Below are 64,833 nucleotides of genomic sequence, written 5' to 3'. Positions count from 1 at the left end.
CGCCCCGGCCCGGGGCCGCCGCGGCCCAGCCGAGCCGGTGCGTCCTCGCCTGACAGAGTTCGCCGTGAAGCTGCGCTGCGGGCCCGTGGGCGGCAGCGGGGGCTGGAGGAAGCGGCTGCCGGAGCTGCCTCGCCTCCTCCGCGGCTGGCGACAGCGAACGCGGCGAAGGTTTTAAAGCGGCTGTCGTCGGTAACGTGCAGAGGGAGAGGAGCCCTCCCCCGAAACTCGGCTGTCCCCGGAGCTCTCCGCTCCCCTCGAAGCACGCTGCGGGTCGCTCGTCCGAAGGGATGGGACCCAGGTCCTTCCAGGCCCTGCGGAGCCTGTAACCGAAGTAATCTGCTCACACCGACAGGGTTACATATCCACAGCAAGGCAGCGCGGTCTGGGTGAATATAAGCGACGCAAAACCATCCTATTCCGCTGAGAACGGACAAAGTCTCACGCGTTTACAACAGGCAGCGAGACGACAAAGTTAACTGGGTGCTTCATGAGCAGAATAGCAAAACAACGAAAGACGCCCTTGTTCAGGTGACGAACTGCTAAAATGAACCGGCTCTACCTCATGGATTTCCTGAACTTTTGTTTTCCTGCTTGCAGGTGCTGGCACCCTCCCCCAGAAAACCAGTACCAGCTCCTCTGTTGGTGGCACAGCTTCCCTCTTCCAAGGAGCAAAGCCCCAACGGTGCTGCCGCACTGCTCTGACACGGGTGCTGCAGCCCGCTGAACAGCAGCTTAATTCAGCTACAGATACCAACAACAGAAAACTCTGTGACAGCACCTTTCCTTAAACTACACAAATGAGGGCTGTGCTACAGGGCACAGTTTAATCCTCCAAGGCAAAAATGAGGTCTTGCTGCATTTCACTGTAAACAGAAAAATGTCCCTTACGTGCTTTAAAAAAATTGCACCTTTGCATTCTGTGGCTGTATCACAAGAGAGACACCAGACGTGCAGTCTATGGGTGTTTACAACAGAAACTCTTTGATCGCTAAATTAAATATCGATTGGTAAAATCAACATCACAAAACAATAACATACGTTATTGTACCCCGTTTCCCATGAAAGGGATGCAGTTCCCAAGTAAAATTTGTATTTAAGGGGTTTCCATCCAACATTAAGGTCTAACTGTGCTTACGACACACACACGGACTCAAAAGCACTGGCTGGCATGCCCTCCAGGGCGAGTTGCGGTATGTGCAATTCAGTTATAAAAACAGGGACTCAGTTATTCTGTCATCGATGGGTCCACGTTCAGCTCTTCACTCTGACTAGACCTGGTGGAGTGATTGTATCAAAAGGGCAATGTTCTTGGGGAAGAATAGGAAAAGCAAGAGATGGCAGTAAGAGGAACTGAGATGCTGAGGTAAACCTGAGGCGTTTGCCAGCAGTGAACATTGCCTTTTAGCAGCACACACACCATGAGCAAGATCCTTACTAAAGAGATGCAACAACATAAATTACAGTTGCTATGCTATATTGGAAGCTTTGTACTGTTTCAAACTTCTGATTGTCATCTTAAGAGTGAGGTTTAGATCAGGTACTGCCCAAAACCAGGTTGAAAATAAGCACGTGCGAGAATGCTAATAAGCTTGTGTAATAACAAAAGCGGATGCTGGGAGGGAAGCGAGTGGCTGTGGGGGGAGCTGGGTTTCCCAAGCCTGTGACAGGTAACTCACGCAGCTGTGTACATCACCAGGTCTCTCATACCAAAGAGCCATTTGATGCACACCCAGATACACATTCGGACAGGTATTTCAGATATTCGTTAATTATGCATGCCCCATAAAGGAAAACAACTGTACAACTCTAAACATTTGTTTGTATCGTTGACATACGAGAGAAAAGCATACTTAATTTGCCTGGGGTGCCATGCAGTTTAAAAGTATTAATTAGAACTATGATCCTCATTTGCCCATAAGCTCATGAGTGTAATTTTAAACTCACAGCTCAGTTAAACAAATACTTTCAAATGTGTCTACAATAAAACCATTCCACAGAGCTAGGCTCATGGCACCGTATCTTGTTTAAAATTAATCCACTCAGCAGAAAGTTTCAGAGTCAGATTTGGCCAGGGAAATAGAGAAAAAGACCAAACTATAACATGGGAAAGAAAACACCAGGTAAGAAAGAAAAGGCAGAAATGGATGAGAAAATACCAGGCCAGGCTGAAACTATTTAAGGGCAACGGTGATGACAGATGCTTTCTGGAGTGTCTACGGGAACCAGATCGCGTTGGATGTAGAAAGCACATTAAAGTCGAAGCAGAGACTCGGGCTCCCTTTTGCTGATTCTTATTTGACAGTGAAAAACTCTGGCAGAGTGGTGAAACAGAGGGCTAAGGGCTTTAATGCCTGGAAACACCACAGTTCACCAAAGGACATCTCTCAGCACACTGAGATACTGCTTTAGGCCTTTTTATTTCAACAATATAAAGTGTGGCTACGGTAATGTCTCGGGGGTTCAGGTGATCCTTATCTTTGCTGAGCTACAGACTTGTGCCTTATCTTAGCAGCCCTTTGATGGAATTATAATAATTGTAATTCACATTCGTCTATCACTCTGGATCTTAATGGATGCCTAATGGATGACTGGCCTGAGGATCAATAGTATCACGTCTTGTCTACTTGGGATGAGAGAACTGGATGTTAAAATAAATACTTTTACTATGCTAAAGATGCAGAAATAATGAGCAGATCAATACAAACAAAGTTTACCCGTAGGTGAGAAGGCCCCGCACGCAGCACGGAGGGGACCCGATTGTTCTGCAGATGCAGCCTACTTTACAAGTACATGCGTCTGCATGCTTTTTAAGTAGCATAATAAATCACACAACATTTTCCACAACTAAATTCTTCCTAATCTAACCAGACAATTCTTAAACCTTTAATGGGCCTATGATTGTAAAATCATTTTGTCTGGGTTTTGAGCAGTAATCTTCAAATTACGGGTCTGTAACAGCAATAATGGAATGTGTCATAAAAGAGTTTTTCCTCAGTGAGTCTATTATTGTAATAAAATAATGTATCTAGTCACCTCTATATTCCACATTAACCCTTTTTATGATAATTATGAGTAAAGTGCATCTCTCATTTCCATTAAATAATATCCTTGCATCTCACTGAAACAGTAGACTATATAGGACTGAAAGCAAAGCAACAGATGCACATCCTTCTTTAGCAGATTCTATCCATGCCACTAACTTGTTGTTAAGATAAAACCCACTCAGTTTAGAATTATTCTTATACTTTGGTGTTCAAGTAAGACTAACTGAAAATTCTGAGTCCTGATTTTCAGTCACATACTTTTGTGTTCACAGAAATATATGTACAAATTAGAAAATTATATATGAAGTTACATATACATATGCTCCAGCAGAACCCATTCTAGGTGCTTTACTTCAGGATGATTTACAGATCATTTAAAAATCACTTTAAAAGAGTTACACCAAGCTGAACCATTGTTGCAAGCCAAGTGTCAAGCCTTCATATCCCGTTTCATTAGCAGAAGTTAAACGTATATGCTGGAGCTACAGGCACGTTCATTCATTTTAATGCTTTTGACAGAATTGGATCACAAAAGTCATGTAACACCACCAAAATAAAGTTCTGATAAAGTTTTACTGAGTGTAATCAAAGGATATTACAAGTTATTTTTTAAAAGACGCAGTAAAACGATGAAGACGACATAAAATGATACAGCAATGTTGACAAAGAGATTATGGATTTCATCAATATTAGTACTAAAAATGTTAAAATAACTTGGAACCTTATCCTGTCCATGTGAGTAATCTCTGTCTTAGCCTGACTACATATAATTTTATTACATTTTCCACATCCATTCCCTCGGTATCTAATTTTTGTAACTCATAAAAGCTTATGCTTCTTTTATAAGCATCTCTTTCTTTGGATTAATTTGGTCGAGATTTCTTTAAACTAAGACTATAATTTTACCTGTTCCACAAGTACTTTCTATGCATTTCTCTCTTTTTCACCATAAATCAGTTTCAATGCAAAGGTAGCACGTACAGAGTTGTGTAGATAAGCAAGCCTGCAATCACATATATTTTAATCACCACCGTTCTCTTTTGAAGCCTGGCATTAAAGAAAAGTTGGTTAGAAAACACTAGGTATGGCAACATGCATTATTTGTCTCAACCTCACAGTTTACCACTAGTTTTATTTTCACAAGGGTTCATATCGCACCACCATACAACACTATCTGGCTGGATTTAATAAGGTTTACATTTAGTGACAACTACATTCTCCCCGAAAGGGAAGAAAATTCTCAAGGGTACTTCACCACACCGACTTTAACGCTATTCCTGTCTTGATCCATTATAGATCATTACTAAACTTCACAGTGAACTATTTTCCTTATTATTCTTTAGGATTTATTATTCATGTATTCTATGAAGATCTGAAAAAACCCCATTGTAATTCACATTCATTTTACGAAATGTGATGGGAATAAATATAAGCATCTTGGTATTACAGAAAAGCGAATCCAAATTTTTTGATGGAGAAATACTATAATAAGATCACCAATGTATAGGCATTTTTCCAAAGAGAGTGCAAAGCTGTGATATTCCTCTGTGACACTCTAAACGTTCAATGAAATCCTGAATTTGTATCAAGCAGACCAGATTATGAGTAGCAATTACATTAGGGTAATTGCTTGAAAAATAAAATAAAATCATTCTCTCTTGAAAGGGTTCAGTTGTCTTTGTAACTACTATCAAGGCAGCATTAATTACATCTTCATTTTTTTTATATTTGTAACTTAGCTCTCTTAACCAAACTGAAGCTGTACATAACCTGCTCCATTAAGTAAATTAGGTCTCATTTTTATTTAACAGTGTTATTGAGATCAGAGTTTTGAAACATGCAGCATAATTACAGAAGAGGATTCAAATTGTCTTCATTTCCAATCCTTACAGAAATAATTTGAGGAAGTTTATCAGGGTTCCTTATCAAAATCGTCAAGCTGCACTTTATCTGTAAGCTCCACTGGACAGCAAGTCATTCTGGACACCTGAAAGAGAAAGCCAGGCCAAGACCAGCACTGATTTATTTCTCTCTTCTTTTTGCCTTTAAATATTTTCAACATGATTCAGTTTTAAAAGTATAATCTCATGGCGTTGTTTGATGCCAGCAACTATGTCAATTGTTTCACGAGGCTCTCGTCTATCACCTGCCAATATACACACCTCACTGACTGCAGCGCGCTCCCCAGCTCTGCTTCCCGGGACCCTTGGAGCACCTTCCCTGTCCTGCCATGTCGCACAGAGGTTCTGCAGCTTACACAAGTACAATGAGTTCCTACAAATTTCACTTGTGACTCCACAGTAAAAGGCTATTTCAACACTGCACCACACCTCCTACCTCCCTGGTGACTATATCATTTAATAACTGTATTTGGATTGATTTAAACTGTGGCGATGCTAGTTTCTATTATCTACATACTACAAAAGCATCGCAAGACAATGTGAGTCCCCTGATCTACTAAGATGCTAAGCTGATTTCTCTCTTCTGCCTGTTCCTTCATACCTATTAATGAGCCGAGTTTGGATGTTTTAGTTTAGTTTACGATAAATCCTTTCATGCTTTGGTTATGCTAGGGGCTTACTCTCTCTGGTAGCTGGAGTCATTAAAGGATTTACTACTCTCCTTGACATACAAAATCTTCGGTAAATGAGGGCTAAAGTAACTCAGAAGTGAGTCTCTTCTCCTTGTAAATTATAGAAGAGCAATGCCAAAATAAGGCTGAATCACATTTCAGGTGTGTGAATGCGTTTTCAGATTCCCCTTCACATACAGAAATTCAGGGAAATAATGGGCTCAGTAAGGCCTGAACTTGTCTTTATTACTTTACTTCTTTTCTACAGTAGAAAATGAAACAATCAATACATTCTTAGTCAAACATGCACTAGCTGCATGAATTACTACAGACTTATTTTAGAATTTAAGTAGGAGATCAAACAGATTGGAATTAGAAACATGAAAGCTCCTCTAAATCACAGGATGAACACAGTGAATGTGCATTAAAACTATCTCCTAGGGAGAGAACAAATATTTTCTTTGCTCAGTATGTATATTGTTATCAGAGCAGATGAAAATAGCCATATGAGGTTGCTCAGCGACGTGCTTCCAGCCTCCAATTCTGGGTTTTTTTTTTAATTTAAAAAAAGAAAAAAAGAATAGACATTAAATAAGGTGTTGCATGAACTCCGGCATATCTAAAATTAAGCATGCATGGAAAAGCAAAACACATAATCAGGACTGAACAGACACCTTCAAATGAGTTGTACTCTGTGGAGAAGGGCTGGACACAGCTGCAACGCAGATGGAGAGGCTGCAGAGCAGCTCCCCTGTCACGCTACCCTGTAGTGTTCCCACCGCCAGCCGAGAAAATGGTCTCTGGTCTAACATTACCCATTGGTTGGGAACAGTAATAATTTTTAGAGCCGTCTTCAATCCATTCTTATGACTGAGAAACTTGTGCAAAGACTTAAGACTGATACAAATGAGCCAGAGCACGAGGTTCAGCAAGCTGACGTTTGAGTAATGGTGCAGCAACTCAGAGCTGGTGCTCTGCCAGTGCCACCTGCAAGCGCTGGGGTAAAAATCACTGCAATACCCACAGTACAATTCTGAACTGGACTCTTGAGCACTGCAGCAATTCCACTAAACCGAATATAGTTATAGTTCATACTATCCAGTATACTTATAATAGACTGCCATTTTACTTGTATCCAATTACCAGTTCAGCAGGAAAAGCACAACAGAGGGTGAGGATAACCAAGCTTCTCATCCTTCATTGACAATTAAATAATTTTTCATTTTCCTTCTGCTACTCATTGTGTTACCAATACCTAAAACGTAGCTGCTATGGCTACTCTTTTTCATTAAAATTTGGCCCAGACACTTCCTTAGAGGCTTTATTTGGTCCTAGAGAATATAACTTGTGTTCCACCTGTCTCAGGGGTTATCGCTAACACTGATTTATGGCTTAATTTCCCTTATTTGTCTACTATTGTTATATTTTTAAAGTTCCAGTGGCATGTTTTTGAGTATAAACTTCTGTTAAACCCATTCTGCACAAAGCATTGCACTTCTTATTCACTGCAACAGCCCACATACATAGTTTTAAAAGTCCTAATGATTTTACGGTATGACAGTATCCTTGGAATCAGCTAAAATCATTATTACTAACAGTTCTTCCACATTTTTGTTCTCTAAGTTCTCAATACATATTCATAGCACAATGATTTTGGGGTTCATAAGAGTGCAAATTACAGGTTATTTCCTAAATGATTGCAAAGCTCTTCTTAACACGCATAGACAGAAAACAGCAAAAATTTGGAACGATGCATCAGTGAGGCTGTTCCACAGAAAGAATGAGAAAAGACATAAAGGAACGCATGAGCTCACCTACAAAAGTCTCCCTGTTTTTCACAGGGATAATACAGCCAGAGTCATTGTCTTGTATTAATAAGGACACAAGGATGATAATGTATTGGCTCACCAGGACAACAATCTGTTCAGCTAATTTCACTAAAAGTCAAAGCAAGTTTAAAGCACCAGGAAACAGAAATTCCAACATGTGCTCACATGTGAATGTGAGATCATTATGCAGTCTGTGTGTTGATACTTACCATGTAAGGGATACAGGACATGTAGAGTCCATTGCTACTAAGTCATGAGGTATGTTTCCACGATACAAAAAGCTCTGCACTCTTCACTGTGACACACTGAATAAACAAACACTGCCTCTCTGGCACCTCAGTGATTCTACCAGCTGTTGGCAGCAAGAATGGGTATTTATTGTGTAAATAGTGTCCCAAACAAAAACTGGTAGCACAGCATGTCATCAAGGATGGTGGGCTAGTAGCTACAGATAGGAAATTATACCTGCCCTGAAGGTGTAATGATTTAATCTGTGTTCCTTGCTGCTTATGCTATTTTTTAGTATTGAACAGTGTACAAAATCTCTAAAAAGTAAAAGCTGTATGAAGCATGCAAGTGAACTCTACCTGGTTAATATAAAACCTAATAACATTTTGACAAATGAGCATGCTAATTCAGACCACTTTACTGGCAGAGATGAAGAAAACAAAAAAAGAGGATAAGCATAAGCCATGGAACAGAACTAATGTCAGAGATTTCCAGAAGAATCAAAGTTGCTTCAACCTTCAATGGAGCTTAAAACCATGAAAAGTCAGATTTTCTTTTGCATAAAGAAAACCTCGTAATCCAATATACCCTTTAACTATGACTCAGAGCTATGGATGCCAGTTGTATGTTCTGACCAAAGCATGTAAATAAAAGGAGAGCCTGTGGTAAATGGGCTGAAGAACATGAAGGGAAAATCATTGCAACGATTGTGTAAGAACCACATCATAAGAAAGTAGCTGAATGAACAAGACAGCAACCCTGTGGATTCATACACATATAATCTGTAAGTGTGCCTGGAGAGAAAAAAAAAAAAGAAAATAAAAGAAAGAGAGTATGAGGATACTTAGTGATTTAGAGGGTCAAAGTGTTTTAAGAGAGCATAGGTACTTGTTTTTGCAAAGCTTTCAAGAGATTTTTGAGAAGTCTTTCACGTGATTGAAGACCTGGACTATGTAACTGTACACATTGTTATATGACAACATTATATGTAAATACGATGCCAAACAGAGGCAGTAAAATATTTGTCAAGAACTGAAAGACAAAGTCAAGGAAAATGTGAGAAAATTCCTGCCCTTGCACTTCCCTTTTTCTGAAGGTAGAGTCATCGGAGATCCTCTTTCATATGCATCAACCTCTCACACAGGATCAATGGTACTCCCCTGAGCTGACATTTGTTTATTTATCCTTGAGGGCAACAGTAGCATGGTTGCATGCACTGCTGCCCCCAGATGTCATCCCTTCCCAGAATATTAACTGGAATGTTTTGACAGCCACGTAATTTCCTTAATTGAGTGGGAGATGAAGGTGCCAGATAGAGAAGCCAACTAAATTAATGAAAAGCATTACTGTAACAGAAATAAGGAAATAAAATTGAAAAAAGTTATAATAGAACAACTTAATATCATATCCATCAGTATCTGGAGTAGTAGGCAGATGAACGGGAATGTTACAAAACAGTACCTACTTAAAATCAGAATTATATGAAGGTAATTTTACCTTTCCTAAATATATAATTTCTGTACAGAATTCTCAGCCTGGGAAATCTCAAAAGTGAACAGATGTTCCAAAGGGTGTGTGGGGGAGAGGAGGGAGGGAGAATACCGCAACAGGCAACAATAATAAAAAACAATTTATACATGGGTTTCTCTATATTTATACATTACACATTTATGAATTCTCTTAAACAGAAAGCAGTCAGGCTGGCAGACAGAACCAGCAGGGTCACAAATTCTAAATTAAAAGTAGCTAACAGAAAAGTACTTTGATCTTGTACAGATTTGAGAGGAGTTCAGGGTAATGCAATATACATACCACAGAAATTTCCATGATACCCAGATTGGCATATGCATTTAGAGCTATTAGTGTTCAAATATCCTTCATTATAGCACTTTTTCCCATGGCAGCATATTACTTGGTTCGTCCATGTCTGGGGAAGTGCTGTGAAGATTAAACCAGTTTTAAAACCTATTTGAATAAAAGAATAAGTATTTATTTATACTTAAATTTGTATTCACTTTGTCAGAATCATTTATAGACAGGTTGTGTTGATTTTTCAGTTACTAACTCAACCAACCAGTTGGGAGTTCACTGTAATTAGCTTTTATGAATCTATCATTATTCACAGACCATCTTAGAACAAATGAACAAAAATATTTTTATGCATTCATATTGTTGAATACTAAAAATATGGCAGCTCATGTATAATTTTCATGCAATTTAGGAAAACATATGCATTTAAAAATATTTTTCTGCTACAGTAACTTGTCAGCTTTCATAAGTGAAAATAATTACAGTAATTATTTTTTTAATCTTACTTATGCAATGCTCTTCTGCTCTAACTACAGAAAAATAGTGGTAGTTATGTCCATAAAAATGGCATTGTACTAGCCTGGAAAAAAAAAGTGATCCAAAGAGATAATATTTAATACCATTGTTTCATTAGCCAACATGGCATTGATCCATTTCCACACCACAGGTGTAGCAATCACAAATTCAATTCTTCTTGTCTCCCCTATTGCAAAGAACTTTTGTATTCTGATTAGTTCATTTGTTCTCAATTCACTGAACTTAATGGCAAAGCAGTGCCCATTGATTGCAATGATACAGAGGTATGAATCAGAAAGGTTTCCTATTTCTCAAAAGCAAGGCACACTAGCAAATATTTAACTGCCAAGCAATTTTAAATATTTCATCCCATGTCTATAGATTTACTGAAAGTACAGTAATCCCAGTTGGAAACAATTACGATTACTCACTGCAGTGCCCACATTTAGCTCGGCATAAGTCTAGCTATATTTGCAGGCAATTTACTTGATGCATTCCAGCACAGAAGGGCTCATTAGAATTTCTGCAAAGCTCTGTAATGTCCAGAGTTCAGGGGACAAAAAGTTAATGCAAAAAACATTAGTGATACATAAATCTTGATGTGCAAGTATTCACAAATTTAATATTATCACAACATAACTTTGTTTCAGAAATATTTGTATTCACTGAATAAAGTATGCTGTCCTCCTTATGGACAATTTTCACTTCAGTGGTCGTTACTCAATATTCTTCCTGGAGTTCTTCACAGGGAAGAACAGACACAGAGCAAAGATCTGGATCAATTTCAGATTGTACAGTATCAACCAAGAGCTATGCAGCCAAATTAGCTATGATCAGTGTCAGGCAGGCCTAAAGCCCGTGGTGCCAAGACAGCCCCAAATCTATTTTTGCATTCTCCTGAGGGCCCTGCATTCAGAGTTGCTGAAATACAGAAACCAGCAGTAGCTGCATAATTAATTTATGTGAAAACGTTTGGAAATTATTAAGTCAGTCAGGGATTCAACAAGATGGTATCAAAAGAAGTGACCAAATCTTTCTCTTATTTCCAGTCATGCAACACCAAATTTGGACCACTGCATCTAAACTACAGTGTTACGGGTCTTACTAGCACCTTTTTAAGAGATATGCTAACTCATAGCAGCCTTGGGCTCCTAATAATTCCACATTTCTGTTTGCAACTAGTAATTCATTAATTCTCCCCTAATCTTCCAGGTTCCATTTCCAGAGAACGCAGCCAGAGAGACTGCCAGAAGAAATGGCAATTGACCTCATGGGAAACAATATTAAAGGAGCACATGAAGCTCACCCTGTCCTTGCTGTCTTAGAACAGGGGCAGATTTTGGCCATGGCAGCCAAGGCAGTACACTCATTTTGACCAAGTGCCCCGAGTTAACTATTCTCTGAATGGTTTATTTTTCTGGGTAGTCAAAGAACTGCAGGACACAATGATCTGTATATCTTCTCAGCTGGTTAGAGTCGAGAAGTAAAAATCTTGAGCTTTTTTTTTTTTTCATTCAATATGCAAACTTTACATACTCTAGTTTCATTTAAGGAATTTGCTAGAAATACCTTAGATACATTTTCTCAGGCAAAAGAAAAGGATGTCGTATGATAATGGTACCCGAACAGTCTGCATAATCCCAACGTTCATCACACATCTGTGTGCAGTTATAGTGATTAAGGACACACAGCTTATACTTTAAAGGACGTTCTATTAGAAAACAAAAGAACAAACTTTAGAACTCAGCTAATATAGATAATGCTCTACAAGGATGGGGTTTGGGTTGCTTTAAAGGTAGAGAAATAATAGGATATTGGTACCCTGCTCAATTAAGATAATGCATCAATGCATATTTATTACATAAAGATAACCCAAATGACCATGAGAAGCGCTGAATAAAAGAACATAAACCCCACCAGAGAAAAAACAGAGTGATTCTGTTCTGCCTGAAAATGACATGCAAATTCATATGTTAATTAAAAAAAAAAAAAGTCTAGTACTGAAAATAATAGCCACTTAGGACTTGCCAAACAGAACTGGCTTAACATGTTATTTGACAATTTCTGTTATTGACAGTAAATATTTATTCTAACAGAAAAGCACTATATATAATATAATTCATTAAAAATAAACACACAAAGTTAATTGAATAGTTTATATCAAACATTTTTCCAAATATTAACCCAAATCCATAATAATTAGGGATGCTCTAATAAATTATTTCTGGGCGATGATGTTCTAGCATGTTCATTCAGCGAGATATGTCAAATGAAATTATAGGTATAAATGGTCATGTTATTTGCTCTTAAAATAGATTTGACCATTACATTTTCATAGGAGAAAAACAGAGAAAGATTTTTAATGTATATACTATACATACTAAAAACCACATTTGTTTAATAAATCATCTAGAAACAATACCTAATCAACCTATATGTCATAAAAAGCTGTAGTTAGATGACAATTTCAAAATACTTCTTGTGTTAAAATATTATCAAGAGATTTTCAGAAAAACTCAGCACTCAACAGTTTCCATTGACGACAATGAGAGCTCAACACACGCTTTGGCAGGAATAACATGAGGGCTAATTGTGTTTAGTTGTAAGTAAGTAAAGAATAATCATAACTACTACAGCAGGTAAGGACAGACATTGTTGTTTTGATGGCACCGCACAGTTAATAACACAGGAAAATCTCTACCCACACAGCCTGTGTTGATTCATCTTTTCCTCCCTTCATTATGAATCAGATTCTTTATTATCTTTTTATTGAATGAAAACCTGACTACTGCAGAGTCAGTGGGAGTTTTGCCATTGACGTCAGTGAGGTCAATTCTTGATGACCTCACAAACTAACATTAAAAATATCCTTGTATATTTAAACCTTAATCATAGCTTAACTACAGTGTTTTGAAGGAAAGACCTGTTGCAAAAACGAAAGACAGATGCCTGCCTGTTTCATATATCTCAGGTGTTATCTTTCAAATGACTTAAAACAGAGATAAGTTGCTGACTTTTCTGTTGTTGCTGAATGCATTATAACTTGCATGCCAGCCCTTCCAATGCATGAAACAGAAGTTCCCACAACCACATTAGTAGTATGCGTGTGCCCGTGCAACCTGTGTGATCTTACATCTCCAGAATTATAAAGGCAACGTCCTGGAACAAGGCTCATGCAGATGAACGCAGAGCAAACCACTCACCTGCAGGGATCACACTACAGGTTCCACAGGTCCGTCTGCACCTCACTACCTTAACCATAATGAAAGAGATGTACAGAGACTGAGCAGAGACCACAGCCATTAATAAATATCTTCAAAATATACTACATTTCAACTCATTTGAGGATTGAAAGGCTCTTTGGCTGAAAAGGAATGTTACAAGTAGAAGGCCTTAATATTGTAGATTTTATTTCATAGATGTTAACAACACTTGCCCTTTGCTCAAGGTAATTGTTTTTAAAATAGTTCTCAAAATGAACAGTAAGGCTATATACATGTAATAGAGTTTTAAGCAGCATTTTTACAGGCATGTATTTCTTACTGCAAAGTTCATCTTCAGACCACCTGGACCACACTTACTACATGGGTCTCCCGTGACATCAGGCTGCATAGCTTTCAAATCTATACTACTCCTACAAAAAAACAAGATATAGAAATTAATTTTTATGTACACACATTTATTAATCCATTTAAATCCTACTGGAACAGAAATAGAAGGTTAAGCTGAAAATAAACTGAATTGTAATGGCTTCACCATCTAATAAAACAAATCCAAATTGCCAAGATAGGCAATGTACATTTAAAACATGAGAAGTGAAAACACCTTCAAGAAAGTAAACTTCGGAACATGAGCCAAGCATAGCTAATGAAATAACATTTTTCAGAGTGGTCGAAGAACGTCTCCAAAACTGCCTCACTTCTCCCACTGGTCCCACAGCCACATTTTGTGGCTATGGATTTCAGCCTTTTGGCTGAAAAATTCTCCGTTTTGCTGCAGGAAGGCACATAACTTGCAATTTTTCTAGCTAATCTGTCTCCCTGCTTGAAGAATCTTCATTTTCATCCTGAACTGAAATACAGGCAAGCTTTCAAAAACTCTTTTTTTTTTTTCTGTCTATTCAGGTGTACTTATGAGCTGGGTTGACTGGAGAATGGAGCAGCACAGGTCCTAAATGGGAAGAGTCTAAATTGCTCAGTGCCCATCTCTTACTCTCTGCTGCTGCCATCTGTTGTGTTTTCTGTCTTTTAAGTGACACTCTATGGGATATCCATCTCTAAGTTCACAGGCTGGTTTTACCTCCATAAAGGTCTGGACTGTAAATATCAATAGCAGAATACACACGAGGGACTGAACTGCTGGGTGACGGGGGCAAGTCACTTTCTTCTCAGTAAGACACCTTAATGTCATTGTTTATTTTGTAAGAACAGACAATTAAAATCTTACAACAAGCCTACATGTAACAGGTATAATTTCTGCAAATTACTTACAAATTAAACCATCCATCCCAATATTTTCTGCAAGCAGCAAAGCAATAACTGGAAAATGTCTCTGTTTTCCAATATGTAGACTGCAGTATCCCAAATAGTCGTGTCTCCCATCCGTCCCTGCCCCCTGCAAAGTTCAGAGCTGACATATTACACTCTGGCAAATCCTTTCATGACACATACATCACATCACATTATACAGGCATGACACCGTGTAACTGGACATGCCTGTCGAAGCATGACATATCACAGAACAGCATGTCAGAAAATAGGAAAGGGCAGTCTTACAAACTGGGGTTAACAGGCAATGTGGCTTCACTTGATGTTTTCATCAAATGTTTTCACCCAAATCTTTGTGAATAACATGCAGGCAGCAATGCCAGCTCACAGGCAAACTGGAAAATATTTTCCCCTAAGCCTATAGTCACTGCTGCAATAAACAGCCACTAAACATTTGACTGCCTTTAATATTTTCCTTCTTTAGGCAACTGTCCCTATGATAAAGATGTCGCCCATATGCACATCTGCCTGCAGGAGTCACTTCACTTTTTCCTATTCACAGACATGGAGAAATGAAAAATTAAATTTGATCAGGTCTATATGTGAGAGTTCAAACCCTGAGCTGGAAATCACCAGAGGCTGGTAGGGTAGTCTGGCAAAATATCACTGCGTGTTTGCCCTATGCTTATGTTCTGCCCTAGACATGTGCTATTGGCTACAGTTATAGACAGGACACTGGGCTAGATGCACCTTTGGTCTGACTCAATTTGAGTATAGTTTTTCTTACATTAAGCGATACTTAACATACTCAACTTCACTGAGTCAGTATCACAAAGTCACCATGCCTGTGATAAGTTCTGGGTACAATTTCACAGAACAAGTTGGTTATGAAACTCCTAAGAAAATTATTAGTCACAACAGCACAGGAGTTAAAGATCTTCTGGAGCAATTCCTGCCACTTTGAGAATTCTTTAAAATGTCAGACACTGGCTTTTTATTTCAACATTTCACATTATTTTTATATAAATGCTAAGCTGTTAAGATATTACTTCACATGTTATCCTTTTATAGCACCTTGACAGAATCTCAGCAGCTGATTCTCAAGAACAGGTTAGTTTTGTGCTCCTAATTCAGCTATAACTCAATAATGGCTACAAATTATGGAGTTTTTGGCAACTGTCTAAGGTAAAAGCTTATTAAAAACATACTTACCAGGATAACTTAAATCTATTACCCTACAGCTCCTTAGAGGTACTGTATATGCTGTGGTTAAGTCGAATAAAGTATGCCAATATATCATCTTTTTCCACCACTGGTGTACACCTTACACATGCAAGTCAACTATTAAGTGCTGAAATTATGTCAGTTAGACACCAAAAGAGAACACCTGCAGCAGCAGCAGCTGAGAACAAAGCTAGGACCTAAGCTGACACCTCTTGAAATGTAGTTCCTGGGCTTTAAAAGTCACTTGGCCCAGCCTAGAGCTCTATAAAGCAGTGTTATTGCAGTAGTTTAGTCTCCTATTTAAAAAAAAAAATCTCATTAGAACACATTTTCTAGTGATGTAGCTGCTGTTAGAAAACAAAAGGAAACATACTTTATTTGTGAATATACAGGCAGTCAGGTTCCTTGTTTCTCTCTTTCTCGCCTCCGTAAATTTGCCACCACCGGGATAAAGCATGAAAAGCTGCTGGAACACAAAATTCTCTTCCAATTACGTACATAAAAAGATATTTTATTTATTCATCCAAAGTTAATTTTTAAGGCTTTATAAAAGCCTGGAACTATGGTCCTTTCTATTCCAGATGGAAAGTGTTTTATTAGACTAACTCAAGTCAAGGCTTTACTTTCAACTCATAACACATGAGAATGTCACACAAAAACCATTAAGCAGGTTCAGGCCATAGCACTGGTATACCTCATTCATCCTGGAGTCACCTGACCAAGTTCTTTTGGCATGTATTTTGCATGTTTTGCATTTAAACTATACAACAGCAAGTCAAAGGCAGGTGTCATATAAACAGCCAATGAATAAACAAAGGTAACATATTTAATTATAAAAAACTCTGCCTTTCTAAACCAAAAATCTTTTTGCCAAGATTGAGACTGCACTGTACTACTTACATGGGGCTTTGGTTATAGACTATACGTGAATAATCCAGAGCCTCCTGACCTGTTAGTGAATCCATGTCTCACATATTTTGTCCTTGCCAACACAAGCTAGAAAATTAAGGTAAACATGAGTAACGATTAAGAAAGCACAGTATGTTTTAGGAACCATTAGAGAAAATCATGGTTAAATTATCTATGTGTAATGTCCACAGAGAGGACCCAAACAGTTACTGCTCAAGAACTTACACCGTTGACTTCATCTCAAATTTTCAAAGGCAGGTGGATTTGCTCTCCCGGCTTAAATAAGTAAACAGTATACTTGCTGTTGGCAATTAAATTATTCTTTTGTTCCACCTTAATATGATTTCAGAGATTCATTACAGCTCTAACAATGTTGAACACTGTACACACTGTCGATAAAAGGACCAGAGTACAATTAACAATTCTAGGGATTTGCCCCTATCGCATGAATTGGTCAGGGTCACATGTGAGCTCCTATAATACACTTTTACAACAGGTTATAGTTTATCATACTTAACTTGCAAGGTCTTTACCAGGTGTTAATTTGTTCCATTTGAAGGAGGCAGTCATTGTGGGAACATGTTATAAGAAATATGGTATGCATCCTTCTTTATTACAGACTATGGCCATTTGGTTTAGGCTTGGCATCAAAAAATAGCATTTTCTACTATCAGAAAGATTTTAAAGTATTTTCTAAACACTCATCATAAGCTACCTACTACACTTACCTCTTCTCAGGCAATATCAATCATATATTGATATAATAATCACACACCTTCATGTAAAATGTTGCAATATTTTGAGAGATTAAAATAGGAAAAGTATCTTGACAGAAGAATACTAGCCTGTAAAAACATGTACTACATATATTTCTGTAGGTAAGCATAAAATAATCTGAACAGCTAATAAGCACCTTCGAGAAGACTAAAACAGTCCTACATACTAAATTTTCAAGGAACACCTTTATTTAAACCCTTCAAAAGTTATATTTGCAAGTTGAATTTCTACTCCATCGATGAGATGAAGTCAGTTAGGCCCCTTTTCCCAGAAACCGTCCAAATTCATCTGTGAACATGACCAGGCTTAGCACCAGCGTGACCTAACTGCAGAAAGACTGAACTTACTGAGAAGAAAAATAAAACCATAGCTTTAATAACATTGATTTCACCCAAAAGCTCAAAGTGCTTCATACAACATTAATTAACTCTCCCAGCAACTCTGTGAGATCACTAAGTATTACTGTAATTTTGCAGATGGCAAAAGAGATCAAAAGTTAAGAGCAGTGTGCCCAGAGCCAAACAGCAGCTGAGGAGCAAAGAACAGGTCTCTCAGTGTGCAAGGCCAGTCTGACCAGGCACTCTCTCTCTTGTTGGGAATTAAACAGATCACACTTGATTACATGTGTAGTTTCAAATACAAAATTGCAAATACCAGTAGTGTAAGGACCAGGGGGTCTATGAGCACCACTTGCTATATTTTAGAGCAGTTGATAACATGATTATATACAGAGTACAACTGCTTATCACTGGTTATTGATGTGATGGTGTAACATTTGGTTGAGGAGCGGGAGAAGGAAGCTTTTTCAGCTCACATTAAAAATAAAAATGCAAATATTTATGCAAAGACAGCTGTTACTACATGCTACCTGGCAAACCACGTATAAGCTTTAATGCAGTTTTAACACTGTTGACAAATCTGTAACTACAATCTTCCTTCACATTTAAGTGGCCTTCATCTGGCCTATTCCCACATGTAAATGTAAAAGAAAAAAACAAAACCAAAAAAACATACACACTCAACATGCACATTTAGCTTAAGTATTAGTGATTTGTTTAGTAGTTTTAAACTACCTTAGAAACCTATCTTTGTAGAATCTCACATGATAAATAATACAGAATCTTTTTGGCAGAACTAGTATTCTGATGTTTTAACAGAGGTTTGGTTTTTTATCACATGCATTAAAACACTTTACACAATCCCATTGATGAGTATGTTTCTTGCTCTAGCTCTCAACTTAGGAACTAAATATTACCTGTAACAAGGTAATACAAGAAGAAGAATGGCTAAAGGCCTTAATCCTGCAAAAACTTTTGTATGGGATTAGTTTCACTGAAGTTAGCTGGACTGACTGAATAGTCCAGCTGACTACTCCTGCAAGGAAAATCAGTGAGGCGATGTAGCGCTCAGCCAAAATTGAGACCAATTGCAACAGGCCTATCCACTGCTTCCATTTGTGAACCAGAATTTACCCATATTTCCTGTTCTGGGATACTCAAAAAACCCAACCTTTTTGGAGACAGTTGAATTTTCCCTGCTCTATAGACAGCATTTACCCTTCCTCCTTGCAATTATACACAAAGGACAAAACGTAGTGCAAAACGCTGGAAAAAGTGAATGAAGAAAGCAGATGACTTACACCTTTTTAGGCTGACACATTACAGTCTGAAAATATCCAAAGCCCCTCTGCAAGGAAAAGGCTGGTGGCAAATTTTGAAAATAACTGAACACTGAGATATTGCTACTGTCAGCAGAACAGGCACATCTAAGTGAATTTCACATTGTTGAATTTCTTATTAATGTTGTTACCTAAATAAGAAATATAGCAAATTGTCCAGCACAGCAGGCCCTTCACGCTTACCCTCTGGGCAGTCAGTAAAAGCTCAGTGCTCAGATGAAGGGATTTCCTGAATACAGAGTTAAAATATGCGAGTATGAGCCAAAACAAGCAACCTATATGATATTTTTATATATCATTAAATCTATGAAAAAAAAAAAGGCCACAGTTCACTCAATTTACTTAAATATTGGCTTAAAATATTACTTCCCATGTAAGTATGCAGATCATCCTAGAAATCTCTTACAGAAGCTGGGCCTCCATGTTTGTGACTAATGTATACAAATACGGAGTCACTCTTACAGAATCCAGACGAATCACGTCTGTGCTCATGAACTGATTCAGTTTCCGATTTTGTCCTTCTTCCTCAGACGTTTTGAGGCTTTTTTTAGGGTACTTTTAGGAAGTACACAGTGACCAGCCCACTCTGGTGCCATCCTGGCTGGCTCGTCATGCCATTCCTGCTGATGCATCAAAAAAGAGTGTTAACAGTTTTGATACAAACACCCAGATACTCATTAACATCTGTGGTTCTAATCTACAATCTAAAGAACAGAAACTGGATGGAAACTAGCAGAGTAACAGCATATAAACATATCCAGAATAAAGAACCTCTAGATCATCTTTCTCTCCATGCAAGAGCTGTGAACAAGTCTGTTTACAAACAGCATGTGCAAAACCTACCAGAGTATTTGGGTTTTTTTGTTCTTCATTTCAGGCACTATTCTCCTAATGGACAAAAAAGCTGCAAGTGGAGGAAGCGGGGCCCTAACAGGAAAGAAAGAGGTGTCCAGCAAGCACTATTCTAACAGCCAAATCCAGAAGAGAAGCTGTGGGGTCCACGCATGGGGAGGCAGGGAGGACACAGACATGCCTCTCCCTTACATACCAGTGCAGCAGCAGGAGCCCCAGCCAACCCTTTCCTCCAGAGTGGAGTCTGTCCCCATGGTGTCACTGTTCGTGACTGCAGTATTTATTTGACGCTAAACTACTGGGTTTTCCTGATACTAAAATTTCACAGGTCCATGGACTTTGCACCTCATTTGTGGCTCAAAATCAGTGTTAGAAAGTTGCGTGATTTTGTATCAGCTACAAAGGTCAGAGGAACAGAAACATCCTCACAAGATTTTTATTTTCAAAATTCTTGTTTCCTGCAGGATCCAAACTGCCGCTGGTTGAGGAGCAGCAGGGGACCTGGCTGACATTAACCGCAGCTTCTTTTCCCCAAATCTTCCTTAATTGGCACTTTCCAATTGTCTTTAACTCTAGTTCTTCTTATTTTCTTTTAGACAATGCCGATTTATGGATGTTAATCCCAAGATACTCCTAATTTAAAAAAAACATACTGCAACGTACAATTAGGGTTTACTTATATTTACCACCTATCAAATACTATCTTTGTTCCATTTTTACAGTAAATAGTACTCAAAGAAAGATTCCTGCAGGTAAATGTTCTAACCAAAGATGCTCATCCTGGACATTAAGACTTATACATTGCATCTGGGGCTACTGACAGCTGTGATTTGGCCGCAGATCTGAGTCATGAAAACCTCACCCTCCAAATATGCTGTGTGAGGCCCCCAAAATGCCCAAGGATATGGCTGCTAGGCTGGGACTTGTATTAACAGATTTTAAGCCTTTTGTCTTTAGATCTGAGGATGGATTCTGCCTTGGTTTACAGTAACACAAATTTGGAATAATGTCACTGAACCTAATTCACAAGCCTAACAGGGCAGGGTTTGGCCTTTGATTTTTAAAGATGCGTAGGAAAACCTTCTGTCCCTCTACTGTGTCAGTAATTACATGGAGAACAGCACAGAGCACTTACTACAACTTTCACTTGGAAAAGCCAGACTTTATGTAACACAAGAAAGTAGGAAGAGAAGGTAGGGTAGGTGTCCGTACTGATGGGTGACAAAAGCCTCGGCATCAGCCACCTAGCCAACACGCACTCAAACTGTGAGAGGAAAGAACAAAAGGAAAGAATAGCTTCATTTACCTGAGAGACTACTGAAGATCTGGAGACACGAAAAGAAGACATGTGAGAGAGGCATTTGCTTGGCGCTCTATGAATAAAGTCCCGGGGGTGGGGCGTAACCTCCGCTGTAAAGCGCGCAGGGCGCTGCCTGAATTGCGACGACTGTGACTTTTATATACACACGTATATAAAGGCGTTTTTCCTCCTAATTGCAGCGGAGCCGCAGCCCGCCGCCCCCTCCGGCCGCGGCGACACGGGCGGCCCCGGCGCAACCCCGTCCCGTCCCCGCAGCGCCCGAGAGCAAAAGGCGGGCTCCGCCCCGCGCAGGCACCGCTGGGATTCGAACCCAGGATCTCCTGTTTACTAGACAGGCGCTTTAACCAACTAAGCCACGGCGCCGGGCGATAAGTTGAGTTTCCGCGCGGACCCAATACATCGGTCCCGCCGTGCCCCGATACCGTTGCCGGTACCGCCGCCGCAAGCCGGCCCGGCCGCGCTGCCGGCGGAACTGCCCTCGCAGGCCGGCACGATGAGGCAGCGGGCTCGGTCCCGCTGTCGGCTCAGCTCCTGCCGAGGTTCAGACACGCAGCTGCAGCTCAGGGGGGCGAAGGGCGCCTTGTGCTGCCTCTGGAAAGGAACGGCTGCGGCCACGGCTCTGCGGGAGACTTACTTCTCCGTGCGTGACTGCAAATTGCACGCACACGTTAGCATTTGCATTGGCACAACACATGTTAAAGGCTGAAAGAAAATACATAAGTGTCAGCATTTCAAAAAAATATTTATGCAAGATTGCTTACGGTTAGGCTCCAGTCCTGCCTTATCCCAGAGTCTCGATTGCCCAAGGCTCACGGCAAATGCTACCAAGGGAAGATCGGGCCTCGATTACATGGTGCAATCATCTATAATGAAGCAAAACTTAAACTACAATATGCATATGCACACACTGCTTATGTGCTTTATGATCTGTGCACGCACATAACACCAGAGAGCCTGTACCAAACACACACATGTTTGTACAAGTTAAATAACTAGAAGAAGTGATTTGGCTAGTTTTCTACAGAGCTAATTAGAATTCTTCACGCACAATTGATCCTGCCACCAGCAGAACGCCTTCCCTCAGGGCCCCAGCCCTTTAGCCTGTTACCTGCGCAGGGCAGCAAAGGAGGATGCACCGCACCAAGAAACGAAAGGTGTTACCGGGTAGGAATGAGCCATGAGCAAACATGGAGCCTGGCCCACAACCCAAGGTTATGGGGAAAGGATCATCTTCATGAATAGACCTGATTACACACCTGCAGCGTAATCAGAATCTGCAAAGCGTAGAGATTGCTTTGGCAATTTAACAGGCATCTAAGGCATATTTACAGCCAAATTATAGATGTTATTCTTCAGGTAACTCCCACAGAAGGGCAGCCACAGTGACTTGGGTCTAAAACAGTCTCACAACTTTCTCATCAGGTAAGAATGGGGACTGAGTGAATTAGTCAAACTACAGGGGTACAAGAGCGGTTCAGGGCTGAAGACAAGCTGACTCACTTGGCACCCAAGCACTGAACACAGGTGATGGTAATGGACAGAAAACAGCAATAAGTGATAAGACTTACTGATTTTATTAAAACCAGAATGTAAGAATTCATTTTTCCTTGTTTTTCTCAATTTGGGAAATAGAAAGAGGATTCATTCAAAAGAAAATTTCCCACCTCGTCACATTACTAATGCAAAATGAACCAAGCCTCTATAGAGCAACTGCTTTTTTTCCTGTTCAGTGGAAACCGCTTTGTTTCAGCTTTGATTTTTCCAGCTGAAAAGGATAAAGAAAGAAACAAAGAACACTTTCAATTCTAATGTAGCATTAATTATTCTAGGACTAATCTTTTCTAACATACAGAAATTAGTTCAGTATTACTAACTACATTAAAGCCAAATGAATTCAGCTATAAAACATGCATATTTTATGCAATTTGTTTTTGAAAAAAACATGAGGAGCACAGACACAGCATTTTCCTTTAGCCTCTGTAACAAAACAATAATTTTTAATTAAGGCGTAAAGAGGGGAAAAGAACGCTGGAAAATAATACAATTTATCACGTACTACTTATTCAAAGCCATAAATCTGTACAAAACATACTATTCCCTAGAAATATTTTTCATTTAACCTTGATTCAAGTGTAATTGTTGCTACACAATTCACATAATTTAAACAAGGGGAAAAAATCTACCTACTTAGATTTCTTTGTATTCCACAGCTTAACTGCATTCCAGGCTGTCACATGCCCAGATCCACCTATTTCCTCCACTTTAAGTTCCTTTTAGAAAGGAATGTTGAAAAAGTTGAAAACGCTATTTTTAGGAATAAGGCTTCCCAACATTTTGAAACAATTAATATTTTATTAATTGACATTCTCACATACACTGAAAAGATACAATCCTCTCAGGGTTGCTCCTAAGAAAGGGTAGAAAAAATACCACTCTCCTTGTTGGAGGAGTCTTTATTACACAGAATTAATTTGTGCTGCATCACGTCAGACATGAACCACAACTTACTCTCAATGCCTGAAAGCTCCTTTACAAAATTTTTGTAAGAGGTATGGCAACAAGTTAGAAAAAAGTTCATGGTCTTATTCATGGTTTTACTCACAGAACTCTTTCTGATGTTCACTGATAGCAAAGATTCTTTGTTTGCCATAGTAAAGAAGAATGGTTTATCTAAAGAACGGAAGGAAACCTGTCAATAATTTACATATCCACATATTTTCTTTAGTAAATTGAACTCAGAACTAGTGTATTCATTTAAAATTGTTTAAAATTTCCCAAAGGACAAGTAAGTAATTTTATTCTCTAGTACCATGCAGCCTAAGTAAGATTTCTGTTCCTGGGGATTTTATTCTTTACTTGATATATCACAGCTATTTAATGGATTAGTACAATGTATTTTATTATTCTTCATACAGAATACTACAGTAGAGCAAGGTTAGAGGAAAGTCTTAGCTTTATACGTGTATTACATAAAGATGTACAGATACTCCGTTTATACTTAAATGTGTTAACATCCCAAGACTGCTAGATTAATTTAAACATCAGGAGAAACAGAAGGTGGCAATGGCAAAATTTTTCTCACTGGAGAAGACAGACGACAGAATACACACTTGGATATCGTTTCAGAGTCACTACGTTGCAGGCATAAGAAAGTTTTTTCACATTCTTCACACTGGTGTAAATATAACAAAAAATGGCATTTCAGTTAATCACCTGCGACAGATCTGCATTATTTCACTCATGAAGGTACAGCTCTATATTCACACATATATCTAGGCCTCATTTTTGAGATGCACTGCGTATGCATAGCTGTTGTAAACTTGACACAGGTAGTGCTGCTCAAAATTCATTCCTGTGCTGAATCGAGTTTTTTTCCTGAATAGAACTGTATTTTATGTGAACTCTCATTTTATTTTTTTCCAACTAATACAGTATCATACTTTACTTTTTGGGTGGCTTGATGGGTATCCAGTTTTTAGCTGTTCTGTCTTGGTGGTTTGGGGCTTTTTTTGTTTACTTTTTTTTTACCTGACCATTATCTTACTAAAGGAGACATGTAGAAAGAAGAATAAAAAAAGAAAGGAAAATTGATACATAACAGTAATTTTAGATGAAATATTAACCCACTGTAGTCAGTAGAAGGAAGTTTTTCTGCTGACTACACACATACTCATGAAGTCTAATCCAATTCTATCAGAGTCAATGTAACTTGATTCCCAATTCACTACTCGGGAAACTATTTACAAAAAATTTGAGACATTTCTCTAATTGTTTGGTATGCTTTAAGTATTGCTAAAATGCACCAATAATCCTTTCCTGTACCAATTTTAACCATATTCTCAAATTTCTGTTAATTGATACTTGTAGGAATGTACACATTTTCACTGCTGGCAAATTTATAAAACTTATTTAAAAGCTTAAAAAGCTGCTCACTGCTTTTGAATACTTGCTATTCAACAAGAAAGTCTGATAAAATATCGTAGAAATAAGGAAAAAAGTTAGTTGTTTTTCATGCAGTTTCACTTAATGGTTATTGACAAGGATGAAAATACAAGATCTTGCAAATCCACTACCAAAACCAATTGAGGGACTGTAATAAAAAGCACGTTTCAATATCATTAAGCTTGTTAATGTTCTTCTTTGCTAACACCTATTTATAATTCATGTTTTAGAAGTCAGAATACATACAGTCTCAGCTTTAAAAAGACACTCCTCAGAATTCATATAAGTTGATTTATGTCCAGGAGCACATGAATATTATCTGCCTTGGTTTAGGAATACTCCTATATAAACAGCCAATTACTCTGCAGAAGCACCAGGTACAGAAAACCAAAATATGTTTATTTTTAAAAGTACACATATGTGGCTGTTTTCTAAAACCAAAAATGCACCTGTATATGAAAACTGGTGTCCTTACCAAAATCATTTTTTAGAAGTACTGTTATTACTACATCCCACTCCCAACAAAGGATTTGACAATTTTTACAAAGAGAGAACAAACACAATAAATTTGTGTTTTCAGCCCAGAAATTTGACAGCTTTCCTTTAACATTCAAATTTTCTTTCTGAATAAAGTACAAGATGTGGTTAAAAAACAAAGTGATAGAACCTGAGCAATTTTTGAGCCTCTTGCTTTTCTGATTTCTATCACTGAAGGAATATGATCCATCTTTTCAATATTCCACAATCTCAAAGTAGAATCCTGTGAAAAAGATGCAATTATTTTGATGTGTTTGCATATTACCAAAAGAGTGATTTACATCATTCCCCTAAGGATGAAATCTCATCTCATCAGATGAACCCTCTCAATATGAGAGCTAAACTCTCTCACATTTAAATATCATGTCTTTGGAAACAATCTTTAGCAATCTTAAACTGACCGCACATTTTAAAATAACCAAAAATAAACATACTTACCAAATTCTTTTAAAGATTTTCTGTAATTACTTGAGGTAAATACTGGTTACAACTTAGCACTTTTATGAGCAACTTGACCATTGTTAAATTTAATCCAAAAAAAGCTGAAAACAAGGGATGAAATCTTCACATCCATTTATAAGTTAGCTCCTGAAACTACATCAGGAATTAGTGATTACCTTTGAGGCTGAAAGAATCCATTTCTTGTTTTTGCTAATCGCAACATCTGTCACCCAGTCCAAATGACCCTACAGTAAAGCAAAATTAAACTATAACACAAGAAAAAAAAGTTATTATTTTTATTATAATAAAAACAACTATTGGTACCATAAATGCATTTTGAAATGCAGTGAGAAAATTCTTATCTAGACTGCCTCATGTCCAGTCAAGAAAAAAATGTTGCTATGAAGTTCATACTTTCCTACATACACCTGAAAACAGTGGCTGTTACCATCTCTGGTAAGCAGCCCAACAGTTGTAGCACTTAGAAGTATGACAGTTACACAGTTACCATGGGTTTAAGCTCCATTTAAGCATAGGTCTTTTCTGTTTTTTAAAGAGTTTAATAAAGAATTGTAAAGAGAGAGTTGACTTCTAATACTCATTACCTAAAAAATCTTGAGGCTGTTTATTGTGTTATAATGGAGGGAAGAGCTGTAGGAACAGACAGCGGCTTCGCCCCATTTTAAGGGAAGAAAACCAGTTCTGAAAGCAGGCCAAGTCAAGCAGCTGTATTGGATATCCTTGTTCTGACAACAGCAGCACAGCTGATCTGAGGTTAACAGCATTGATTTGGCATAAGAATAGAAACAGGTTAATATCTAAAGTGAATTATTTATTCCAGCTAGGGAGGTTATTCAAACATGAATGCTATTAACAGATAAAACTCCTAAAGTGTCATTTTGATAGACAAATGCCACACCTGAGACATACAATAAAAATATGAACATACATTTTTCCAGTACAGAGTAGTCAAACATGCATACATCAACCATAATTTTTATAGCAGAATCTTTAAAACATGTTTTTAAATTTAGTTATGAGCCCAGAATATAATTATACCAAGGCACAGATACTAAACTGGAATTCTCCATAGTTACAAAGATATTAGTATTTAAACAGATGCCTTCTTTTTTATGGGAAACAGAGTTAGTTACAGTGATTGCTGTGAACTGGGAATTCTGCAGTAGCTGTATTATGTAAAGCACCGATGCTGGTGGAGAATGTGTACTGTTACTGCTCAAAAGGTTTAATCAGTAGAGTTCCAGTTCCGGAGGGTAGGTAAGCTTACATTTAAGGTAATGGGTGTGAGGGACAGGCTTATGAGCTCTCCTATACGAAGATGCTGTCTTGGATGTGACAGCAGTTGAAAGCTATTTTTAAGCCCAAGGTTTTGAAGGAAAGTGGTCTTTTCTGAGATCTTCCAGGTGGGCTTGTTCATGACTGTTTTAACTATGTGTTGAATAGTGTATGCAGTAAGGAAAAAAAAAAAAAAAAAAAAAAGTCCATTAAAATTGTATTTACGTAAGATAGGAAAGAGCCAAGGTTGCAAATCTGAACTCTGACATTGCTTGCCTTCTGTGAAATTAATATTTGCAAAATGCATGCACATAACTTTATGAATACTGTTAATCCTTTTCTTTGGCCCACATGTCTGATCATTAGTTCAAGTCTTGTGGATTGTTTCCACTAAAATAAGAAACAAATGAAGGGTATGGTAATACAATATGGTATGTCTGCAAAAAATAAAAGTCATGGTGGTACAAAAAAAACCTAGTGAGAGTTGGATTTTTTTTTTTTTTTTTTTATGCAGGTATTACTTACCACCTCAAATTTTGGGTAGTATTACCATGGATATGGAAGAAAAGAGGAGGCCTAGCTCTAAGCAGGAATAGCTAAACACTGAATTGCTACCTCATTTGCAGAATTGTCTATCCTAAAAAATACTGTAACATGGTGGACCACATCCCTGTCACTATAAGCAGTAATGTAAACTATGTAACCTAGTGACTGAGCTAAGCTTGACAACCTCAACACCTATATTTACATTTTTTTTAAATGCTTCCCTTTTAATATACCATTTTCTGTGGACATAAGCAAACATGTAAACATACACATGTAGAGGAGTGTGGCATTTCAAAATGAATATATGCACTATCTAGGCTCTTGTTACTTGCTGGAAGAAACTCTCTCCTAAAACACAGGTGCAACTCCATTTAATTTAATCCTTAAATGAGCTTGTTCATAAAAAGAGAAATGCAATAGCTTATTAACAAGTGACTTGACAAAGGTATCTTTGTAGCTAACTGTATAAGAATATACTCTTCTAGGAAAATAAATCACAGAAATCCAGGATATATTCCTGCCAGTATCTAAAAAGGACGGGCAAATCTATTTGCCAGATAATGAAATATACTGTGCTTTTAAACCAGCAATACATTTTACACCTTCTCATCAAACCAGTGACCAAGTAAGAGCTCAGTACCTTTAAGCTTAGCTTTTTATAGCCTGCATCTGTATCCCATATAGCTATAGTGTTGTCATATCCACCAGACACAACAAGGGATGCTGAAATGTAAAAACAGAATACTTTATCTTTGCTTTTTCATACAGACTAATAAAAGAGGCTCCTTCTAACAACGAGTCAGACTTTATAAAAAAATATAAATAACGAGCTATCAGTCATGCCTTAACAAGACAGCAAAGTTCCTTTTAGCTACTCTTGTTAATGTTCTTAATTTTGTAAATATTAATCCATTAACTTAGCAAACATACAACTGAGTGGAAAAAACCACGCATGAAAATTTTGTTGACTTAGAAAATTAAGGAGATACCTAAAATTTAGAAGATAGAGAATACTTGCAGAATTTTTAGGTCAACTGTGAATAAAAACAAAAAAGTAGAGTTTAGTGTGGAAAGCATGCTTTCAGATTCCAATATTCACAGGCCTATCTGCAGTTGCATGTCTTCAAGCCACAGGTATAGTTTTCCCCATAGAGCGCTGTTTATTTTTCTGAGTTGCCTAACTCAGAAGGCACTGTTTGGGTATGACTGCAGATTAACCCACTGTCAGGAGTCATCTTTACTGGAGTATTCAGATGTGAAGTGGCAGAAGAAAACAATTAGATCACAATGTACAGAAATTCTTATTAGTCCAGCCCAGTGAAGAGAAGTTGTTTCAGTGCAGTAGCAGTTTGCAGTAACACTAATTTCATGTTGTGGAGGGACCAGGAGTTGTCTAAGAACTAGTGAAAGTAATGCAACTAGGGCAGTAAGAAATAGCTCCCCATTACCTCCACGCAGATATAGGTAAACTGGAGAGTTTGTTTCTTCCTCCTGTTCTCCTCCTATTCATCCAAACATCAAGGAGACATCAAGTTCCAGGTGCCAAAATGTCTTGCTATAACTCATAAATATAATCTACTTTGAACATGGTAGTTTATGTGCTCCATCAGTGTAGCTGAGAACATCCATGAAGTTTTTCAGAAGTACATTACTAGCATATGTTGTTTGGGCTGGGAAGTAACGTTACTTTTGGGGGTACTAACAAAGAGATACACATTTTCCTAATTATGACAAATCAGTACAGTATTTACTGAACATCTTTTTTCAACTAACTAATGTTAGGAGAATATCTGCAAATGCTAAGTTAATCTTCTAACATGGTATTGTGCTTTTACTCCATTATGATCTTTTTATTATACCTTTTGATGGGTATATCAATTAAGCAAGTGTTCCAGTTGCCTGGTTGACAGAACATCAACTTCAATTTACTTATTTACATGGATATAATTTTCTCATAATTTAACATGTTATCTCAGAAATGATGAATTAATTACCTACATGATTACCTATACATAGGTATTGAGATACATCATGCACCAGTATTAAGATAACTCACCATCTTGGCTAAAAAGGCAGGAACTAACAGAACCCTCATGTCCTTCGTTCAGGGAAACAGGTTCATGACACCGAAATTCTTCTGTCTTTATATCCCATATTTTTAAGCTTTTGTCCCAGGATGCTGTGCACAAGTAATGACCATCAGAGGTAAAGCAGCAATCTGAGATAGCATTGCTGTGTCCCCTGAAACACGGATGAAAACCACGGTAAGAGTAAGCTTTTGTAACCATTACAAATCTCTCAAAGAGCCTCCTGCAACATTGAGCACCCTGTCTCCATCCAGTAAAGCATCATAAGCATATCCTGAATCTTAACCATACAAATAGTTCTGTAAAGTCTCTGGAGCTGCTTACAACCTCACACCCAGCACAGGCTTAAATCCCGTATTGGATTAGGTCATTTTGCAGGACTGAACCCTAGCTGTTAAGTCATAAGTGACCAGCTATTTTTTTTTGTTGAACGCAGCTTCACAAGAAATTGTTCAGCAGCTACAACACAACCACACTTTACTAAAAGTATATTACAAAAAAAAGCCACCCGTTTTTCATTAAATAAATAGCACACATCTACCTCTACATGTAAATTTCAACTCAAACATTCAGAGGAAAAAGATTAAACAATCCTAGATTAAAGTCTAATTTTGGAAGCAGTGATACCCATCAGAAAAGAAATCTGGATGTTCCAGAAATGGGTGAGGACTCTAGTGCTTCCTGAAATCTACAGTGGGGAAAGGATTACGAGCATCTCTTACAGGAAACAATGCTATAGTCACTGCAATTTAAAAGAAACATTACAATGTTCCAGATTGAATTTCCCATCCAAAGTAATTCCTAATCCCTCAAAGAGAATTTTATTACAGTGTTTAAAGGCAGACTCTCCCTCTGATTATTGTTTTAGGAATTCAAAGCTAAATTGGTTGAGTTTATTTAAAGCCATTGATATTTTTAATGGTTGATTTGACATTTTTATTGTTGCATACTTCTTTCTTAAAATGATAACAATATCCTAAATTGACATAATGTTTTTACTGTATTACTGACTTCAGTGAGAGATATAAAAGTTTAGCATGTGAAAGCTCAGGAAATCATACTGAGCAAGGCTTCTGGTACTGGGCATGACCTCCAAAAGCATATATGGAAAAATGATCTCTGTACTCAGAGAGTGGCCATAATTGGTTCACTGTGAAAATGAAAGTACATAGTGAGCAGGGGTCCACAGCATCTGTCTTGAATCCAGTCCTGTTTCATACTTCCATTAACAATGTAGATGATGAGATAAATAGTACAGATGTGAAATGAAGCCGAAGAGGGTCTGCAGTTATACAAGGGAGAAGATTAAAATTCAGAATTATCTTCACAAATTGAAGAAATTATCAAGAAAATAAAGGGTTGTAACAGTCTCTATAGGAAACAATGCTGTCATCACTGCAGTTTGCAGGAGGCTTACAGTGTTTAATCGACTATCTAATATGCACACTGCCTGATCAGGTCAATTTTTTCAAGTCTGACATTCTGTAGTAACATAAAATAATCAACTGCACAGATAAGGAGTGGGAACAATGGACTGCATCACAATTCTGCAAAAAAGGATGCAACAAATACCAACTCCTCTTCACCATCATGCTGTCAAAAAAAAAGAGTAAATCTCATCCCAGGATGTATGAACAGAGGCACATCCAGAGAGAAGCATGTAATAATAATTCATTTCTATTTTTTTCCAGTTAGAGGGAATACTGTTTACATTATGGGACCATATAATTCAAGAAAAATGTGGGCCAGTTGGAAAGATCTCAGAGATTAACAACAAGAATGATTAGTAAAATAGGAAATAGTAATTAAATATTAAATTAATAAGGATGGTTTAATCTACTGAAAAGATGACTCATATAATAGAAGTTCTTAGGTATATATTAAAATGTAGAAGAAAACAAGCAAATAATCTGATCTCCATGTCTAAAGTGGATCTACACAGAAACATGTGAGCTTACGCTGCAGCCAAAATAGCCCACCTTAGGAAAATCTTTCTAATGATTAACACAGTGAGACAACAGAACAGATTGTTTGGAAGTCTGTGAGGTCTTCACTGGAGCTCATTACAAGCAGAGTAGATCATTCTGTGGTTGCTCTCAGGACCATGAATTTTATGAAGGGCTAAGGTGATCTGGTTGCAGTGCAAAACCTAATTATCACAAAATATTCTGTAAGAACTCACAATTAATTATCAATTTCCAACATCTAGATATATTTTTCTCCTTTTCCTCGGCATTATTTTTGCTTCACTCCATGATGTTTTTAAAGACTTCACTATTCTAAGTAATACTTTACCTCCTCATTTATCAATGATTTTACATTTTTCCTAATTGGTAGAAATTAGAACAAGTTTACACTGCAGTACCATATTGCATATGCTATCTTCTGCTGCTATACATACCCAAGAACCTAGAAGCTCTAAAAAAAATAGCACTAGAAACGCTTACAGTCATCAAAATACAATTTTTCAATTATTTACAGCAGGAAGCTTGAGTGGACCATTATATTCACACTTTCTATATATGTCATTTGCTTGTGTATTACTGTATTTAGTTCAACAATTATTGTTCATTTTCTTTAGTACAAATATTATCATAAATCTCACTGATAATTGTGAAAGGTGCAAATAATGCCATAGATAATTAACTATAGTATTGTTTCTGTTGTGGTTTAACCCCAGCCAGCAACTAAGCACCACGCTGCTGCTCACTCACTTCCCCCCCACCCAGTGGGATGGGGGAGAGAATCGGAAAAAAAGTAAAACTCGTGGGTTGAGATAAGAATAGAACAGAAAAGAAGAAACTAATAATGATAACACTAATAAAATGACAATAGTAATAATAAAACGATTGGAATATACAAGTGATGTACAAACCTGCTGACCAATGCCCAGTTAGTCTGCGAGCGGCAATCCCCCCACCCCCACTCCCCCCAGTTTACATACTGGGCATGACATCACATGGTATAGAATACCTCTTTGGCCAGTTGGGGTCAGCTGTCCTGGCTGTGTCCCCTCCCAAATTCTTGTGCCCCTCTAGCCTTCTTGCTGGCTGGGCATCAGAAGCTGAAAAATCCTTGACTTTAGTCTAAACACTACTCAGCAACAACTGAAAACATCAGTGTTATCAACATTCTTCACATACTGAACTCAAAACATAGCACTGTACCAGCTACTAGGAAGACAGTTAACTACATCCCAGCTGAAACGAGGACACCCTGTAGTAACTTACTTCTCTGCTCCATTCCTGAAAATAAGTCCGGAAGTGTGGCCCCCTAATGCCAATGACAGTTAACTGCTTAGACTCTTAGGGAGTACTTAAGCAGGTAATTATACTTTAAGACACAAATAGCTCCATTAAAATAATGTAAACAAAATACATCCTGATAGTGTCATCTAACAGAAACAGGTATTCTAATAAAGGTATTATGATCCATTTGTTGCAATTTTTATTTTTAAATCCAAATTATTTTACCATCAGGCTCTGATTCACAAGAGCACATTAACCATATGCTAATTTAACATTTGTAAGAGTGCTTATATATTTTAAAGCTGATTCTGCAGGAATGGCAAACTCCCTGAACTGTAGTCCTGAGTGGAAGCCTCATAGGACTGAGGTCTCACTAGAGAAATTACCTTCGAAGGGAAATTATTGTTCAAAAAAGAATCACTGTTGGTCTAATTTTGGCCCATTATCTCCTTTTTATAAGCCTATTCTGAATAATACTGGGTTTAATGTCTTACAGATAAGTTTCTTTTGCCTTTCTCAAGTAAGGGTATTTGAACTGAATTAATTAATTTTCTCATTTTTTTGTAAGAAATTAAAAAAGAAAAACAACACCAAGAGCTGCATAAACAAGACGTAAGAGTCCTAAGTCTTACCTTGGATATGTGCTACTAGTGTTGCACTTCGTGCATCAGAAACATATACTGTATTTTCTTTGTCTGAACCAGATACCACATATCTACCATCACAAGAAATATTACATGAAGTTACAATGCCTTCATGTTCTACTGTCCACTAAAGAGAAAATAAAAGATTTTAGAAACAGCTTGAGGGTTAGAGAGAGTTTTACAACAGACTTTCTATAATGGGTAAGCAGATTCAGAAAGAATGCTTCTGTTATTACTTTGTTTTGGTAAAAGCTGATAGCTGTCTTTATATCCAATTTTTTTACTTTTGCTTTGGCAATAAACTTAAAATTAGACAAGGCCAACCTGTTTAAATCCTAAAATGCTAATTTAATCAATCTGAAATGTATCTTCTGAGGCAGGTTATTATTATCATACCCATTTGTATCTGAAATAACTGAGACATGTTCATCAAGAGACTAACCCAAGATCAAGCAATTATCAGTACCAAAGCTAGGACTAAAACTCAAGCCTACCTACCCTAACTATATTGTATTGTGCTAACAGAGAATGTTGTGTTTTCTTATTTATCAATAACAAAGCAATTAATCTGAATTTTACAGTTGTACCTTCTGCAAGATGCATTCAAAAGGATACATACAACTATTTTTCCTGTTTCCATATCCCAAGCCTTGACCGTGTTATCATATGATGATGTTATCATTCTAAAAATTATGTTAATGAAAACAGCAATCAATATTTTTACGTAAAAGAAGGTATTTTAAAAATAAATGACAACACTTAATTCTGACAATGATTCAACATCCTCACACCCACTGATTTAAAATAGATTTTTAAAGGCTACAGCAAAAATTATTGCATAGCTTAGTTGAAAAAAGGATTATTTATATATCAGATAGAAACTAATAATAAAAATGTCATGTATGTTATTTTCAGTGCAAGCAGCCAACTTAATTTCATTTCATCCATTACAAGATATTTAATTATTTCTAACGTTAAAATAATTTTAAAGCCATTACATTGTCTTTTCTTTAATGAATGTGAAGTGTTCTTGTCAGTAGGGTTTTTTGGATTTTCAGTGGTTATGTTGCTGGGCAACCCTCTACCACAAATGCTGCTCTGCATAAACAAAAAGCCACATCAGACAACAAAGCTATTCAGTAAAGTTTACTAAAACTGGCAGGCTTCCATTAAACGGGAGGTCAAAAATTTTTTCCTTACACAGTTTTATTAAAATATTCCCAAATATCTAAAGTATTATTTATATTGAAAAGTCACCGGATGTGACAAATATTTTCCATACCATTGTGGCTTTTTATTTTGATAAAGTTCATAAACTGTCACTTTTATACATTTTGCCCAAGAAACTTGATGCATTAACATTCTAAAAACTAAAAATACAATTATATTACTAAAATCTTTATTTTCTCCACGCCTGTATAGTTCCTGCAACCAACACAATCTCTGTTCCTAAGCGGAAACATGTTAACGCAAAAGACCACATGAAGTTTTATGAACTGGCAGCATTTTTGACTGGAAAGTAGTTTCCAGGGCTGTACACAATGGTATTTTACTTGCTGTTCAGCAATTTTCAAAAAAATACACAATTGCAATAGGCAGCTTACCATGTGTGCTATTCAGTGATCAAAAAACTAATCGCTCAACTCTACAATCTGGTAAAAATTGATTTAAACTATGACTTAATGACAAAATATGCCAGAAATAGTACCCCTGGAGGCACTGCATGACCCACTGAACTGAATCTTAATATATGCTGCAATTGTTTTAATTATTATGTCCACAGATTGACACTAGATTAAGATGCATTTCTTCTTTAATTGACAGGATAGGCTTAATGGAAAGGCTATAGAATATTAATAAACAATACAGACAGAAAAGAACTTTTATGAATGTATAAATCTCCCTGACAGATGAACCCTTGAACCTTGGCTAATTCAATGTTGTTCTTTTATACAAGTGATATATATTTATATACCCCTTTCAGAATATATGGCAAAGATAGACTTCTAGCCCCTTATAACTCAGAATTAGACAAGTCCTTCGCTCTAAAAGAGGCCATAATCTATCAGGCTATTCCAACATGCATTTAAGACAATAAAAAGATTCCTGTTTGATTCAGCAGACATCATAGGTAAAACAGAAAAGATTTAAGAGTTCCTGTACAAATTGTAGGTGAGAACAAGGGGAGATTTATGGTAGTCCATGTGGATGAAGGAGTCTGGCAGTGAACAGTCTGCTAGCAGAGTATGGACAGCATAAATGAAAGTGCAAGGATGGAGAGAAGTAGGAGGAGTGTATGGAGGAAGGGAGGTGTAAGACAAAATTATAACAGACTGACATCATGGAGCATGAAAGTAAGCAAAATAAGTTTGACTTTCATGTAGCACAAGTTAGGAACCTATAGGAAGGACTGAAAAACTAACTTATTTGTTCTAAATTTTGTACTGTTTCCACATGCACTGATATTGAACCTTAAAAATCACAAAACCCGTAACTTTTTTTTTTTAATAAATTAAGATAGAAAATGGTCACCTTCTGTCATCAGGAGTCAAGTTGCACTCAGAAATTGGGGCAGTGTGTTCTTCTTCAAACACTTGAATAGGAAAACCTTTCTCAACATCCTTGAATAAATCCAAATGAGTTTGATTAGGAAGTGCTTTGCTAAATTGTAAAAAAATACAAAGCATCACAAAACAAGGGAAAACAAAACTTGTGAAATCAGTAAAGTTAGTCTTACTTTAGTTACTCTTACAATCTCAGACTCTCAAGATTGACTAAAACAGAGTTCTTCACCTATCACACCCAGACTTCCATTTATCTCCTTCCCATCATAACAGTTTTCACCAGAAATTTCTTGAAGAGTCCTCCTTAGACTCTCACATCCATGTCCATACCTATGAAGAAAGACTTGCCAGGATTTAAACTAATACATGGCTTTCCATTTTCATTCACATAGTTAAAACTCACACTCTCAAGGCCTGCCATCCCTGTATCAATTATTGCAACATCATTTTCTTCACAAATGCAGTCTCCCCTGTTTGTATCCATGTGCAATGCTCTTCCACAGATCTCCCTTTACTATCTGTATTATGTTATTCCCTGTTTATGTTCCTTCATTGATTCCTCGTTCTCAGTCACAAATACAAGCCTCTTGTCTTCAAATACAAAGCTCTTTGTGATTTATCCCCAGGCATCTCCCTTCTGCCCTACCTTTGATACCAGCCTTTGTCACTCAGTTGTTACATTTTCAAAGTGTGAGTTCCCCTTTGCTGTCCTTCATGTTCTGAAGGAGTCACCAATAAATAACTGGCAATCCCTCTCATAATACAAAATCCCACTTAAATGCCTGTTTTGATTCCTACAACAGCAATCAACAGATTGCTGAAGTGCTGAGATGATGACCCATACTGCATTACTGCTTCATTTATCATAGAATCATTTAGGTTGGAAAAGACCTTTAAGATCATCGGGTCCAACTGTCAACATAACACTGCCAAGTCCACCACTAAACCATGTCCCTAAGTGCCACATCTACACGTCTTTTAAATAGTTCCAGGGATGGTGACCCAACCACTTCCCTGGGCAGCCTGTTCCGGTGTTTGACAACCCTTTTGGTGAAGAAATTTTTCCTAATATCCAACATAATCCTCCACAGCACAACTTGAGGCCATTACATTTCTCCACCATTTTCGATCTACTTAGATTTACACAGAGAGTTTTAAGTGATTTCAGGAAGGGACTATCTTTTTGTCATATGTGTATAATGTTCAAAGCATAGTGCAGTCCTAACCCATGAGTAAAGCCTTGAAGTTCTTTAGTAATACAAATAAAAATATGAATCAAGTTTTACAAATGGATCACAGTGCCTGACTTCTAAACGTCAAAACAACAAAAAAAATCAGGACTGCTGACGTGCAGAGTAGCTCACAGATCAAAGTATCACAGCATCAGTCATCATACCTCCCTCTAGGTAAATAATCTTCTATTTCCATGATGAACCCAATTATTTGAATTAGATTTTTGATTGCATAAGTACTAAGAGATTTCAGAACCAGTCTGGAAGCATACAACAGAAACTCCCTTCATTGTGTGTTCTTTATTTGTCTTCAGTATGAGAATAAAAGCTTACACCTCTGACTACTACTTCCCTTTTCAACATCGTCAAGTCTCAGATATAGAGCTGCTTCCTTACACGGACCTTCACTTGAAGGAGCTATCCTTCTAACTTGGCAACTCTTGATAACACACAAAACTGGAGTGAAAGTAAATTTTTCACTTTTTCGCTTATTTTCTGAATGTGTGTCAGTGCACTACAGGCCTAACAACTGACACTAGAATCATTAGGAATGTCTCTAAGACCACAGGAAAAAAAAATAGATCACAGTTACCGTATGTTCTTGTTCTATTTTTCTGAGTCAAAAAAGCCTTGCAGTCACAACTGCCCTTCTAGACTTATCTAGTCTTTGTCTGCTGTGTGCCCTACTAACCTTTGTTTCCCCAGAGATGTGTGGGCGGTCAGTAAGGTACTGTCTGTTCTCAAGAGGAATTTCAAATGCTTTCTCATTACACTCAATTATTTGATAATCTACTCTTTCAATGGAGAAGAAAGAGAACCCCAAAGTGAAATTGTCAGGGCTGGCTTAGCCCCCCACAACCAAGTCCTCTGTACCCTCCCAAATTCTAATTGCTTCAGCTGTTCCTGCAGAGGAGGAAATTAGGCTTGTCCAGACAAAATTAATCTTGTCAAAATAAATGAACATCATTTTGCCTATACATTGCTATCAGAAAGTTCCCAACACTCAGGCAAATACTTTTAGATGGATTCTGAAAAATAAGTATTGGTCAACAAGTGTTGAATAAATCTTTCTTAGATAAAAATTACAAAGATAAAATTTCTTAGACAGATTAACCCTTTCACACTTCAGGCAAGTGGCACAGTATAGCCTTTCCAGCAAAAAGAACATTCATGGATCTACAGTGCTTAAAAAAATTAATCTATTATCTTATTTTCAGGTCTTGATTTCAGTTTACTTACATGTAAGACAGCTGAATACCATTTTGCTAAAGACAGAAAAATAAAAGTTCCAGTTCTGAGTTCAGACAAAGCAGGAAAGGTTGGAACTGTCAATCCAACAGTTATTAAACTGTAAATGTCATGACTAACACACTGAGATACTTATATTTCTCCTATCTACAGTATTTGCTTAAGAGCTCCACGTGTTTATTTACTTAGGAACTGATCATTAAAAGACAGGACTTTTTTCATTCTAGACTTCCTGGTTTCTTGGATCTAGCCATCTACAGCTCTTGGGTAACACAATGGTGCTAACCTGAAAATTGCCTGGACTTTTCACACCTTTGGGGTTCTTGGGCTTTTTAAGTATGTCTGAAAAAAGGTTTGGATTATGTTAGAAACCTAGTACTGCATTGGTAAGAAGTCAACACTTTAGATCCGTTAAAAAATTATTTCATTTGTATTCATATCATATGAAGGCATTACTATAACTCATCACCAATTCTTGAATCAAATCGTGACTGTTTAATCTATGCCAGATCTCAATGCCTGCAATCTATTTAGCCCAGCTGCATTGTCATTGGCTTGCATAAAATTCAAGGGCTCACATAACCTTATGTCCCCAAGCTATCTTTTAGACTATACTTAGATTTGATCACCCAGAATCTGTACACTTCCCCAGTTCAGATCCTGCCAGCCCAAGGTGGCTGGAATTTTAGAGAAACCTCAGTTAACTACACAAAACTTGGAAAGGCAAGAAAATAAAGGGTGCAAGTTGAGATTTAAATAAAAGGAAAAAGCAAGCAACAAGTATGAAAACACTACAGCCATGCTGTGTGATCCCTAACTTCTACTTGTCCTCCACAAACAGTCACATACATAAACAAGTCAGAAAAAGGAACTTCCAGGAGAAAAAGAGTAAGCTTTGTGTATCAACTTACAGTTTTAAAATATTAATAATCTGGAGTTCTGATTCAGTGTATGCTACATATGCTTACAAGAGTCACCCTTTAATGCCAAAGAATATGTTTGAAGTATGAAATAGGAGTTTTACTATTTATCTGTGACTACAAAAACATTTACAGTTGCTATTTTTAAGCTTGTATAAGATATCTTCAGAAAGCTCCTTGATGATTCAGTCAACCTTCATGCCTGTATAACATTCCTTGTTTGATTTCAGCTTTAAGATTTTTTTTTAATTTGTTGTTGCTGCGTTCATAACATACCCAGAGCTTCACTGTTCTATCATAAGAGCATGAAAGTATTTTTGTGTCTTCAAAGCAAAAATGGCAGGAGCTCACAGTATCACTGTGTCCTCTCAGAATTTTAAATTGGATCTGTAAAGGAACAGAGCAAAGTTTAGGAATCTTTTTCCTTGAAATTATTTTTGACAGCTTAGTCCACGAGGGGGAGTATGAAAGCAAGAACCAGATTTTAAGTTCCACTTGTCTGGGAAGAGTTCACATCCTTTCCTTGGTACTAGCTTGGAGAAGATTTACCAAATCTGGTTCAGAAAGGAAGGCTGATGGATGTGGATTTTATTTTTATTTTTCTGGAGGGGAAGCAGGGGGGTTTTTTTGGTTAAGGTTTCCCAATTCTTCTTCCTCTCATGAAAAGTAATACTGATCTTTAAATCTCATGAAGTCGATCTCTCAAGTCTTTCAAACACTTGTTTCCTTAACTCTGGCCCATCAAAGGGCAGCACATCAAGCTTTCAGGCCACACGTTTTACCCAAGGACATTACAAATTTTGTCAAAGATATTTTGAAAAGGCTCTTCTTCAGTCATTTGGGAGCTTGCTCATGACTGTCCAGCATGCATTTGAGTGAACAGAGCTAACAAAAATACTGCTGCCAAGAGCATTAACCACACGTAAAGCGACAGCGAGCTTCTCAACCCTCAGCTTCCAGCAGCCCCCGACTACCCCACGGGCAGGGAGCCCGGCCTGCCGGAGACCTCCCCGCCCGCCGACGCCAGGCCCTGCCTCTCTCCCTCCCTCCCTCCGTCCACAGCCACAGAGTACCTGCGCCCTCAGCTCACGGTCCTCCCAGCGACCCTCTGCCGGGGAAGGTGTCGGCCCCAAGGCCAAGGGGTCCCCACGGCTGCTCCCCGCCGCCATTGGGCTCCGCGCGCTACCTCAGGTGGCGGCGGCTCCCGCCGAAACGCCTTTGAAGCTTTAACAGGGGACAGACTCCGAGCAACTGCCGTGCGAGGCAGCTGTCGGGTTTATTTTTTTCCTGTAACGGAGGCAACCTCAAGGCCCAATTTCTTATTTCTCCTTCTGTCGCTCAAGTTTATTGTTGAATTTACGTTTAAAACACGCACAATCTGTGTGTCAACGTGAGACTACTACATCACTTTGCTCTCATCAAGAGCTGTCACAAAGCTGTGGATACTAAAAAATACATTAAATCAGGCCCCAGAGAACTGCCATCGACAACAGTGAATTTCAGTTAAGGCTTCTGTTCCTAGTTTTAAGCAGAAATATTCTTTTGGTTTCCTTGTGCACCTGGAAAGAAGTTCTGTGGGTCTGTTTTAATAGCCTGATCATTCACAAAGCAGGTCAGTATACTTTCATAGTTTATGTTAAAATAATTCTACAAGATGACAACTGCGTTTTAAATGTACTGCATGAAATGAAGTGGTATAAACAGTTTCCATTGTACTGCATAAAATAAGGTAGATTATAATTATAGTACTAAAATATTAGTACATTAGCCTTAATTTGTGTCAAAATGACAGTTTATTGGTTTAGACCTGCTATGGTAAATGCTATATACAATTTGGAGATGTAAAAATAACTCCAAGTACAACCAGATACTGCAAAACTGCAATGTGAAATTCTGCGTTAGACTCATTAAAAATACTTGCACCCAATACAAATTTTACATTGCTTTAGTTTTTAGCTTCCTAATTTAATTCAGACTGAAACTTACTCTGCAGCATTTTAGAGGTCCTAGGCAATGACTTACCATACAAAACTGATTTGTAATACTTAAGTTTATTAAAATATCTGGTTTCATGTTAATTAAAACAGAGCCTGCAGTATTTCAGATTATGCTGCCCAGAAAGGGGTCTTTTCAACATTCCATAATCCATACATTTTGAACATCTGAAGCATCACAAAATAAACATATGCATATTTACTTTCAAACAATTTCAATATGAATACAGTATCTACAGTGCTTCAAAGTATACATGATTGATCTACCATCATGGAGGAGATCAAAAATTTGGTATCAAATCACACAACACTGAAGAAAACAAGCTACCTCTTCAATACTGAAGTTGTTTTAATCTAAAAGGGAGAAACAAAAAGAAAGAGGTCAGACTGATCAGTAACATACACCATTAAGAACATTTAATTACTTAAACTAAGATTTAACAAACAGCTCAAGAGAGAGATCCGAGTTATGCAAAATAAAAACATTTTCTCAGTGATGTAGAGACATGCAAATGTGAAGACTTCCAAAATAACTGTTTGTACAAGGAAGTCTAACTATTTTGTGCAAAAAGCATAAAAACATATTTTAGCTATTTAGAAATCAAAGGAGAAGTAGTTTGGTTTTTTAGTAAGAAAACACCAATACATAACTGAAGCTTAGTTCCAAAGGAATGGAAGGCAGAGTCCTTTTGAATGCCAGCCCTTCCATTAGTACAGGTCCATTCCACTAAACACTTAGCCCCCAATCATTTTGCCATTAGGCTGACTGGATGTGGTATTTCAACAAATACCTTGAGACCTCTCCTCCAGCTAGTAAGAGACACTAAACAGAAGACAATGCAGTGACTGTTCCACAGGGGATGCACTTAAAGTTGACTATGATCTGAACTAGAGACAGTTACTTTTGCTTGTACTTCAACTGTGTGAGCAAAATGAAATTGTTAATCGTTCTCATTCAACTTTCACATTTCTGTTGGCACTACATTCAAGTCTCTAGTTTATAAAAATCTAACAGCACAGTCTAAATTTAGCAGACATGTACATGACTCAAGCATTGTTCTGCTTGCTTCTCTGCTCCTTGCTCAAGCACAGAATTATCTTAAGCATCAATGCCACACAATGGATCTATTTGAATTGGATCTTTTGGTAATTGCCAACAAACCGAAGCAGACTCAAAACATTCTGAAGCAGACAACGTTCCTTCCAATATTTCCAAGTAAAGAGAAGCAGACAAAGTAACAGAAACATGAATCACAACCTGCACTTGTTCAATTTTTAATTCCCACTCAAAATACCTTCCAAAAATATCAGTAATCTCTAACTATAACCTCCATTAATTAGCAGAGTTGCGTATTTAGTACCCTTTACCTTAAGGGGCTTCTATCCTAAAATTACCTTCTAGATTAATATGCCTAATATTTGTAATCTTTCCTTTCAAAATCCTGCTCAGTTTTTTTATTGAAAAGACTGGCTGATCCATATTTGCTGCAATTAGGTTCACTAGAATGACAACTCAAATTGAGGTTTTGGTTATTCACTGCAAAATTTCAAGTGTTTAAATAAACTTTCTGTTTACCTTCTTAGAAGTTCTTTGGGTGACAAGCCTGTGGTATCTATATCACTAAGGCTGTCACTGCTATCTGCAGTGTCTGAGCTGCTGTCTTTTTCTGATTTTTTATTCTTGTGTTTTCCTTTGTTTTTCTGTTTCTTATGTTTCTTTTTCTGTAAAAAGAAGAGAAACAATCCCTTATTTCATTGTGAAAGACTTGGGTTTTTCTGAAAGGCAACAACAGCAAAAAGTGGATTTCAGTGTAGACTCCGAGCTTAACTGAAACAGAACACTTAACAATAACTCTTTTCCATTACTCAGACTGAGCTAAAAAAATACATACGAAAATCATCCATTTCATCCCAAGCACTCAACCCCCCCTAAAATAGGAATTTCTTTATTATTATTATTTGTATACAAGCCATGAATTATATGCAGTTCCCAGAATATGCCTGACATCTTCAGCATACAACATTAAACCACCTACAATATTGTATCTGCAGTCACATTGTATATATGGAAAAAGCAGCACCCCAGTTCGCTAATTTTCTGTTCTGAAGTTCAGGGTTCAAGACACCTGAGAAAATCTGTTGCATAAGTTCTAGTCCCAGTATATCTATTTTCTACAACCTAGCATAAATAATAAAAAATTTTGACTGGCAGATCAAAGAATCAATAAAATGTTTATTTAAATTAAATACCTTTTCCTTTTTGTGTTTGTGTTCTCTCTTAGTCTTGTGTTTCTCTCTGTTCTTCCTATGTTTTTCTTTCCTACTAGGCCCAGGAAAACTTGCTGGCACCACTGGTTCTTGTTGCAAAGTAGGGCCTAAAGCGCAAAGTAAATGCAGAAACAAACAAACAAACAAACAAACAAACAAGACAAAAAAAAAAGGTAATTTTATTATTAAACTCTGTTACTTTTGAAAGTTTAAAAAAAAAACCAACCAAACAAACCCTAAGCTTTCGAATGGAAATTAAATGTCTACAAATCCTAACTGCAACCTTCGTACTGTAATTAAATGCCTTTGCAATCTGTTGTTAAAAGAAATTGCAAGGCTGGTCCTATATTTTCACTACAATTTTTTATCATTGCCTCTATAGAGCTACAACAAAATTGGTACACAGGCAAAGAGGTTCCTGCTAATGGATTACAGCATGGTAACAAAGCATTTACTGATGCCAGTTTGACATAACACAGGCATTTATGAGGTAAAGTGCCTATTCACAGATGTTTTTTAAAAAGAAATATCATATATCTTACATACAACTTCAGTGTGCAGAATTTACACACTAGAAGTCTACAGAACCTACCGGAAGAAAAAGCTGGAGGCAACTTTGGTCCAAATTCCTCTGTTTCATCCAGTTCCTGCTTTGAAGTAGGCAACAAAGAAACACCAGGATCAGTTGTAGCAGCCGCGTTCTCTACGAAAAAAAAACAAAAAACAACTTCTTTATTTGAAAGGAAAATAAGGTAACACTTCTTCCAAGAAGTGCTGAAGAAAGTTAAAGGAGGCTTTCCAAAAACCTCTAAGCAAGCAAATTGATCAGCACCCTATATCTCTGTGGACTGCTTTGGCCAACTGGATAGCTGATATTCGGAAACACATCAACATACTGTTTTGTTTTTACTTTTCTTTTTAATCAAAATTGACCTTTTACACTATACAATTACTAATTAAATTTGTATCGGTGCATGCGTTTGCTTTCATTTAATAACACAGTACTACTCTTCTATTACTTCAAAGGAATAAAAGACTCCACAAGAACTATAAAGTTAATAAACACTAAAAGTTAGATGTTAACAGAACCAACTGTGACAGTAAGTAGACAAAGTATTTCCATTGTAAGTTAAGTATATTGTACATTTTGCTAATTTAATCACATCCTGGAAATATGGGAACTTTCTTCAGCTCCCATAGTAAAATTTAATATGGAGGAGAGTAAAAGATTGGTCTTCTCCCTCTCTTGTGCAAGTGTTCTGGCAACTTCTATAACTAGAATACAAATAAAATGCAACTTTTTGATGTCTTGTTAAATTACTTCAACATTATATTTTACTGGAATGTCAGTAGAGAGTGAATTTAATTATCAAAAGAACTGCAAGTTATTTATTTCTGAATTTGTCAAATATCCACCACAAGACAGTCATAATTTATCAATCTATCTTACAATTTATCATAGGTATAAAAGTTTCCCTGTATTTCTCAGTGAAGAATGCTCTAACATTAGATGTTTTGCTCCCCCTCACTGTTTAACAAGCATGTTCCATAGGGCAGTTTGTTTGTAAAATCTATGCAAGACACATGGCAACATAAATAACACTATAACATGCAAGACCTTATTCAGTGCTGTACTAGTCACATTTTCTACATGCCCAGCTCCACCAATGCCAGATGATCTGCACAAGAGCATAACACTATTCGAGCAGTCCTGGAGTATTTGATTCACAAATGAAACTTTTACAAGGTATTTAAAAAAATGAACATCCATTAAGTACTACCTTGTACATTAGATGAAGAACTGTCTGGTAGATCAACTTGCTTGGTGGTTTCTGAATCGGTTACTGAAGTAGTTGGTTGCTGTTCATCATCACTCTCTTCTTCAGAGGAAGATGATTTTTCATCTGAGGAACTCACAAAGATGGCCTTAAATAAGTCCATGGATGGTCTGCTTTCTTCTTCCTGATCCTTCTCTTCATTAGCTACCTGCAAAACAGCATTGTAACAAACTGTATTTAAACACTAAAGAAACTAAATCTCCCTCTGATAAGTAACAACTTCAAACATGCTGACATGTATTTACAAAACACTCAAATTATCACAATAGCTGTGAGATACACAATCTTAGGAACTGCTAATCCAAAATAGTAAAACTCTGAAACACTGCTAAACTAAGTCAATGTCCTGTAAAGGGTAGTACAATTTGTGCTACACAGACAGTTGAAAATAGATCCCCAGATATTATAAATTCTAATTCATTAATTCAAACTTCAATTATACACCGTTAAATTTAAGCAAAAGGAAAACATCACCTTTTTCCCCAAAGTATGCATCCTCCTCCATTCATAGCAGAAAAAAAACATATTCTGTGCCTGTGAGCAAAGTTGGTGTAAGGGACTGAATTTAACTCCCAGACCACTGAGCTACATTTTTTCTTCTCTTAAGCTGCTACGTCAAGTACAGTCATACTTGCTGTCCTTGTATGTGTAAATGTTTTACATCTCAGAGTTATAACCTCAAAATTCTTCGAATACCATCTCACATCTTTGCTTATCCTGAGTTTGCTCTTCTGCAAACTGATCTGTATCAAATTAATTCATATATTACCCAACCTTATTTCAGGGTTTTGAAGGTTTACAGCTATTCCCTTGAAGTTCAAACACCATTGTAAACTCACCTCAGTGGGAAGAGTTTCACTCAGCCCAGTTCCACATTCTTCTGTCGCTGGCAATGGTGGTTGCTGCTGAACATCAGCTTTTGATCTAGCAAGACTAATGAATTCACTGATAGAATCTTTTTTCTCCTTCTCTTTATCTGACACATCCCATCTTGAAGGTTTCTTTGGTTCTAAAAACATCCCAAACATTCAAATCAGTTGCATGCCAAATTATCTTGAATTTCACGGCCTGCTTGATTTTAAATTACTCTGCTTCTTCAATATAGCTGGACATTTTTTTAAATCTTTCTAATGAATATCTGACCTATAAAGGTCTTCTAGGCAGAAGAAATTAGCATAATATCACTGACTTCAGTTTTTATGTCACTGAATTTATTTTCAACTTCTTTGTTTGGGTTTTTTAATTAAAAAAAAAAGAGGGTTGATAAGTTCTCCATCACAAAGATGAGCTTTTTCTATACTATTATCTCATTTATAGCTAAATTAATAAACTAACAACAAACTTACTGTTGACACTGTTATTCTGTTGGATTTTTTCATTTGTTGCTTGAGTTACAGATGTGGTGGGCTCAGGCAGAGTTAAGAAATTAAACACAGAATACTTGTCTCGTTTCACTTTTGGTAGCCCAACAATGGAAGAACTAGAGGGAAATAAAAACGTTTGTTGATTATCGTTTTCAACACAGAAAAGGCCTCAAATTGTCTACAACAAGCTGAAACACCTACAGTAGTCCTTAAAACACATACTATTTTGTCAGAAGTCACCATGTTTAATGAGGTAAATAAAAACATTAGGCAGTTCTGTATTACATCTACTATGACACAAAGAGAAAACATCAAGCCAGATTTTCCACAAGCAAATGAAAAACTCAGGATTTTCAAAAAGTATTAAAAATATCAGTATCAATCATCTTACTCAGGATATGGATCAGGAACATTAAATCTTTTACACAACAGTTTTTCAGGATGCCATTCAAACTTGTCTCTTGTGAGTTTGCCAAACATCTTCATCTTCACAGCAGTTTCCTTATCATCAGTATCATTCTGAAAAAGTCAAACATTTCTAGCTGCTAAATAAGTAACAACTTACTGAAGTGACTATTACTGTTTTAAGACTTAAAAACAGGACAGAAACATAAATATTTAAGTGTAGTTTAACAAATCACTGCTTTGTATGCAGTGAGCGTTTTCAAAAGTTTGCTAAACAGAAGGGCAACAAAACATTGACATTATATCTACAAGAGAGTGTTAAAGAATTTTGGAAGTCAGGGTTAAGGCAGCAACTTCAGCTCCAATGTACTAAAAGACTGTGAACAGCATATACCTCTTGGTCCCGAGGAACTTCGACTTTGTCAACATCATCTTCATATTTGGCCCGGGTAAACCTGGATGACAGTGTTGAATTTGAGGATTTGTAAAACATTGCTGCACGGAAGAACTCTTCTTGTTCCCTTCCTCGCTCCCATTCTGTCATACTCGGATCTAAATAATGCTCCAATGTATCTACCATAAAATAAGGAGAGAAATGCTCAGCAGAGATTACAGCTTACTTAGGTCTGATGCTTTTTAAACAAAAAATAAGACAATAAGCAAACATCCTTGCAAGTATTTAACGAGTATTTAGTTTAAGGATAGTATTAATCTCAACTGTGTTATTCCTTAATTAAGCGAGGTAGTTTTTCAAGATGGCAAGAATGATAGCATTTGCCAAATGCAAGACAGATATTTTAAATAATTTTACTTGTAATGCTGACTCCTTACTCATTGCCCCTAAGGAATGTTCAAAATACTTTACGTATTTAATAGGTGTTTAAAAAAAAAAAAAAAAAAGTATAATCCAAAGCTTTATCAAGTAACTAAAACACAGAACAAAAAAGTTCACCAGCAAGCAAGCCTGGCCAGGCTTTGGTAACTTCAGGAGGCTTTCTGATAGATAAATTGCCCACTGATAAGTACAGATTTTGGTCACAGGTTTTTGTAAACAATACAGACCCTGTTTAAAGCAACAGGTTCGCATTTGCTCCCAGAAAGAATAGGAAATAACACCAGCCAAGCAAAGACTCTTACAAACAGAATTTTAATCATTCAAGGTATTTAAATATTCCTGCATTTTCATCATTATTACTAAGGAGGCACTTACAGTCAGTCATAAAAGAATACTCAATTTTAGACAGGAAAAAACCCACTTCCTTCCTGAATGGAAGAACTATGGGTTCAAAGCTGAAGTACTCTGTCCCAATGCAGTAACTAGAAAAGGCTACTGACCAGGAAATCTTTTTTCATGCAGTGAAAAGGATTATTTAAAAAAAATCCTAAAATAAAAAAACTAGGTTTTCTACCCAACACTACACCCTTTCCTCTGCAAAACTTTGCTGATGCCCTTTTTCTTCTTCCCCAATAACCCATCTGTACCTGAAAATTTAAAAACAAACCAACCCCTACTTTTTTTATTTTAAGACAATCCATATTCACCTGCTGCTGCTGAACTCCCTAGTTCAGATTTCAGTTTTTTATGCCTTACAGAAAAATCACAGTACTTGGGAACTCACCACAAGCCATCGTAAGTACCTGGTTTAACGTAAGATACACCACAGTATGATTTAATAGCACACACCTAAACAAAACAGGAGACCAAAACAGCACGAAAACAGCAGATGAAGAGGGCTGGGTTTTTTTGGTTTTGAGTAAGAGCTCGGCATGTATGCTATGATTTTACAGCCACGAATTTTTCTGAGAACATAAGTGACAGTATCCAAAGAACATGTAATACAAGCTTTGACAAGTGTGAACTACTTCATTGACTTTAGGGTCCTTATCTCCTCTGCAAGTATAGGGTACGGGTTTCTTTTGATTTTTCCTGCTGTTCTACTGTGATCTGATAATCCTTCTGCCTTTATAGGATCTGTCAGTTTTACTCCTCAAAAGAAGCAAACTAAATTAAAAGGCTTGTTCCATGCATAGTTTATGGTACTCAAAGCTGAAGTCTATTTTGGCAAATGAAAGAAGGGAAACCCAGGCAATTAAGTAGAACTTCACTTCTGCTACAGCATAAAAGTATGAAATGTAATGCATAAAATCAAGTCTTGCTGACACTTAAATTACTGAGCAGTTTTCCTAAAGTCAACACAATTAAATACCTGTAAAATTTTTTTTTATATTGGCCCTAAAAAGAAGTAGAGGGAGAAACGCTGTGGAATTCAGGAAGAGAACTCATAGTGAGCATAAAATGCATCAGAACAAAAAAAAAGGGAAAAAAGAAAAGGAAAAAAAAAAATCAATTAAATATTTTTTCAGAGAAAAATTAAAGTGTCAGGATTAATCTCTCCAGTTACCTTTTTCTCCTTGTTTAAGACTTTTCACAAAACTTTCATATCTTTTTTGTTTTTCTGGATTTCTTGCAAATGGTTTGAAGTCACTAGAACCAGCATTTGCTAACTGCCCCTCCAACAACATTTGCCATTTTTGAGAAGCATCATCTGGGGAGGCTGGCTGGAATCTGCTATTTCGTGACTGCTGAGGTAGTATTTTTGCTTTCATTTGTTGTTCAGATGCTTGTTTCACTTCTTTGAGTCTTTCTCTATCTTTCTCAGACAGGTATTCCAAAACAGAAGGAGCCGGACCTAAAACCAAAAAAAGCAATAGGAGGTAAATTGAAATGAAAACAACTATTTCTGCCACTTTAGTGGAGGAAAAAAGCCTACCACTATGCATATACATTCAGAGAAAATGCTCTTAAGCAGCAATAAACAGTATAATGGCAGACATGGCAGATAAAAAATTGGCTACCATTACATGTTTTATGCTATTTACCACATATTTACGTATTACTTTGTTAACTTTACTATTGTATATACAAATGCGAACCACATTTACAAATTACCTTTTTAGTGAACTTGAATGTATTTCAGTGAAACCTCATTTTATAGGAAAAAAAAACTCTCATAGGCTACTATATTCCAAATTCATAATAAGGCCACAAAGAAAAAAAAACCAAACAACACAACAAAACACAATCCCACACATACTTTTCCTCTTTAAAAGATTTAAGTTAATGAAAATACAGGCAGGTATGTCAACAATTCATCTGTTGAGATGAAACTGAACAACAGTAAGGTATTCTAGCTAAGCCAGCTAGAGTTACTATGTTTACATTAGAAAATAGTGTTCAAGACTAGACCAATTTCTTGCTGTTATATAAACAAATAGGAGACCTAAAACACAAGCAAATGTGCAGTCACATATATCAATACCTTTTAGACCAGTCTCTCCTAGTCGTTCCCTCCTCTGAGATGCATTCAAAGCATGCCTGCTTTGTTGTGTCGTATCACTCTCAAGTTTTCCAGTTGATTCCTCTAATGCCTTCTGTAAACGGTAGTTTTCATTCCCAGCTGCTATCACAGGTCGAAAGTAATGGATTGGTCTGTAATTTCGTGGCAGGTCAGGTGGTGGATAAATCTTGGCGGGGGGATGATAAAACAAAAATCCACTGAAATACCAACTCTGTATTTAACACTTACAAGTGTGCTTCAGAAAAAGTCACCTCAATCTAAAAATTCCTCAATTTACATCTTAGCAGTAGAAAGAGATACTACAAGCTACTGCTTCTTTTAGACCCTGTCAGCAAGTGGCACTGTAATACAGACTTTGGGAACAAACTGTTATATTGTTTATATACGTAATGATTATGAAAAATCAGAAAGCAGGCACATCAAGCCACCACAAAATTAACAAGAGCCTTAATATGCATTGCTTTTATTTGAGAAAATGCTCTTGATATTGCTTAATAATTATATTTTTTTTAAATGGAAGTCACATGATTTAATCAGTTAATTGGACTACTGAGTACTTCTGTGCTTACTGTATTTTAATGTCTTTCAAACTCCTTTTCCCCCCATGTTCTTCATTCAAGCTGTTACTTCAAAGGTTATCCCTGTGCCTCCTATATGACTCAATTTTATATACCACACACGATCTTCCTTTTTCTTCATTAGAAAGAGGACCATGTCACACAATTCTGTTTGTCATTCTAATTTATACAAATATATATGGCATAAATGATGCAAACCTGAGAGTAGGGGTAACAAAAGAACGTCTCACTAAAATAGTGAAAGTAGATGAAGCATGGGGCCTGATTTTTTACAGAAAACTGAATGTCACATCTGAAAGATCTAGAAGCAAAAGATGTACATTTTTTTATTTCACAGTTAAATCAAACCATTTCTGCAACTTTATGCCAAGTAACAGTGGATAGTGTGGAAGGCATTTGTTCAAAGCCAGTACATATGCAAAGTTTAAATTCATCCAGTAGTCTGACAAATTTTAGGTTTGTATTGAATAGCCTCCAACACTATAATTTTGCTCATTCAGCAATCTTTATTGCTGACCAGAACTTTTATTTCTAAGAACATGAAAAACATTGATCAACAGTAAAGTCCATACAGCTCACATGTCAATTTGCTGATATTATTCTTAATACAAAAATATCAGTATCTGCTTACCTTGCTTGGAGTTGATGATTTTGATGCCAAGGAAAAACCATCCAAGATTTTGCCTATATATTTAACTTCTTTTTCAGACCCTGCAAAATGACCACAGAGTTGGTCAATATTTAAAACATATATGTTTGGCAAAAAGCATTTTTTCTGAATATTTTCCATTTTTCAATATATTTTATGGAACATAATTGTAAGTTCTTTGTCTTCACTGCCTTTCATTTCAAATTAAGGGTTCTGAATCTGGATTAGTATTATACAGCTAAAAAACTACTACCAGAGATTGCTGTAAGATGAACATGGCTAATAGTGAGGCAACAGTATCACTACCATGCATAGCTAACATCATGAGTGCCATTAATTGTGTACAACTAACATCAACAGTTACTCTAGAAATCACTACAGTATTTCACACACTTAAAAGCTGCACTAAAGATAAAATTATGTCAAGATAAAATTTACAAATGTTATTTGAAAAAACACAAGTGCATCTAAAAAAAAAAATCTCTTTGCAAGTATTGGGTCATATTTTGTCGCCATGATTCATAATCATTTGTTTCCTTCAGTGGAATTGAATGCTGTATCCCACAAAGCAGCACATATTGTCCTTTTAAAAACATAATTTGGGGGTTTAATCTACATAGGATTTTTGGAAATTATTTCCAGATTTGGACACTTCAATATAGAAGGAGTTTCAGATATCAGGTCCAGAAGATACCAGTCCACTGAAAATCAAAATATTTGGAAAACAGAGACTACACTTACGCAATTTTTTTTCCCCCCAAATACAAATTATGCTAGCTCTTTAGATAGAACTACAGTTCTTACTTTTTTTAGATTTATACTGCTTAGGCGCTGTCCAGCCATACAAGCCATCTCCAGGCTCCTCATCTTTTAGAACCGTATCATATTTTGACAGTGTTTCAGTTGCATAAATATCATCATCTTCCTCCTCTAAAGCTCCTACGCCAAAAGCCTAAAATATAATTTAAATAAAAATAATGAGAATTCTAAAGTGTAAAAATAATACTTTTAAGTCACATGTCAGAACACATCTACATGTATATCTATCCATCTATACTATATAAGATGTCCAGTATACATATATATACTGGGAAAATTGTACAGCTTCACAAAAAAAGTGCTACCAACTAGTGGGGAAAAAAAACAACCCCGCCTCACCAAACACAAAAGCAAACATATTCCACTCCCTTTGCAGGGAGTGACAGTGAGTTTGGTCTGTACAGGATGAGGACAGCAGCCTAATTCCACAAAGTAATACTTGCAGTCTGACTAAGAGCTTTTTAAGTTCTCAAAAGGGAAAAAATATAAGTTTGCATGAAAACTAAACAAGTATAATTCCCAGTAAACTGACAGTGCTTCTACGTAAGAACCACAAATACCTTGGAGGGAAGCAAAACCTCTCTAGCTGACAGATTCAACATTACTGAAAGTAAAATTGACAAATGTAAACTAAAAACTTATTGAATATTCACTTTCTCTAATCAAAGTAACACAAGAATTTTCTCCACCCAACTATTCAGTGAGGTATTTTATAGTTCTCTTTAACAATATCAATAAATGAAGGCATTTAAGAGTTCTAAGGATTTGCCCACATCTCAAGTAAAAAACAACCAAAAAAATCCTGTTCTCAAACCACAGTTCAGAGTTCTTATAATAACCCTACAAAGAGTAGGTGCCTTCCACAGAAGAAAAAAAACAAAGTTTATTTAGATTTTAGTGCACTAATAATAAAATGCATTTAAAAATGTCCTTACCTGACCTGTAATACCTAGTTTTCTTCCTTTACTGTGCCTCAGATCACCAAGTAAATTGCTTGTGTCTTCAGAACCACCTGTAAAAAGATTCAGGTGTTCTCTTCCAGATACACCAAACAAAGCTTGTGAGGGGTCCAAACCCTTATAGCCAAGTCCATGGACATTCTCTTTTGGAGTCAAATCTACAGGCATTACATCTTTTGGTGCAAATGTCACATTCTCTGGCTGGTATTCATCCTCTTCATCCTCGTACAAAATAAAAGTATGTAACAGCAAATATGACTAAAAGTTTTGTATGTTGAGCTTTTACAACATTACGTTAACATGAGACTAAGCAAGTTTGCATTTCTTAAATTATACATGAAAATATGTATGAGCTACACCTGCTTAGGTAGCAAAACAATAGATTTAGTTACATTAAAACCTTTCTTCACAATAAGCATAGTAAGTATTTATGAATATTTTAACAAAACTGGAACTGCATGTTAAAATACTGTTCAAAGACATCAAAGAAGTTTTTTTTTAAATGTGTTTGCACATATTTTTACATAAGTCAACAAACAGCTTTTGCCTGTTCAATACCTCAGAACCCTCAGACAGTCCAGGTGGTAATGCACAACCATATACTTTCACTCCAGGGTCTGTAAAAGACATAACAGCCTCATATTAAATTACAGTTCTTTATTAAATTTCTCTAAGATTAAAGAAACGGACCAAATAAAAGGAGATTTTAAAATTAACTGTCTATAATCAGTCTCTGAATGCTAACTTTCTATTAACAAGTTCAGGAACTTCACTGAACTTACCAGGTTTCTGCCTGCGTGGCTTTCTTTTGACTCGTGGTCCAATTCCTTGTCCTTCTTTCCAGCCCATTTTTCGTAACAGTTCAACCCCAACTGTTATTCTAAGAAGAAAACAAAAGGAAGAAAAATTACCTCAAACCACATCTTTAATATTCATTGAGAAATAATATACATATATACCTTTCAAAATTATGTTTGTATACCCCACTTTAAAATCAAATCTGAACATATCGACATTTGCATATACACTACATCGCAGTTTGTAAATGTTTACCTGGTACAACTCTGCACATATGAAACAAAAATCCAGGTGGCAGCCACTTAGAAAGTGTAACACTGCAGACCTTCCAATCTCTTTCATTCATTACTGTGGTCAAACATTACTTTTCTAACCAATACCACACTTTTAAGTGAAAGGAATTGTTTGGTTAATATTTATTTAAATTTACTTACTTTGACGGTCCTATTAAATCATCAAATGCGGTGGTTCCTGGAATGGCAGCAACTACTCCTGCAATCTGTCTAGCTTTCTCTTTTATTCTGTCTTTAGCTTTGGATGCAAAGTCATCTGTGGTTGTAATATCTTTTGGTGCTATCCCAAATTCACTAAGATCCTGGAAAATATAGACAAAATGGAAAAATTAAGAATATGTTTCCCTCAAATGCTTACTTACTGTAATGGTAAAGGAAAGAACACAGGATATGACCCTCATATTGGCTAAATTTTTCAAGCCATTTATACAGTTGCTTTCTCAATAACTTGAATGGTCATATTTTAAACAGCATCAAAACTATTTGTATTTTCTAATAAAGTGAAAGGGTTGAATTTTAGGGTTTTTTTAATATTGAGATTACAGAAACTTCTTAAATGAATCTATGAAACATCCTATAGGACCTAGCAGTATAACACTGTATACAAGAAGCAATTTTAAAGTTACTTCCATTTTCACTATATAAGTTCTTTAGAAGAGTTCACTGCCTGAAAAACCTGCTGTCATGGCAAGTACTTCCAAAAGATTTGTATTCCTTTCTAAATGTACCTCTTCATCCATGAAGTCTTCTGGTCCAAGAACGGTTCTGTCTGCTCTCTTCTGCCGTGATGATACAAAAGCTGAAGGAGTCCATCCTTTAAAGAAATTAAAATATCTAATTAAGGTACTGTAAACTGCAACATAATATTTGAAAAGAATTCAAACATTTCAACCTTATACCTTAAGGATACATCAAGGGAACATCTACAGAACTACAGTCCAAAAACTCATGGGGAAATAACTTCAACAATACTGTTTCAACTATTTACAGTATGATGAATAGCAGGGGAAAAAAATGCATAATGACAGTAATTTGTTTACACTAACACTAAATTATGGTAATCAATTAACCCTTCCCAGAGGACGGAAAAACATCTAACCTTCCTTTGTGCCAACAGTGTTAAAGTAACCAGCAGAGAAACCACCAGTAAACGCTCCATGGAAACGCTGATATCGTCCCTTTGCATCTTTAACAGTCTGTTCTTGAAGAGGAACCGGCTTTTTAATTCGTTCACCTACAATCAGATAAATCAGAAACTAAGTCACAACACTGCATAAAGAATGGACTCTCCACTTGCTCCAGACGCCATTTCTTCTTTGCAATTAAGAACTGGATCAAACAGTAGCCACCCTGAAGTGGAAAGCATCAGCAGTTTATGTTTATTCTCACCCTACTTTAAACACTTGTATACACTGCTGATGTACACTGCTCAAGTAAAAGCACTGAGTGTTCAAATAGAAATCCTAAATTCTAATGAGTTCCAAGAATTTTTTTTCCACTGTGAAAGGACACTTTTAGTTATTAAGTATGCAAAACCCCCGACAGCACTTTATCACTTAAGTAATTGTCTTGAGAAATTATACCACATCAGAACTGTCCAAAACTGAAACAAAACACAAAGCTATCGACTCCGAGATAAACATTTGCACCTTTTAAACCATATTTCTATGAATTAAGTGGCACAGACTCAGGAGTCACAGCGGTACAGAAGTCCTTGGATGATGCTGAATCTGTCTCATCGATATAAGCACAAGACGTTCACGTTAGCGTAACTGTGTGTACTTGAGCTGTTATACTTGAACTCCACTTTTTTTTGAGGCTTCGGGAAAGGACAGAAAGAACGACAGGCCCCGAGCTGAACCAGAACCGTGCCGGCACAAAGCCTGGGGAACCCCAGGCCCACACCCGCATGCCGAAAAGCCGGTGTAGTGCCGAGAGGCCTTTTTCACGCTGCCGTCGCGGGAAGCCTGCCTGCCTGGTTCCCAGGCTGTTTTACCCCGCGGCCCATCGCCCAGGGCCGGCACCAGCACCCCTCTGGCAGGCCAGCACGGCTGCCAAGGCAGCCCCTACGCCCCACGGCGGCAGGAGAAAGGGAAGGCAGGTCTGCGCTGGGCCCACACAGCACAGCTTTCCCGAAGTGAAGGCCGTAGGGAGGCGTACAGCAGCCCCGAACCGGGCCGTCCGGGACACCCCGGCCCCAGCCCCTCACGCCGGGCTGCCTCCCCAGCGCCCGCCGCAAGGAATGCCGGAGGTACCGAGGAGGAGCAAGGCGAGCTCCCTGCGGGCCCTTACCCTCCTGCAGGGGCTGCAGCGCGGTCCCATAGCTCACCAGATCCTCCTCCTCGCTGTCACTGGACTCCGCCGCCGCCATCTTGCCGCGCCGGTGGCTCGCGCAGGACTGGGCTGCGTCACGTCAGGGAGGCGAGGCGCCGCCGGCGCCGCCTGCGCTGGGGCGGGAGGGGCGGGAGAGAGCTCCGCCGCCGCCATCGGCCCGATCCTCCCCTCAGGGACCGCCGTTGCGCCCCGTCGGCCGCCAAGCCCAGCGCGGTAGCAAGGACGCCTCTCGGTCGCCGTCGCGGAGGGCGTTTCCTGCGGGGAGCTACGGCAAAGCGGGGCGGGCACGGCGGTGACCGGAGCCTGCCCCGGCCGCGCGGCGTCACTCCCGCGCAACCGGCGTCGGTTTAAGAGGTCGCAAAGCCCGGCATTTTCGGTGACTCCGGCCAGCCCCTTCGGCCCGGGGGACTCTGTGAAGAACGCTGGGAAACGCTACCGTGTGCTGCTCCAAATCAACGGCCCGAAATGCTCTTTGGTGTCTTCAACGACGCTAGAAAGCGTCAAACTCTTGATAGTCGATGGCCGTCCCGTCAGCTGCCTCGGAACGTCAAACGCACCGCGTCAGGCCCACTCGCAAAACGCCTCGGGACTAAGGGCCGGGAGAAGGACAGCAGAAATTTTCTGTGAAACAAATTCTGTCTAAAGGTGTAAAGGGAACTCCACCCTGAATCAATATGTCCAAGGGAGGTGTGCATTTAACTCAGTGACAGTCTTTTGCAGATAATGGGAAGATTTGCTTAACCACGTTGTTTTACGAGTTGTTAAAAAAAAATGTGCACAGGAATCCGTGCAGAAGTCTCTGCATTCAGAGCTTCATCCCTCAAGGCTTTCGGGTACCTCTGCATATCGCTGGGGAGTCTTGTATAATGAGAAAAACTTCCACTGAATGCATTTTATACAAAGAGCACATAAGAACCAATAAATATTCACCAGTAAAACCCAAGTGTTCAAAATTTGGATTTTAATTTTGTGGCTTTTCACGGTGTTATTAATGAGAAACTCATAATGACGATTTTGATTAATTTGGTTTCTCAAGCTTACGTTTTACATTAATACTCAGATTCACTAAAAGAACAATATATTATAAATTTAAAACAAACAAACAAACCAAACAACCACAAACCCAAACAAAAACTGCTTCATTTTGTGCTGACAATAGATTCTACCAATCCACAACTTTTATAAGCAAGTATCATCAGTTTCTTGAAATCCTTGAAAATAAATCACAACACAGTCTCTAAAAGATGCCTGCCCTTAATAAATAAGACTTCTGCAAGTTTAGTGGCACATTCTCTAACCCAGTATTTGTGTATGTTTGTATACACAGAACTGGTTTCTTTCACAGTGAAACTACCTGAGTTTCGTGTGGTTTCAGGTTTCCATAGGAAATATTTACACGGTTCCATGCAAATAGGAAGTACTCTGTTTAATTTAGGTCTCCGATCCACTTAAAAACAATATAGTAGAAGCCACAGACATTTATCTACATGCATTATCTTTTCTCATCATTACTAATTAGTAAGCAGTTAGCTAGAACACATAGTGGCAAAATGAGTTGTTAGCACAGTTGCTGTTTCTCTTTGTTTAGGAAATAATTGTTCCTGAATAGTCAATTCTATGTGCCTTTGATTTAACACACAGGCTTGAATAAACCTTTTTTGCACAATGTTAACAGAAAATCTTTTGAGTGTCTTGTCTGTTATGTTCAAAGAGTTGGGGTAATCAAATCTCGAAGTTTTTTTCTCTTTAAGGGTTTTATCAGGTTAGAATTTTATTTGCATCCCAGTGGTATTTCCTTCTCCATGGTTTATAATTATCTCCTGTTTATAATTGTTAAACCAGGTGACAATTGCTATTTGTAGCTGTTAAACAAGACTAATTCCAGTGTCTTGATAATTGTAATGAAACTGAAATATTAGTAAATCTGGATAGCTTAGGTTTAAAATAAATTCTTTTACAGTCATTTGGTTGGTGAAAAAAAAAATCTACATTTTGAATGAATGCTCAAATAATTGTTAGTACATATAATGCTGAAATTGAGCCCCTAAGCCATAGATGGACTTCAGGCTTTAGTTTTGCAATAAATTTTCAACATCTACTTTTGAATTAGTGCATCAAGAAGGTCAACCATAAAAGTGTCTTCCTATAGCTTTTGTTATAGTCTTTAAAACCGGTTCCTCAAATAGATAACTTATTGTTATGTGAGTCAATGGAACTTCAAACTAAAAGCAGCATAACATACATAAAAGAAGGAAGCAAAAATTTGATTCATTTACAGGGGTATTAAAAACATGTTAAAAAAGGAAAACATAAGTACAGAAAGTATAAAATTACAATATTAAATACACTACCTTTTTATTTTTCAAAACGCAGCAAAACCAGTCAGCTTGACTTCACCTCTGCCTTATCTTGTGTTCAATGGGAATATTCCCCTGAATATTCTTCCTGCCAACACATGGCTACTGTATCAGTTGATGAAAGAGACGTGAAGTACAGACCCTGAGGCATTGTTTTAGCTTCTACAAAGTGCTAATTTTCATTTTTTAAAACAATGAAGAGCAAAAAAAAGAGATAACGAATATTGTCCTTAAGTACACAGATTTTTATCTATGGATCTCAGCTAAAGGCAAGGCATTATCTGGGAAAAGTGGTGATGATTTTGCCCATGTTTGGCCTTACGTTCTTAATACCCCCTGAAACTGCAATGTCTTATTTCCAATATGATCTCACAGTAGAACAGGCAAAGCACATTAGCTATTCAATAGGAAATGGGATTTTATTTACAGTGAAGATAAAGTTAACACATGCCCCACACTGTTAATTTGAAGAAGCAGCAGTGAAATGCTGTACCTATAGCCAATCATACCATGGCCATCCAAGGCCCTTATACTCAGTTTGTGTACTATTTTTATACCATTTTGCTATCCCTCAGTAAATTTATTGGTAAGGAAACCTTCTACTGGCACTTCTTACTTGCAGTTCCTGTCTGGTGACTTTTCAATTAATCTGTCATAAAATGCAGAACTTCTTTTGTTTATGAGAACACCTTCCCATTCTTTACTCTCAACATTTTCTAACTTGAAAATATCCTACACCTTGTAAACTTATAACAGTCTACAAGCAGATTCACATAACTATTGCTACTGTTCCCCCATGCCCTGTTTTTGCCATTCTCCATCTTTTTTTCCCCAAATATTTATGTGGAAAGAGTTGGGGGGGGGGCATGGAGGGGGAAGAGCCTATGATCCTTTTTCCTCTCTCCTCACCTAAAATTCCCCTACAGTAGCCGGACATTTGCTCATTAAGAACTGCAATCTTCAGAAATAAAGGATGATACTAACTTGATTAACTTGCTGCAGTTGAATTCATCGACAGTAAAGCTATAGGCTGTCAGGGTTACTAACAAAATCTTTTTGTCTGTCCTCTCAAAACAGAAGTTTAATATTCAAAGCCACCAACAACAGGAAAAGAAATATGTTAGCATGTGTCAGGTTCAGAATTCAAGAATCTACCTTGAGAAACAGCAGGAGTCGGTGCATACTTCTCCCTTCATACAGTATCATTCTAACGTGCTTTTGCTGATAGGCCTCCATGTGTCTCTGGGACAAAAGCTGTCTTTGAGGCACTTGTTACCATCCTGTAGCTGCAAGGTCTATAAAAATCACAAAAAAAGGAACATTCTCTTTCCAGAGAATGGCACCTGTCCTTACTAAGTCAAAGCAGATTCATATCTTCAGTATGTAACAGTGCATCAGCACACATTCCAGCAGGAAATTAATTTCCCAAACTGAGACCATTTCCTGGTGGCCAAAGATAAGACTAAAGATGGAATTTCATATATTCACCTATATGGGGGAAGGGGAGAAGAACAGGATTGACCGAGCAAGTGGAGCGATACAAACGTAACAGAAATATGGCACATAATGTGTACATGTACATATATATCATATATACTATTGTGTGTCTGTGGTAAGGCTATCCAAATTCTGGTCCCTCTTTACTATTGTGGGGCAAAATCTGGGACAACTCAAGCTCTGCCATTCTGTGCCTGTTTTCAGTGTGGTTATTGTTTGGATCACCTGGCTGGTTTATCTGTGAAGATACACAAAGCCAGATAGCATCGAGTTCTGTAAAACAAAGAGATTTGATGCAGAGATAACATTCATTGCTTCAATTTCAGTACTTTAGGCACAACATACCTATCTTCTTTGGATGCAAAGTCTTAAGCATTTGATGCTTTCTCAGAGATAGTGCCACATCCAGTGCAACAGATCACTGAATTTACTCTCTTCTAATATTAATATCAACCAAACATCTGCATCTGTATGCCCCTTTTTCTGAGTGCATGTATTCCAGATTCCTTGCCTGTTATTACTCAATCTCTACAATGCAGCAAACCAAACCTTCTGATTAATATAATCGTGAGAAACTGAGCAAGTCTGCGGTAGGAACCCACCTCTATCTAGGAATTGTAATAGCAACCAAAAAGCTACTGGAGACAAGATGTTTAACCAACTGGCGAGAAGAGCAGGGGCATGTTTTTTTGAGGGTAAATCAGGTTTTGGAATGTTCTAAGCTGCAATTTACATTCCAGGGTCAGGGAGCACTCCTACCCAGCCATTACACTGCTCAGCCCTAGCTACTGACACCGTATAATCAACGTGTGCATTTTGCAAAAAAGCATATTCACCATATGCAGACAAAACTTACAGTGACTTACTTAAGAAATATGGTATCAGTCCTAATGCAGTCATGATGAAGTACCCTTTATCCAAGTGAGGGGAAGGCATGGTCTAATCTGGAAGTTGTGAGAGTGTTGGGCGACATACCCAGGACACTAAAGACAGGGGAAGAAGCCTGTAAGAGCCATCTTGGGCTCTCCTGAATTTGCTGTGGAAATTTGCTGGGTGTAGCACCACTGATTTCATTTTAATCAAAGACTCCACCAGCAACAAAGAAAGGCTGCATTTTGTCACCAAGATACGTTAGAAGTTATCTTTGGTATTACACTGTGCAGAAACTTCTGCAAATTTCTGTTTGACACATAACCATGATTAACAGTCACTTGTCGTGTTGTTAACTGTCTGACCCTTTGGCCTGGCTACAAACTCTTAGGACTTTATTTGGAGTAACAGCTGTAGCCTTTCAATAAGATCAGTTTTCAATAAATCCAGTGAAAGCAGTGCAAACTCCTAAGATGGTCACATTAATACTGTTTTAATTGCCAGATTGTATCAGCGTGGCCTGTGCTGGCAAATTACTCATTTATCTCTCATTTATATTAACTTAAACTCATTTATATGTACTGCATTGGAGTTTTACACTGATTTGCAAGATGTAAATTTAAAATCCTTTTTAATTTGGCAGGTAAGTACATTTTCTAATAGCATAAAAAATAATTTAAAATATTTTTTACACCCTCTAAATAGAGACTGGAGCAAGTTAAACTACTTTCCCACTTTTACCTATTTTTATTTAACACATAATTTGATACATTAATCCAGTATCTTTAGATTTGTTGGAAAAAAGGAAGAAGTACTGGGGTGAAAGTGAACAAATTTGGGAAGAACAAAATTCAGCTGACTTTGAGAGACAGCAGCAGATCTTCGGATCCCAATTTCTGAGTTGCTGGCTCTAGTCTTCTTCCTTAAAAACAGGCAGTAGACACAGCTTAACCAGACTGCTCTGCATAACTCTCTGGAGACACCGGTGTTTTCAAAGGAAGTTTCAGTTAAGGATGTAATTCCTAAGATATTTTTCCTTTAATAAAGAAACGCTGCCTTTTCAGATTTTTTCCTGGCACAACTACACCATACTTCTAAGAAAGATGAAAAAAAGAGGAAAGAAGGGAGGGGGAGAAGACAAGTTTGGCAATATCGTTTCAAGTATTTTGCTGTATCGCATCTTTAAATGCCCGCATAACGCTGTAGGTTAGGCCTGGCTAGTAGTCGGAACCGATATCGGCAATTTCCTTACACGAGCATCCAGTAACGACATTTGCGAAACCAGTTACACAACGGAATATTCCAAAGACAGGAGGTTTTCAGTGCGAACACTGCAGATTTTCGCAATGCCGAGGCTGATCCCACAACAGCTTCCCGGAGCCGGGGCCAGCCCTGCCTTTCACCGAGATACTGCTGCCCTTCTCAGGGGCCAGGGCTGGAGCCCCTCCAGCTCCCCGGGCTCTGGGGTCTCTCCCGGGCTCCTGCCCTCCCCCAGACAGGGCCGGCGCGCCGCGGCAGAGGCCAGGCTTGCGAGCCGTGCCGGCAGGCCCACACGCACCCCAAAGCCCATCGCTGGGGCGCCATGTGGCCGTGCGGGCCCTGGGCTCCGCGCCGGTAATCCCCCCCGCTGCGAGGGGGACCCCCGGGTTTGGGGAGCAGCCCTCTCGGAGGAAGGAGCCCGCGCCGAGGGGCGGCCACCCGCGGGAAACCTTATCTCCCCGAGGCGGGCCCCAGGGAAAGCCGGCGGCGGCCGCACGGTGCCGGGGCGGGGGGGGGGCGCCCCGGGCGGCCACCCACCCCTGGGTGCCGTCGCCAGGCGCAGCGGCAGGGGGAGGCCGTGGTGGGGAAGCGGCAAGAGGCGAGCGGTCCCTTCGGGGCGGCCAGCCGGACTCCGGCAGGCTCGAGGGGAGCGCGGAGCACGGCCGGAGGGCCGGGGAGGGGTGGGCTGAACCACCGCCGCGCAGCGGGGCGCCGGGCTCCGCTTCCAGTCGGTCACAGCCACGGCCCTGTCTCCGGACGAGGGGCACCTCACCCGGCGGGGAGCGGCTCGGCGGCCGCCGCAAGGACCTGGCCGGGGCGGCGGAGGGGCAGCGCTGTGGGGCGGGGCAGCTCCTCCCCGCCAGCACCGGAGGTGGAGCCGGGCGGCGCCCTGGGGCAGCGCCCGCATTTCCCGCAGGGTCGCGGCTCCCCGCAGCAGCGCTCGGCTCGCAGCGGCGGAGGGACGGCTGGCTCGCCCGGAGATGACAGACGCCCTGCCGCCCCGCGGCTGCCAGGCGGCGGAGCCGGCGGAGGACGGCTACTTTCGGAAGGTGGGAGGCTCAGGGGCGGTGGGCTGTGTGCCCCGTGGGCTGTGTGCCCCGTGGGCTGTGTGCCCCGGGCAGCCCCGCGCCGCGGGCACTTGGGGTTCGGCGGTCCGAACTGTCCGCCGCTGGCGGGTCGCTTTCTCCTGGCGGAGCGTCGTGAGCCCCGTCCCTCGGCAGCCCGCGGCGGGCGGGGGGCT

General features: G+C 38.2%; 3 protein-coding genes and 1 non-coding gene across 5 annotated transcripts in view; 1 reads left to right on the top strand and 3 right to left on the bottom strand.

The window, feature by feature from the left end:
• Positions 1–21,535: 21,535 nt before the first annotated feature.
• Positions 21,536–21,609, bottom strand: TRNAT-AGU. Its single transcript has one exon. It is a non-coding gene; the product is annotated as a tRNA-Thr (tRNA).
• Positions 21,610–23,866: 2,257 nt separating this feature from the next.
• On the bottom strand, positions 23,867–41,120 carry WDR88 (WD repeat domain 88). The gene is made up of 8 exons (XM_010585237.1): positions 41,025–41,120; positions 40,228–40,458; positions 36,520–36,608; positions 30,065–30,249; positions 28,649–28,731; positions 26,343–26,411; positions 25,856–25,948; positions 23,867–24,418 (listed from the first exon to the last, which is right to left on the bottom strand). Exons 1-8 carry the CDS (start codon positions 41,118–41,120, stop codon positions 24,281–24,283), a joined length of 984 nt encoding a protein of 327 aa, XP_010583539.1. The 3' UTR covers positions 23,867–24,280.
• An 866-nt stretch (positions 41,121–41,986) lies between these two features.
• Positions 41,987–57,681, bottom strand: GPATCH1 (G patch domain containing 1). 2 transcript variants are annotated; one of them, XM_010585114.1, is made up of 20 exons: positions 57,568–57,681; positions 56,375–56,509; positions 56,004–56,089; positions 55,417–55,577; positions 54,967–55,064; positions 54,743–54,801; positions 54,161–54,406; positions 53,211–53,358; positions 52,389–52,468; positions 51,141–51,345; positions 50,223–50,510; positions 48,215–48,396; positions 47,807–47,934; positions 47,398–47,531; positions 46,891–47,060; positions 45,995–46,199; positions 44,806–44,916; positions 44,196–44,320; positions 43,522–43,667; positions 41,987–42,299 (listed from the first exon to the last, which is right to left on the bottom strand). In XM_010585114.1, exons 1-20 carry the CDS (start codon positions 57,644–57,646, stop codon positions 42,278–42,280), a joined length of 2,808 nt encoding a protein of 935 aa, XP_010583416.1. In that variant the 5' UTR covers positions 57,647–57,681; the 3' UTR covers positions 41,987–42,277. The 2 variants fall into 2 exon arrangements, with proteins under 2 accessions (XP_010583416.1, XP_010583415.1); XM_010585113.1 differs by lacking the exons at positions 41,987–42,299; positions 43,522–43,667 and having other exon boundaries at positions 43,815–44,320; positions 57,605–57,677.
• A 6,877-nt stretch (positions 57,682–64,558) lies between these two features.
• RHPN2 (rhophilin, Rho GTPase binding protein 2) overlaps positions 64,559–64,833 on the top strand; it is a 29,785-nt gene continuing 29,510 nt past the window's right edge. Inside the window, exon 1 of the mRNA XM_010585112.1 lies at positions 64,559–64,642. Coding sequence (XP_010583414.1) covers positions 64,574–64,642 — 69 coding nt within the window. The 5' untranslated portion in view covers positions 64,559–64,573. The remainder of the gene's footprint in view (positions 64,643–64,833) is intronic.

Source organism: Haliaeetus leucocephalus, unplaced genomic scaffold (assembly GCF_000737465.1).
Source record: "Haliaeetus leucocephalus isolate CR32 unplaced genomic scaffold, Haliaeetus_leucocephalus-4.0 Scaffold92, whole genome shotgun sequence".
Lineage (NCBI taxonomy): Eukaryota > Metazoa > Chordata > Aves > Accipitriformes > Accipitridae > Haliaeetus > Haliaeetus leucocephalus.
The sequence above is the reverse complement of the archived record's forward strand: the minus strand, read 5'-3'. Positions and strand labels throughout refer to the sequence as shown.

Excerpts from the sequence above, each read along its gene's own strand:
- WDR88 (XM_010585237.1), bottom strand. The coding sequence starts at position 41,120 with ATGGCGGCGGGGAGCAGCCGTGGGGACCCCTTGGCCTTGGGGCCGACA. Across the intron at positions 36,609-40,227 it reads ATAGAACAGTGAAGCTCTGG|GATGTTGAGAAAGGTTTTCC; the intron begins GTATGTTATGAA and ends GATTTATTCAAG. Across the intron at positions 25,949-26,342 it reads GGATTCTTTCAGCCTCAAAG|GATTCTACTTTGAGATTGTG; the intron begins GTAATCACTAAT and ends TCTTTTTCACAG.
- GPATCH1 (XM_010585114.1), bottom strand. The coding sequence starts at position 57,646 with ATGGCGGCGGCGGAGTCCAGTGACAGCGAGGAGGAGGATCTGGTGAGC. Across the intron at positions 56,510-57,567 it reads GCTGCAGCCCCTGCAGGAGG|GTGAACGAATTAAAAAGCCG; the intron begins GTAAGGGCCCGC and ends ATCTGATTGTAG. Across the intron at positions 56,090-56,374 it reads CACTGTTGGCACAAAGGAAG|GATGGACTCCTTCAGCTTTT; the intron begins GTTAGATGTTTT and ends ATTTCTTTAAAG.